This window comes from Euleptes europaea, chromosome 13 (assembly GCF_029931775.1).
Source record: "Euleptes europaea isolate rEulEur1 chromosome 13, rEulEur1.hap1, whole genome shotgun sequence".
Classification (NCBI taxonomy): domain Eukaryota; kingdom Metazoa; phylum Chordata; class Lepidosauria; order Squamata; family Sphaerodactylidae; genus Euleptes; species Euleptes europaea.
In genome coordinates, this window is record NC_079324.1 from 41,816,114 (window position 1) to 41,868,097 (window position 51,984).

General features: G+C 45.3%; 2 protein-coding genes across 2 annotated transcripts; one reads left to right on the forward strand and one right to left on the reverse strand.

Annotated features, from left to right (window-relative positions):
* Positions 1 to 7,215: 7,215 nt before the first annotated feature.
* C13H12orf43 (chromosome 13 C12orf43 homolog) lies at positions 7,216 to 25,617 on the forward strand. The gene is made up of 6 exons (XM_056859033.1): positions 7,216 to 7,312; positions 8,806 to 8,851; positions 13,860 to 13,958; positions 21,567 to 21,640; positions 22,089 to 22,182; positions 25,224 to 25,617. The coding sequence occupies exons 1-6, from the start codon at positions 7,216 to 7,218 to the stop codon at positions 25,600 to 25,602; spliced, it is 789 nt and encodes a 262-aa protein (XP_056715011.1). The 3' UTR covers positions 25,603 to 25,617.
* Positions 25,618 to 28,911: 3,294 nt separating this feature from the next.
* Positions 28,912 to 50,443, reverse strand: HNF1A (HNF1 homeobox A). The gene is made up of 10 exons (XM_056859422.1): positions 50,118 to 50,443; positions 39,547 to 39,746; positions 38,207 to 38,393; positions 35,869 to 36,110; positions 34,562 to 34,719; positions 33,543 to 33,744; positions 32,899 to 33,090; positions 32,113 to 32,234; positions 30,238 to 30,379; positions 28,912 to 29,048 (listed from the first exon to the last, which is right to left on the reverse strand). Exons 1-10 carry the CDS (start codon positions 50,441 to 50,443, stop codon positions 28,921 to 28,923), a joined length of 1,899 nt encoding a protein of 632 aa, XP_056715400.1. The 3' UTR covers positions 28,912 to 28,920.
* Between the last annotated feature and the right edge of the window lie 1,541 nt (positions 50,444 to 51,984).

Consider the following 51,984-nt stretch of genomic DNA (forward strand, 5'->3'; position numbering starts at 1 on the left):
CCTGCTAGGAGAGCTGCATGGCAGAATTTTAGGGTCAAAATTCAAGCAGCCCTAACATAATGCTAGATTACTCATCCTGGGTTACTAGTAACAAGCATGTGTTAGTCAAGTTTCACCCCTAGATCAGGAACTGGATCTTATAAAGGTGGATCTTGAACAAAGTTACAACTCTTGAAACCAGTTCAATGGGAAATGGACTGACCCTACTTAATGGAGTGTCATTTCACTGGCCTATGGAAGGCAAATGCATTATGGCAGCCCTATATTTTGGTAACTGAAAAGCCACAAAAGTAGACAGAGCAGAAAGCTACCAGGGCATTCCACTAAGAGGGTCATTTAAAACACATGCCAGAAATAACTGAGTCTTTAGTATTCAATATTTACATTATTATTTTTCCTCTTAGCATGACAGAGGTGTTAGTGTACAAAATCTAAGTACAGTAGAATCAAACTCAACTGGACAACATTCTTTCCTATCTGCCTCTGATTTCTAGAAGCACAATCTTACAAAAGGTTCTGCTGAAACATGCAGTTCCCATTCATTTCAATGGCAACAGCACAACTTTTGTTTTAACTGGTTTGTGAAGGAGAATAGTCTGTGCTTGTTGCAACTTCCATCCTCTTATGCCAACCAAAGCAGATCTAACAGAAGATAGTGGCATACCTATGTTGTGAACCTGCTCAACTGGCTCCCATCCCTTTTCCATTTAACCAGGTCCTGAAAAGAATACCTGTCAACATTAAAGTCCTTGGATATTTTTATCTTAGACCTAACACAAGACTTCTATAATCCAGGGTATCAAGACAGTGCATTCATACACTGATTGTAGCAAAAGATACCTTACATTGTAATTCAAAAGTCAAGAGCAGTGATTGACAATTAACCAAGATAGAACAATTTCAGTTTTTATGAGTAAAACACAAGGCTGCCAACTCAGTAAAGATACAAAAAGTAGTCTACCTTTTAACCAACTACTCAATTAAATATAAATAAATGAGCCCATCACCAAAACCTTGATATAAAACATCCACCAATATGGTGCAGTAGTCAAAGTGTCAGCCTAGGAATAGGGAGACCTAAGAACTTTTTGCTCGTTATTTACAGTCTCCCTTTCACACTGACACTCAGCGTAGATTATATAGCATAAATTGCAAGTTGATACAATCAATACAATGAGACATCTAATAAGCAATGTAATAGGACCAAAATTACAGAAATCTGAAACAAAACATTAACACAGGAGAACAAAAATAGTTTTTTAAGAAGTGTTCTGAACATTCAACCTTACCAATTAAATTCTGTCCCACCAACAACCTCAATAAAGCTGATAAAACTGACCAGAACAATTAAAGATTTTCCCCTTATACAACAATGCCAAGACACAACATGCTGTATAAGAAAGAATACCTGACACAACTATTTTTCCACAACAGTAAACAACAGATGATAGATCCTAACCTTGTAAGGCTGCCTCGTTGTCTAACTTACCTAAAGAGAGCTGGGCCCTTCCCCTTACTTCCTTTGCAAGGAGAAGCACTAGCAGCAAAAGAAGACTTCAGAGCCTCTGCTCTTGAAATTGGCACTTTCCACACGCAGCAACACAATCCCACTGTGGAACTAGCGAAGGGTCATGCCCAAACCCAGTTTAAGTACCAAATCACCAGAACACAGCAAGCGGGAAGAGAAGAAACCTCTATTTCAACAGCCCTTTTTTCATTCAGTTACATCATTTTGCAGGATGTCCCCAAAGGGCAACTCTGCAATCAGCGAGGCCTTAATGGACACAGTCTGAAGCTTTGCAAATTTTCAGTAGTTCATTCATTTCTAGCAAAGCTACTACACCCATTTTTAAGACCAGCTTGAATCTAACAGTAACTAATTTATGTAATTTCCCATCCAGCAAAACCCTCTGCTCTTACTTTGGCAGTTGTCTGTTGCCCACCAATTCTCTGCACCTTGGTTTCCGGTTATATTTCTGCCAGGGATTTTTCTACTCAGCTGTACCACTTTCACCCATCATAATACTTGAAGCCACCTTTCATTGATTTTTGAATGCAGGATAGAAATATTTAATGTATTTTTTCTTAAATAAAATACTTAGATCATACTTGTTAGCAGACTGCCTGTGGCAAGGAAGATTTACCTAAAGATTACCAGATGCATAATTTTTGGCAAACTGGCAGGAAAATACTGGGCTGTATTTTTTTTACCATCTGGCTTGCACACTGCAGCCTCTTTGGGCAGCAAAATGATTTGGGTGAACCCTGCACTGCTCACTAGGAGAACCAGGCAACATTTTTAAATGCTTCCAGATCATGGCTTGAAGCAATCTCAGACACCTGCTCAGAGTAGCACCAACAATTCTTTCAAATATCTCTTTGCAGGACTGACACTTGGGAGTCTGAAATATTTTCCCAGCCCTGTTCATGAAGTATACATCTCTTTAGGATACATCTGGAGCACTGGGGGAAGGGGAGGTAATGGAATTCTGGAAACCTTAACAAGAATATCATCATCTGTCAACAGATACATTTTATTTTTACTCTCTTCTAGAAAGCCAACTTTTAACATTTATATCAAAAAATATTTAACATTTGTTCCTTAATAAAAAGAAGAAAAAAAGGAATCTAGTATAACTAGATAGATAAAGCATCTGGATTGGTTTTCCTGATCTGGAACTGGTACACAACAATACATTTATAGTAAACTAAGTTCTAAACAGAAGAGCTAGAGGAGGATCTGCATGGCATTTTGAAGGACTTTAAAAGCATAATAAATCTATTATTATTTCTGCACCATTTAATATGACACACACAAAACTACTTTAGAAGATTATGGAGCAACACCACAAAGTCTTAAGATAAAATTCAAAATGATGCCAAATATTAACAGCAGCTTCTACTACTGATAGACTGTGCAAAATGCTGCATTTTTGAGTGGGTGGAATGCAGAAGCACAAGTAACCAGAATTATACACAGAATGTTAGTCACTTTTTTTTAGCGATGGCATTCTTTTCTAAGCTACCTGTGAATAATTCTGAGCTATCTTCGGGTAGCTACATGCATGCAGAAATATGAAGGCCCATAAAAAGAAAAAAAAAGACAGACCTTCCTCCAAATACCAGATATGGAAGCTCTGGGGAAAACTTGTGAGTTTTGAAACAGAAACGCTTAACACTTAAACTGCAGGTGATGATGTCATTCTATTAAAGAGCCTGGTGGTATTATTGCTGGTGAATTTTTTTATTTTTCATATTAGAGAGGTGTTTATTTCCTGAACTGATTTTATAGAAACAAACAGCTGTTTCTACTTACTGTGCCTCAGGCCAAATAACAGCCTGTCTTTTTGTTAGCACTTGCTGTTTATGATTCCCTTCCATCACGGGGGAGGGGGAGAATACAGAGCTGTCATGATTGTATTGTTGGTTGTAGCCTCCAACACCTCTTTCCCACTCTTCCCAAACATATATATATATACACAAACAACAAATAAGCCATAACCTCCCCAGCTTTAACTGTTTATAATACACTTTGTTTATAAGAAATCAGAAGGCGATTGAGACTGGGAAGGGCAGCCCTGAAGGAGCTAGAAAATATTTTGAAGTGTAAGGATGTGTCACTGGCCACCAAGACTAGATTAATTCATGCCATCGTATTCCCTATTACTATGCATGGGTGTGAAAGCTGGACAGTGAAGAAAGCTGAAAGGAAGAAAATAGATTCCTTTGAAATGTGGTGTTGGAGGAGAGCGTTACGGATTCCGTGGACTGCAAAAAAATAATAATCAATGGGTTATAGATCGAATCAAGCCTGAACTGACCCTAGAAGCTAAAATGACTAAACTGAGGCTATCGTATTTTGGTCACGTCATTTGACGACAAGAGTCACTGGAAAAGACAGTCATGCTAGGAAAAGCTGTGGGCAGCAGGAAAAGAGGAAGACCCAACAAGAGATGGATTGATTCAATAAAGGAAGCCACGGCCTTCCATTTGCAGGATCTGAGCAAGGCTGTCAAAGACAGGACATTTTGGAGGACTTTCATTCACAGCGTCGCCATGAGTCAGAAGCGACTTGACGGCACTTAACACACACACCCAAGACACTTTGAAAACCTATGTTTGGGCGCTTTTAACCTTTTAAGACCATTCCAGATGCGTAGGCGTGTTCGTCTGAAGCAGCAACACAAAACAGGAGCCCAGAGTCACCCTGAAAACTTTAAATTTTGTAGTCCATAAGGTGCCACCGAACCCTCATTTTAATATCATTCTCTTTCGCACACACGTAACGAGAAAAATAAGCGCTGCTGGAGGAGGACCAGGGCCCAGCTAGTTCCAGCAGTGGCCAGACAGTCGCCCCTCGCTAGCCCATAAACAGCCCATAAGCAACCCGGAAGCTTCCTCTCCCCCCCCCCCCGCCAGCTGTTTGTAGCCAGTCGCCAACCTTCCTGGGCAGGTCATCCAATATGGAAAGCGCGGCTTTGAGGAAAGCACTGAACCCCAGCACCTCTCAACAGACAGACAGACAGACAGACAGACAGCCAGCCTTCCTTCCTTCCTTCCTTCCTTCCTTCCTTCCTTCCTTCCTTCCTTCCTTCCAACTGCTTGGCCCAGCCCGACGGAGGCCAGAGGAAACGGTTGCCCCGAAGCTCCTCCAAGTGGACTGCTCAACCCGCCCCCTCCTCTCTTCTCCTCTGCCATGATTGGCCTAGGCAGGGGTCTCTCACCGGGAGGGGGCTCCTTCCGCGACTCAGATGCCCTCTCACAGCAATAGCTCGTTCCAGTTCCGTTGTCTTACTCCGCCTCTCCAGCAGCAACGGTCACCTGATTTTTCTTCTTCCGGAAGTCGGGCTATCGTTCGGAAGGGACCGCTTCGACAGACGCACAACGTTCCCCCTGCGAGTAAAGGTCCGCCTAGGGGCGGCGGAAGCACCTAGAGTTCTGGCTAGTAAAGGGACCTGCGAGAGATGAGGAAACTGTGGGTAGCGTGGGGAGAGGTTCATTAAATTTCAGCTGCCCAGAACCTTGCGAAAAACTCACGTTTTTCAATGTGCACTTTTTGTTCTAAAATAACTCTCTACTTTAGAGTGCTCGTGCAGAGCGTACTTGTAGATCATATTCTGATTTTTTTTAAATTAATGCTAGTTACTATTGGCCAGTCAGGGTGTATTTGGGATATGGTTTCTCAGCCCCAGGGCTATCTCCTTGTTTTCAGACTGTTTCGCCTCATGTGCGTTCGATCCACGCTAGAACAGGGATTAAAGGAGGATAAAGCAACCCTGACCTGGATGGCCCAGGCTAGCCTGATCTTGACAGATCTCAGAAGCTAAGCAGGGTCAGCCCTGGTTAGTATTTGGATGGGAGACCACCAAGGAATACCAGGGTTACTGTGCAGAGGAAGTCACTGGCAATCCACCTCTGTTAGTCTCTTGCCATGAAAAACCCCCAAAAGGGGTCGCCATAAGTTGGCTGCAACTTGAAGGCACTTTACACACACACAAAGCAACCATGTGTTTTCGCCCATAATGTTTGGGCTACTGTAATTCACTGTAGGTGGGACTGTTCTTCAATGCTATCCAGAAGCAACTCTGGACTCCCCCAGATGCACATCGTATTAATTTTAGGTATTTGCTAGAGAAAGCACTGGCACCAGGTTTCTGTGGTCTTTGTTGATTACCAGTTCTCTTTCCAACTAAGTTCAAAGTACTGGCGCTCGTTTTAAAAGCAATTTTGGGGGCTTGGTCCAAGATAGTTAAAAGAGTGCTTTGACCCACATGTTTTCCCCACTCACTGGTGTAGTTAATTTGATGCTGATTCCTTTTCACATCATATAGCTCCCCAATTCAAACTGGGCTTTAGGTTACAGAGCCAGCTGGGATTTCATGGCTTTTCAGGGTGACCTGGACCTGTTGGTGAAGTCTTTGCTGAGTTAGATGTGTGTTGACTGCTGGTTATAATTTGCTGGCTACAGATTCGGATGTATCTTCTATTGAATATTGTACATGCCATTTATTGTTTGCTATTTTACTTTTGTTTGTACCTTGCTCTCAGAACATTTTCTGATTAAAATGAGAGTAATCAAGTATGTTATGCTATAAAAGTACAACTGCTAATCCTTAGCTATCCTTGTATTTCAAGAGAAATTTTGAAGTGGATATTGTATGCAATGGACAAGTTGCCAGTTTATTTATTTCTTTTTTCCCCCCTTGTGCTTGTTGGGGTTTCTGCTCCTTTGATATCTGTTTGGTAGAAATTTGGAAGGGGAAGCCAACCTCGTCAAATCTCAGAAGCCTCTCAAATCTCAGAAGCTAAACAGCCTCGACCCTGGTTAGAGTTTAGATGGGAGACCACCAAAGAATACCAGGTCGTTATGTAGAGGAAGGCAATGGCAAATCATCTCTGTTAGTCTCTTGCCTTGAAAACTGGGTTGCCATAGTTCACCTGCGTCTTGGGGAGGGGCTGTTGCTCAGCGGTAGAGCATCTGCTTGGCATGCAGAAGGTCCCAGGTTCAATCCCCAGCATCTCCAGTTAAAGAGACTAGGCAAGTAGGTGATGTGAAAGACCCTCGTCTGAGACCCTGGAGAGCTGCAGCCGGTCTGAGTAGACAATGCGGACCAAGGGGGGGTCTGATTCAGTATCAGGCAGCTTCATGTGTTCAAAATATTGTCAAAGGCTTTCACGGTCAGAGTTCATTCGTTCTTGTAGGTTATCCGGGCTGTGTGACCGTGGTCTTGGTATTTTCTTTCCTGACGTTTCGCCGGCAGCTGTGGCCGGCATCTTCAGAGGAGCAACACTGAAGGACAGTGTCTCTCAGTGTCAAGTGTGTAGGAAGAGTAATACATAGTCAGAAAGGGGTTGGGTCTGAGCTGAATCAGGACAATGATGAGCACATTCCCTTGGATACTTTTTGCAGGACAATGATTCAGCTCAAACCCAACCCCCTTCTGACTATAGATTACTCTTCCTACACACTTGACACGGAGAGACCCTGTCCTTCAGTGCTTCTCCTCTGAAGATGCCTGCCACAGCTGCGGGCGAAACGTCAGGAAAGAAAACACCAAGACCACGGTCACACAGCCCGGATAACCCACAAGAAACAAATTCTTGTGATCACTTTACACACACATCGACCATACCCGCAAAGGCCAGGAGGGAGCGCAGCGAGCTAGGCGAGAACTACAACCCCCAGCATGCTCTGCTCCGGAGGAGATTTCCGGCATGGCGGCGGGCACGGGCGCTTCAAACTCGGGAAGCAGCGGCGAGGAAGAGTGGGAGCGGTTTCGAGAAGCAATTTGGGACCTAAAGGCTTCAGACGGTAAGGAGGGAAGGAAGGTCCTCGGTGCGGAAATGGCCGCTTGTTTATGTCCCTCCAGAAATGAAACATTTTGCGCCCGCGAGTGAGTGCATGAAATAATGCGTGGCCCGACCTTCCGAAGCTTTTCCAGATAGACCGGGCCGCTCGGCACACCGCTTTGGTCATCGCCTTTCTGTCCAAATACATTCCTGCTCTTATACACAGGAAAAAACGATATTTGAAACCCCAAAAGTTAAAAAGAAACACCAACAAGCAGTGGAGACAGAAAAACGGGGTGGGGTGGGGGGTAGGAACATAGTCCTATACACCTCTACTCGGAAGGTCTTAAGTTTAGTGGAGGAAGGAGGAGGAAGAAAATAGATTCCTTTGAAATGTGGTGTTGGGGGAGAGTGTTACGGATTCCGTGGACCGCCAAAAAAACCAAATCAGTGGGTTCTAGATCAAATCAAGCCTGAACTGACCCTAGAAGCTAAAATGACTAAACTGAGGCTGTCGTATTTTGGTCACGTCATGAGACGACAAGAGTCACTGGACAAGACCGTCATGATAGGAAAAGTTGAGGGCAGCAGGAAAAGAGGAAGACCCAACAGGAGATGGATGGACTCAATAAAGGAAGCCACAGCCTTCAATTTGCAAGATCTGAACAAGGCTGTCAAAGACAGGACAGTTTGGAGGACTTTCATTCATAGGGTCGCCGTGAGTCAGAAGCGACTTGACGGCACTTAACACACACAACTCCTGAGTAAGTGTGCATAGGATTGCAGCCTTCAATGCCTGGGTATGTCTAAAATTTTCAACCGTCAGCATAGAACTAAGCAGTGAGGTGGTCAGGGTCTGTTGTAATACCAGAGAGCTCATCTTCCTCGAAAAGAAGGTGCCCAAAGCAGAGTCTCTCTGGGAGATCTTAAAGATTAGGGAGCTTTTGTTTATTATCAGGAAGCCTGGAAGAACAATATTAGATTACACTTGTGAAAATTTTCTGCAGCATGTGCATGGGTTGTGATGATCCCCTTACAGGAAAAGCGTTGTGACCGTGTTTCTGCTACCTTGTTTGCAATGGCCACCTGAAACAAACATCACCGTACATAATTGAACTAGGTTCTAGCTATATCTTACACATAGGAGTCTGAAGGTAGCCTGGGTTCTAAGGAATGGGCCAAGAACTAGAGCAGGGTACATTGAGAGTGCCAGGGCCATATTGGTGTCACCATTATTTTGTCAAGCTGTTATAGAATACTTTTCTCTGTTGAGTCACACATTACATTTTATGGTGGGGTGGGCAGGTCACTTGATTTTAATCATTGGGTGAAAACAGCCACTCTAGGGTTTGGGGTTGAATCAGTACCTGTATTATTTATGTAATCCTTGGCAGAAGTTGTGTTTATGGTCAATAACAGTTACTTAATTTCAAACCATGTATTAATTAATAATCTCCTTATTTGAAGGCAGATTCTAACTTTGTTTTTTTTTTTTTTAAACTTTTCTTGTGTCAGGTAATTTTTCGAAGAGCAAGCTGCCATCAGCCGTGTCTAGTATCAGGTATCTTTCATTTTGAGCAGTTTATTAAACATTCAGATCCTAACCATATCTATTTGAAATCAAAAATGGTACATTCATAAGAAACACCAGAGTACAGGCCTTCTGGGTTTGTTCATTCTCAGAATGAATGTTTGAATGCTTCCCCTGTATATGTATCAAATCCTAGCACAGAGAAAGCTTCCCCTATATATGTATCAAATCCTAGAACAGAGAAATCTAACACATTGGGAGAGGGAAGGCTTTTCTTCCTGGCATGTTGGCTTTCCAAGAGACTTCAGATTGCCACTGAACAGAATTTCATTTTCACTGTCACAGTTAATAGCCCTTGATAGACATATGATCTATGAATTTGTTTTGATGTCTTAAAACCAGTTTCCACTAATTATTAGGTTTCCTCTTGGGGAATCATAAAGATGGCAGTCCAAAAGAATATGAGACAGGGAGTCAGGACATCCTGCACCACATCCACAGACCCTTTCACTGTAAGGCGTTTTCAGGAATCGGCCACGAAGGATCGCTGAAGGCAATGAATTAGTCCTAGCCTGCATAAAGACTTTCCTGAGCTTAGGATTGTTAAAACGGTCCAGGTAGTTTAAATGGAAATAGGTGGAAGTCCAAAGTATTGAGGTGAGCAAATTGGTGGCGTTGAAGGAAATTTGAGCTGGAACTCATGATCGACTATTCTTCGTTTTATTAGACTTAGGATATAACTCTCGCTGGACAGAAGCATGGAGTCTAGGTCGATGCCTATCTGGGCAATTTTCTTTTTTATCTTGATTGTCCAGTCAGAGCGTTCAGTCCAGTAGGGGTCTTCTAGTAGGTATTTTAACAGGGTTGATTCCCCCGCATGATAATGGATCCATAGCCAAAATTTTATGGCAGATGACCAGGCCCTAGTTGTTACTAATTTTTGATTTGTTTTGAAGCAGACGGTGAGATAAGAGATGCAATTTGGGAGCCCTACAAGATGTCTGAGAAAGCGGCCTTGGATCCGTTCCACTTCATCTGAGTAGGCATGAATCCAAATTGGCACAGCGTATAGCAGCTGTGACAATACTTTCAGACTGAAGATTTGTAGTGCTGCTGGGATTTGTTGGTTCCCTTGATGGTAGAAGAATCTTACTATGCCTGTGCTGAACATCTGGCTTGGTTCACTGTGCGTGTTTTGTGCTGTGTCCAGCTTAAATTATAGGTGAAGGTCAGACCTAGATATTTGAAACTCTTGACCTGTTCTAAGGTGGTGCTGCCGACTTTTCAGTTATAATGACTCAAGGTTTTGGCAAAGACCATGATCTTTGATTTTTCTGCATTGATGGTGAGCCCATTTTGTTGACAATAGGCAGTGAAGGCCAGGTATCTTTTAAGGCCAATTGGAGTCCTGGCCAAGACTATGGCGTCGTCGGCGTACAGTAGCAGGGGAGTTGGATGATTGTTCAGTTTAGGTGGATGGCTGTCTACCTTGTCAAGAGCTGTAGCTAGGTCATTGATGAACAAATTGAACAGATGAGGGGCCAAGACACACCCTTGCCTCATGCCTTTTTTGACTGGAATTTTTGTTGTCAGATCACCATTAGTGTTGAATTTAACCTGACAGGTTGTACAGGCAGTGTATTAGCGCAAGGAGTCGCTGGTCTGTTTTAGGTTTTTCCAATTTCTGGCATAGGAGGTCTTTGGGAATTGTATCAAAGGCTCCTTTTAGGTCAATAAAGGCCACAAAAAGCTTCCCCCTTTCTGCTCTCATGTATTTTTTGGCTAGTGACATTAGAATGAGACAATGGTCCAGAGTAGTTTTTCCAGGTCTGAAGCCAATTTGCTCACAGCCCAGGATGGCTTGGAAAGTTATCCAGTGATTCAGTTTCTTCTCAGGGTGTTTGTCATATAGCTTCCCAATAACTGATAATAAACTGATCGGGCAAAAGTTTTCCGGTAAGTCTGGTGCACCTTTTTTTAATATGGGAACTATTATTGAGTTAAGCCACACCTCGGGCAAAACTCCATAGTGATTTAGTATCAAGAAAACGTTCGCAAGAGGATGAGTCCACCAATCCGCTAAATTTTGTAGTAGTTCATTTGGGATGCCATCAGGGCCAGGAGATTTGGGCTTTTTCAGTGAGTTTATTAATGATAAAATTTCTTCCGTGTCAACTGGAAGCCATGCTGGGATGGAGGAGGAAATTACTTTGTTGTTGTTAACCAAAGACTGTGTATAGTCATTGAATATATTGGTATTATGCTGGAGTCAAAATTTGAGAGTCGAATCCTGTACGTATTCAGTTGAAATTGTTTCTACTGGTTTGAAGTTTATAGATATTTGAATTGGCTTGTGATCGCTTTCTGTTCTTGGTTTGACCTGAAATAAGTTTATTTTAGCCACCAGCCAAGGGGAGCACAGCCCATAGTCGATAACGCTTTTCCCATTAACATTAATAAAGGTGAATTCATCAGAGTCTTGTAGATATGCCAGGCCATACAGAATAAATTTATCACGGGCGATACAGTATTCTGCCAACAAAATGCCCGCTTTATTAAATTTGGCACCTTTCGATTGTCTGGGTTGGCACAGTAAGGCTGGCAGAGCGGACTCCGAATCGAATCCCAAGGCACCTGCTAATAGTGAGTTGTCGGGTCCAATTCTGGCATTGAAATCACTATTAGAAATTCAGCTGAAGGGTGAGGTTTTTCCAATTTAAGTGTGTAGTTGGTTAGTTGGTCCCATTGGTGTTGGAGATCTTCAGAACTCTCCCTCGGTGGCAGATAGACATTGATTAGTACAATTGTAGGGTCCGCAAATTGGAGCAATAAGGCCTGGGCAATATGTGGGCAGGATAGAAGTTCAGATATGTAAGGTGAATGTTCATTTTTAAACAAAAATGTCAGGCCTCGGTCCTGAGCGTGGATGGCTTTAAAAGAGAATTAGATAAATTCATTGCAGATGTCCACTAGTGGCTACTAGCCATGGTAACTAAAGGGACCCTCCCATATTCAGAGGCAGTAAACCTCTGAATACCACTGCTAAAAAGCAGCATCAGGGGAAACCTTGGTCTCCGTGTCCTGTTGTTGGCATTTTAGGGCAACTGGTTGGCCTTTGTGTGAGACAGGATGCTGGACTGGATGGACCACTGGTCTGATCCAGCAAGGCTCTCTTTATGTCTATATTCCCTCCTAACTTCTTTGACTGCCTACTTATTCAGATTGTTCCCTATGATGAAACTGGACTAATGGGGGTGTAATTTAATGATATCCTTGATGCACAAATTTATAATCGTTATTGAAAGATTTTCATACAGATGCTTACCTTAGAAATTTAGAAATGCTTGCAATTTAATGACATTTCAGAACTTAATCGGTTCTTACTGTGGGGTAATATGTAAGCTTACTTAAGAAGTCAAATAAGATTATGCAGCATCTTATCAAAAGAAAATTAGGGGGGGAACACTCTTAAAGCTGGGGTGAAAGCTACTGATTTACAGATTTTTTTTAAAAATAGATCCATCAACTGTAGCATCAAGGACCCTAAGGGACAGGTCCACAAAGACACAAAAGCCATTAATAAACAGTTCCAGGGATTTTATTCAAAACTTTACAAAGGTGTCATTAATCTTCAAAAAGACTACTGCTGAGAAAGGTTGAAATGTCGGGGCTCTCGAGACACAGCAGGAAATGTCTTTGGGTTCCTATTACAGGGCCTGAAACAGAGCAGACAATAAAATAGATGAAAGCAGGCAAAGCAGCTGGCCCTACTGACTTTTGTGTGGAGTGGTGTAGAGTTTTAATATATTTTCACCAGTGCTAGCAAAGTTAGCCGTGGAAATCTGAAAATGTAATATGCCAGATAGTTGTTTAAGGCTAGTATATCACTAAAACTGAAACTAAGATGTGACCCCTCAGACAAGTGCCAGCTACTGGCCAATCTTTTCTCTTACAAATATAGATGCCAAAGTACTTACTATTTTCTGACCTTACTGTAATTTTACACCCAGCAAATGGGATTTGTTCCCAGATGGCAAAGAGCAGCAGACTTCCTTAGACTCCAATTCAACAGCTGTTGCTGATCAAAGGCCCTCACTGAATGGAGTCGTCTTCGTGAATGCAGAGAAGTTCTTCACCTGCATTGATGTCTTAATGTGCACCCCCATGCAAAACAAATTTCACTGATTGTTCTGACAATGGATACTAATACATCACAAAATGCCTGCCTTGTGCATGATAACTAATGACCTTAGATGTGATCCATCCCTCCTCAGGGAAATGTAAGACAGGGATGTCCTTGCTTCTCTTGACACATCTCTCAAACTCTTAGCACATACCATGTGGCAAATACCCAGAATCAAAGGGATTAGAATTGGAGACCAGAAATAATAACTGGCTGTTTATGCGAATGTCAGTGGGCTTAGACGAATGTAACTCTGTTTAGGATGGCTGTGTTGGCTGCATACCTGGACGGCAAATAATTTCAAATGAATCCTTGCCACTAATTTGGGGGTTGAACTAGATGGCCTGTATAGCCTCTTCCAACTCTATGATTCTATGAATTTACTCATGACAGATGTTAGAAAGTCAGTGCAGCCCTAAAAGCGAGCTCCATTGAATCAAATTGGATTTACTTCTGAGGAGGCATGGTTAGCAGTGCTCCCTAACAGACCTATATAATTTCCTGGCTACTCCCTGGACCCGCTTTTTAAAAATTAGCAAGGTAAGGCAGCTTTTACTACTCTCTTGCCTCACAAACCCTAGGTTGCCATAACTCAGCTGCAACTTGACAGCACTTTCTACCACCATCTCTTACACAAATTGGTACCAGTGAATATATATAAAATGCATCCTGTCTGACCTTGGGGAATTGTACTGAGGCAATCACCAAACCAATATATTTTTTTTAAGTTCTGGTTTGCTCATTTCAGGATTTTAAGAACATAGTCTAGTTTCTCTGGCTTTTTAAAACAAGAGCAACTGTTTTCTACCAAACTCCAAACAAATTGCCATTTGTTTGTGTCTTCTCCCTAAACAGACATAAGGTCAGTGATCGTGGGCAGGATCAGAATGAACTGCAGACCACTCCAGAATTCCGAGCACATGTTGCAAAAAAACTGGGATCCATCCTGGACAGGTATCAGCAACTCCTTTCCAAATAATAATTCTTTGTTGTGAGATCAGAGGCTTATTGAAGGCTTTCCCCAGATATTACACAGCGTACTTTATCAGGAGAAATTGCCTTTCCATGGGAAGTCTTAAGGCTGCTGCTGCTTGCATCGCACATTATGGACCCCTTTGTGGGGAGGGAATCCCCATGTCTGGAGAGAAGTGAGACAGATCCTGGGGAGTACAATGTGTGTGTGTGTAAAATGCCGTCAAGTCGCAGCCGACTTATGGCGACCCCTTTTGCAGGTTTTCATGGCAAGAGACTAACAGAGGTGGTTTGCCAGTGCCTTCCTCTGCACAGCAACCCTGGTATTCCTTGGTGGTCTCCCATCCAAATACTAACCAGGGCTGACCCTGCTTAGCTTCTGAGATCTGACGAGATCAGGCTAGCCTGGGTGTGAGGGTCTCTGTCTTTGTGTCTCTGCTTTCCATCACCTGCGGTATTATCAGTGAACTCGTAAAAGCAGTTCACACCTTCTGGTCTCAGGCGCCAGGCCTGATGGCCCATGTATCTTCCCCCCCGCTGTTTTCCTGCCTGTACTCCCTCGGGCCGGTGCGGCCTTGGAAGTGTGATAGCCGCACCAGACTTCCTGGGATCCGTCTGATGTTTTGTATTATGCCAAGCTTGTAACTTCCCATAACAATAAGTGTGAACCCCAGTGCCCCAGTGCCCTGGAGTCAATATATTCTGTAAACCCGTATAGCCCCTCACTTGCAACTTTCTACCTGTGCCTGTCTCATCTCCTGAAGGCTTCAATAAATCTATTGTTTCTGTATCAACGTCTGAGCAACTGATTTGGAGAAGCAAACTCAGAGAGGGGGATCTCTCACATTAAGTTGCAAGTCCTTGCCTCTCGGACTGCAGCTGTACCGCTTTGGACAGAATGTCAGCCGACGAGGACACCACCCCTATCCCCGATGCCCCCAAGGCTCCGGACGAGCCGGAGAAGCCGGACCCGAAGGAGGAGGGAGCCAAGCCAAAGAAACCGAAGGGTCGCGCCCCCGACCAAGATCGGGACGAACGTCCCCGGGGGCTTACTTATTGGCTGGACTCTCCCAAGGGCTGGTCGCTCTCGCGGACTGCGGCGAAGGATCGCCGGTTGGCCTTCCCCAGCACGGGACTCGAAGGGGACCCGGCCCGCAAAGAGGCCCTCATGGAGGAAGAACGAAAGCAGTGGCAGGAAGACCGCCGGGCTATGCAGGAGCAGATGGAGACCATGCAACGCGTAATGGGTGAGATGGCCACGGCCCTAGATGCGCTGAAGTTGCAACCTCCAGCCGGTGCTCCCCCAGACGGGGCGCCGGTAGTTCCGCCCGCAACCCCTGCCCCCCCGGCCCGTCGGGACCTGAAAGTCACGTATGACGGGTCGGGAGACCAATTGACCTTTTTTATGGTCCAAGTGGACATTTTTATGCGGGAACAAGGCCGAACCTTTGTTTCTGAGGAGTCCCGGGTGCAGTACGTGGCTTCCTTACTGCAAGGGGAGGCGGCTGCCTGGATGGTGTTGCAGTATGAACTCCGCTCGCCGGTACTGCGAACCCTGGACGAGTTCATGGTAGCACTCCGAAACCGTTTTGAGGACCCGACTCTGGGTGAGCGGGCTAAAGCCTCCCTGATGCAACTGCGCCAAGGGACTAAGTCGGTGGCGCAGTATGCAAGTGAGTTCCAGTCACTGGCTAGCCGAATTCTGGACTGGAGTGAAGCTACCTTGGTACAATGTTTCAGGGAGGGTCTCAACCCAGACCTCCAACATTGGGCCTTCATGCAAGGGAACCCCCCGGATGTGGAAGGTTGGGTTCGCCATGCTGCTGACATCGAGAATCGCAAGCAACTCCTGAACTTGTCCAAGCAACGGCTTGGGCGAGACCCCAGGCCCCGAGGTGACCGTGGCCGGGAACTCCGGCAAGGGGGTGGCGGGGGTCTCTCGGCCGCGGAACGCCGCAAGCGGTTCGAGGCCGGCGTCTGCCTGATCTGCGGGGGAAAGGGTCACTTTGCATCGCAATGCCCCTCTCGCTCAGGCCGTCCGACCCCCCCCCGCCAAACCCAGGCCGAGCCGACGAAACCGGCCGCCGACAGCCAGCCTCGCCGTAGAAGTGGACCACTGAGCCGGCGCTCCGGCGCACCCTCCGCTCTCCACGCGCGCCCCCAGGATGGGGCATCCGACTCTACGGTCCCATCGGGGTCCCGGATTACAAATACCGTCTTTGATTCGGACGGCTCCCCGGAGGCCACCACCCCGTCCCCCTCTTCCAGCGAGGAGGAAGAGTGGGAACAGCCGGCAAAAAACGCCGTCGGTCTGCTGTAGAGGGGGCTCCGCAGCAGACCGTCCCTATCGTTGTGCAAGGAGCTCCACCGATGGTAAGCGCCCAAGAGGACAATGTATTTGTGCGTGTTCATCTGTCCCTACCCAAAGGGGGTCCCCCGTTAGAGGTCCCCGCGTTGGTCGACTCGGGGTGTGCCCGCACCATGATAAATGAGGAAACTGCCAAGAAGTTGGGGGTCCGGCGCAAGCGGCTTCCGGGACCCCTCCGTTTTTCCCAAATGGACGGGAGTGACTTTAAACGGGGCCCTGTGACCCACAGAACTGCAGCCGTGATTATGTCCGTGGGGGAACATTGGGAACGGTTGTATTTCACCATCGCCCCTATTGTAACCCCTGTGGTGTTAGGGATGAACTGGTTAAGGGGACACAATCCCTCCATTGATTGGGTTAAACGGGTGCTTTCTTTCCCCGAAAACCCCTGTGGGTTGCATGACAAGGAACGGGTACTCAGAACTCCAGCCGCCGCACTGGTAGGGTCCCCCGCCCCAGTCTCTCCACAGTTACCCTCTGAGTACTCGCAGTTTACTGATGTTTTCGATGTTAGAGAGTGCGACGAACTGCCTCCCCACAGAGAAACGGACTGTGCCATCGAGATCGTAGGGGAAGGCAAACTGTCTAAGGGAAAGGTTTACCCCATGAGCCCCAGTGAAAAGACTGTATTGCGGGACTATCTGGATGTCAATCTGGCGAGGGGTTTCATACGCCCCTCCAAGGCTCCTTATTCAGCCCCAGCTTTCTTTGTAAAGAAAAAGACGGGAGATTTAAGACTGTGTATTGACTTTCGCAGACTGAACGCAGTCACCCAGTCTAATGCTTACCCCCTCCCTCTTATTCCTGACCTTCTAGCACAATTAAAGGAGGGCCGAATCTTCACCAAACTGGACTTGGTAGAAGCCTACCACCGCATTCGCATCAAAGAAGGAGACGAACCCAAAACGGCCTTTTCCAGTTGTTTTGGGATGTTTGAGTACCTGGTCATGCCGTTCGGACTTTCGGGGGCTCCGAGTGTCTTTATGCAATTAATTAATGAAGTTTTGCATGATTTACTGTTTCGGGGGGTGGTGGTATTTCTCGATGACATTCTTATTTACTCTGAGACCATGGAAGAACATGTGCGCCTAGTGCGAGAAGTGCTCCAGCGGCTGCGGGAGCACAAACTGTATGCTAAGGTGTCCAAGTGTGAATTCCACCAACCTTCTATTACATTTTTGGGGTATGTGATTTCCCACCAAGGGTTGGAAATGGACCCCGCCAAGGTCCAGGCGGTGCGGGACTGGGAAACCCCCACTACCCGCCGCCAACTTCAACAGTTTTTGGGGTTTGCCAACTTTTACCGGAATTTCATTCCCAACTTTGCCCAAGTTGCGCTTCCCCTCACTGCCCTGTTGCGTACCAAGGACAGGGGGGCTAGCGCCGCACTCCCCTCAGCCCGTCTGCAATGGTCTCCCCAGTGCCAGCAAGCTTTTGAACGTTTAAAGCTACTTTTTTCATCCGAACCCGTTTTGGCTCACCCGGATTGCACCAAGCCCTTCGTGGTGCAGGTGGATGCCTCGGATGTAGCAATGGGCGGGGCCCTATTGCAGAGGGATGAGGGGGGACGGTTAAGGCCGTGCGCCTACTTCTCCAAGAAGTTTTCCCAGTCCGAAATCAACTGGGCCATTTGGGAGAAGGAGGCAGCAGCGGTCAAACATGCCCTTACCATATGGAGACACTTCTTGGAGGGGGCCGAACTGCCGTTCGAAGTGTGCACAGATCACAAGAATCTTGAGGCTCTCAAGGGAGCTAGAAAACTCAATGCCAAACAAATTCGGTGGGCCCAATTTTTTGCAAAATTCCGGTTCACCCTCAAACATGTCCCTGGCAAAGAAAATGCCCTAGCTGATGCTTTGTCACGACTTCCCCAGTATCGCAACGATTTCGATCGCCCCGTCGACTCCCTGTTCACTCCCGAACAGCGAGGGGAAGTCCCTGGCTTAGCCGTCACCACCCGATCCCAAGCCCGCCAACCGGAGACCCCCCCTACGCTCAAGGGTATCCCGGAAGTGTTCCAACAGCGACTCCGGGACGCCTCCTTGCAGGAGGAGGAGCACAATCTCCTCCCTCCTGGCTTGGAACGAACCAACACTTGGTGGGTGCAGGGGGGGAAACTATATGTCCCATCTTCCCTTCGCAAAGAAGTATTGGGACTTGTACATGGGGCCAGGCTGGCAGGTCATTTTGGTTTCGTAAAAACGCTTCACCTGGTTCGAAGGCAGTTTTGGTGGCCCGGTATGAGATCTGATGTGGAGTTGTATGTGCGCAGCTGCCCCACCTGCGCCACAGCCAAGAAACGGATGGGAAAACCCCCGGGGCTTCTCAAACCGCTTGAGAACCCCTCCCGTCCCTGGGAAGTCATCGCCATGGATTTTATCACCGACCTACCTCCAAGTCGGGGGAAAACGGTTCTCTGGGTTATCACAGACCTCTTTTCCAAACAGGTTCATTTCGTTCCATGTGCAGGTCTTCCTTCAGCCCAGGGCTTAGCTAAACTGTTCATCACGCACGTCCTCAGGCTACACTCGATCCCGAGGAAGGTCCTCTCCGACCGGGGGGTCCAGTTTGTTGCCAAATTCTGGCGGGCTTTCCTAAAGTTAATGGGAGTGGAGGAACAGGGCCTTTCTTCCGCCTATCACCCCCAAACGGATGGTCAAACAGAACGAGTAAATGCGGTAGTAGAATGTTATTTGCGCTGCTATGTAAATTTCCACCAGGATGACTGGGTTGACCTGTTGCCATTTGCCGAATATGCGTACAACAATGCGCCTCATTCCTCTACCGGCTTTAGTCCCTTCCAAGTTATATACGGGACGGATTTTGGCCCTTTCGGTTCTGCCCCCGTCTCGCCAGAGCTCCAGTCTACCCCTGATCTTCAGGAGTGGATTCAGGTGGTTAAATCCACCTGGCCATGGTTGCTCAAAAATCTGGAAAGGGCAAAAAGCAAGTACAAGGAACAAGCGGACAAACACCGGTCTCCGGGATGGGAACTCAAGGTGGGGGAGCAAGTCTATCTGTCCACCAAAAACCTCCGCTCTCTTCGCCCCTGCAAAAAACTGAGCGACCGTTATGTAGGACCTTTCCCCATTACCAGAGTAATCAACGAGGTTACCGTGGAACTGAGTCTCCCTAAAACACTCAAGGGGGTTCATCCAGTCTTCCATATAAGCCTCCTCAAACCTTATGTAGCAGCTCCCCAGTTCCACCCCCCTCCCGCTCATGAGATTCCTACCGTAGTAGGAGGGGACACCCATTTGGAAATATCCAAGGTTTTAGATTCCAAATGGAAGAAAGGGAAACTGTTTTACTTTGTTCGCTGGAAAAACCTTGGCTCCGCTCATGACGAATGGGTGGCCGCACCCCACATGGCAGCTCCTCGCTTGGTCCGAGACTTCCACCTTGCTTATCCCGATAAGCCTCATCCTCCCGGAGGGGGGCCTTAAGGGGGGCAGAATGTGAGGGTCTCTGTCTTTGTGTCTCTGCTTTCCATCACCTGCGGTATTATCAGTGAACTCGTAAAAGCAGTTCACACCTTCTGGTCTCAGGCGCCAGGCCTGATGGCCCATGTATCTTCCCCCCCGCTGTTTTCCTGCCTGTACTCCCTCGGGCCGGTGCGGCCTTGGAAGTGTGATAGCCGCACCAGACTTCCTGGGATCCGTCTGATGTTTTGTATTATGCCAAGCTTGTAACTTCCCATAACAATAAGTGTGAACCCCAGTGCCCCAGTGCCCTGGAGTCAATATATTCTGTAAACCCGTATAGCCCCTCACTTGCAACTTTCTACCTGTGCCTGTCTCATCTCCTGAAGGCTTCAATAAATCTATTGTTTCTGTATCAACGTCTGAGCAACTGATTTGGAGAAGCAAACTCAGAGAGGGGGATCTCTCACACTGGGCCATCCAGGTCGGGGTGGGGAGTACAATACCTGTGTCTTTCTCTGAAATGCCTTGTTTATGGCAAAGTTGTGGAAGTGCTCTTCAGTTTGTAGGTCTTCTCTTGGTGTTAGTTTTGTGTACTCTGTGTCTTATATGTTATCTAAAAAAATATCCCAACTTCAAGTATATGCTAATGGGTCTGAACTTGCTGAAACTGAATGGGAAAAAGATATTGAGCTCATAGTAGAAAGCTCAATGAAAGTGTCAACCCAGTGTGCTGCAGCAGTGAAAAAGGCAAACTCTATGCTGGGGTTTATTAGGAAAGGGATTGAAAATAAAATGGCCAATATTATAGTGCCCCTGTATAAATCTATGGTACAGTCTGATTTGGAATACTGTGTGCAGTTCTGGTCACTGTTTCTCAAAGAGGACATTGCAGAGCTGGAAAAAGTACGGAAAAGGGTAACCAAGATTATTAGTGGGTTGGAACACCTTCCCTGTGAGGAAAGGCTGAAGAGTCTGGGACTTTTCAGTTTAGAAAAGAGGGGGGGACATGATAGAGGTTTATAAATTATGCATGGGTGGAGAGAGTTGAGAACTTTTTATCCCTCTGCCAAAATACTAGAACTCAAGGGCATCCAATGAAGCTGATGGGCAACAGACTCAGGATGGACAAAAGGAAATACTTTTTTTACACAGCAAGTGATTAAAATGTGGAATTTGCCATCAGGGGATGTAGTGATGGCCACAGGCATAGATAGCTTCAAAAGGGGATTGGAAAGATTCATGGAGGATTGATCTATCAACGCTAGTAGCCATGGTGACTAAAGGGAACCTCTGAATACCAGTGCCAGGAGTCAACATCAGGGGAAGGCCTCAGGCTCTATGCCCTGTTGTTGGATCTCAAGAGGAAATGGTTGGCCACTGTTGTGAGACTAGATGGACCACTGGTCTGATCCAACTGGGTTGTTCTTATGTTATCATGCATGGAGTTAGTTTCCAAAGGGCTCTTTTCTTTTTAAAAGGAGATGCTGGGTTCCAAAGGCTTGGACACCTGATCTTTTTGTTCCCTCCTAGACCTCTCCTTTGAAACCTTACCTTGCCTTGTTGTAGTGCAGTGGAGGTTGAACAGATTGTGCCCTGTAGGTCAGACCTATCTTCTTTACTGCCCCACTGACATTCAAAATCTGCTTGAAGTAGCCTTCTGCCTACCTCTGCATGAACTGAGGATTATTTATCTGCTGTAGCTCCAAGGAAGAATTGCTGGGGAAAGAATGCCGGGCTTGTTTGAATATTAAGCTAAACCTCCACAATATTATACTGAAATTATGTTCTTCCCTTAAGCTCTATCACCATCTCGGAGCACGTGTTGGGATGTGTGCAAACCTGCACAAAAGCCTCGGAGACAGATGATGACAGTGAGTTCTCTTATTTGATTTGCATTTGCTACTTGGCTTTATTCCAACCCCAGTCTCATCCAGGCTACTTTCCCCTGCATATTGAACATCTGTGAGCTGGAGTTGCTGTGTCAGGAAATCTGGGGAGGCTCTACCCTGGGGCTGTAGCATAGCCAATGAAGGCTCTGTGGCTGTGTATGCTGAGGCCTGAGGTGCAGGAGGAGTATATGCATACAACATCAGTCCCCGTGATTGGCCAGAACAGGTATCGGAATCAGGAACCTGCGCTCTACCCCAACTATATAGTCTGGCAGCATCTTCTACAGCTGCAGTGACTGGTGTTGGAGCCTCTGGGTTGCAGAGCCCACACCACAGGGTCTGTATTTGGGCACAGTACTTCTTGGTCTGGCCCTGATTTATTGGTTGCATTAATTTCTCTCTCCCCACTCCCTTTTTTTACATGGATTAGGCTTTCGTCTCTTTTCCTCATCTATCCCAGGAGCCAGTGAAAAGCCAGAACCTTCACCTCTGCAAAGGAGACAACTGCAGCATTCTGGCTCCAGGTGAGATGTTGCTATGCTGTGTTTGTCCTTTAGAGGCTGTTGTAGAGAGCGAATGCGAATGTAAAAATTCTACTGCACGAGACAGCTTGGAGGCTGCTGTTAATGGGCCTTGCCTTATAAGGGAGGGCCACCATTTTGTGCACGTTGTGAAGATGCCTCTATACTGGCTTTTGTAGGACTTCCCGGGCTCAAGTCAAGGTGCTGTTTATGACCTTTGAAATACTGGATGGGCTCCACATGCCAAAGAGGTTGCGCTGTGGCCCAACTGACAGCACTCTGCCTAATCATATACTAGGTTTAGACAATGACGATAACTGGGGAAATGCCTCATAGCTTTCTTTGCTCTTCCCTTGGAGCAACATTTCTCAAGCCGGGATCTGCAAAGGTATCCAACGAGCAGTCCTTTTTTGTGTGCCCGTCAGACAAATATGGAAACAGAACCCTCTCAGTTTTCTGATAACGGGGCCAAAAATTCCCTGCCTCAGAGGAGAATTGCTGCCCTCTCTTTTTGAACGTTGAACGCTCACAGAGCTGCTGCTGCTGCCCATAGAAACCACACTTCCAGATAACTTCAGAGCACTACTAGGGCTGTATGCTAAAGTTCCCTTTTTCAGACTGGCTGCGTCCCTGCTCTCTTCAGTCAGTGGACTCCTTGGTACATATCCTTTTGCACTGACCTTACATATACCAACTTAGGCTAAAATGGATTATACCATGTTTTAACAAATGGTCCACATCTTCTCGAGCAACTTTGGAGCAAAAGGTTCAGTTCCTCTTAGAGGACTCTGACCCTCAGCATACCTATTTTGTTGCTCGTTTTTTGGCGGCTGCAGAGAAGAGACGAAGGGAGATGTTTTTAGAGATGGGTCTTATTTAAGTTTTATGGTTTTATTGTTCAAGACCTTGGTCTAAGAACAGAGGAAAGGAAGAAGAAGAGCACTACTAGAAACATGTTGATTGGTTGCTGGGAACTGATAGCCAATTTAAGAGTTCCTTGGGTTGAGCTGAGTGGTACCAAGGAGATACAGTTGTAACACAGTCATCATAGTTACTTCAGGTATAAACACATGAACACATGAAGCTGCCTGATACTGAATCAAACCCTCTTTGGTCCATCAAAGTCAGTATTGTCTACTCAGACTGGCAGCGGCTCTCCAGGGTCTCAGGCGGAGAAAGGAATTTCATCTTACCTCCCTGCCTAGTCCCTTTAACTGGAGATGCCAGACATTGAACACTGAGAAGGGGCTGTTTGGCAGTGAGGGAGGGAAAGATTTGGGGGGTCTGAGAAAAATTACATAAAGTGGGGGTCCTTGGGTTGCAAAAGCTTGAGAACCGCTGTCTTGGAGCATCTCCAGAGCTAAGGCCTGAGCTTCTTTAGTTGTGGCTTTGCTATGGCTGTCATGGAGTTGACAAAAGTTTGCTTTCCTGAGTTTCAAATTCTGCTTGGGCTTCTTAACATTTTATGTGACATACATTTAGGGTGTTGCTTGTGATCTTTTGGTTTTGAATATCTAAAAACATTTATATTTGTACCAAGCGTCAATACCTTGTACGTATTAATTGAAGCCTGTTAATGTTGAACACATGCAGATTACCGTATACTGAATCAGACCCTTGGTCCATCAAAGTCAGTATTGTCTACTCAGACCGGCAGCGGCTCTCCAGGGTCTCAGGCAGAGGTCTTTCACATCACCTACTTGCCTAGTCCCTTTAAGTGGAGATGCCAGGGATTGAACCTGGGACTTTCTGCATGCCAAGCAGATGCTCTACCACTGAGCCACAGACCCTCCCCATTCATGGAAATGTTCATGGAAATGGAAGGAGTGCCAGGTCAGCTGTTGCAACACACAAATAAAGGGGTTCACCCCAGGATCTCTTACAGTGATTGAGAGCCCTTGTGTGAGAAATGCCAGGGCATTCCAATCAGGGATACTGACAGCCACTCCAGACAGAATCTTTTTCTGGTCATATTCATGCCACCTGCACTCAACTTAGTTATCCTATGGAAGCAAATCACATTTCTCCATGTGTCCCCAGGATGATCAGGGTCCCTGGAATTTTGTTCCTCTAGGTTCCCTTCCCCTACAAGTTTTTCCTTCCCCCAAGCCTTCTTTTGGCTGTCTCGCTGTTTCATTTGTAGCCTGTAAAACACAGCTGCCCGGCTTGTTTATGCAGTTGGGCTAGCTTGAGCTGTAAGCATTTTCTGGCTTGTACTTTTTAAAGTTTGGCAAACTAGTTTTTATAGAGCAGGTGTTGCATACATTGCAGCCAGAAGAATATTTCTAACTATATTGGATCTTCCTTTCTGCCTAGTTTAGGAGTTTTGTGCACCCAAGGAATTCTATTGTTGTGGTGGTTGGATTTCACACCTCCTCCATCCCAAGGGGTCATAGTTCTTACCGAAACGTAATAATGTTTTGTAGGGTGCATACTGCAGTATCCTTGGAAAGGAGATACAATACGGCAAGAACTTTTGCACCCACACCTACAAATTGCTCCTTCCCCTGGGTAGACGAGAGTGTCTATATGCAACTTAAAATTGCCTGCATTTGCGGTGTTTTGGGCAGGAGATCTACATTTGCTGTGGTCATAGAATCATAGAGTTGGAACAGGCCATCTAGTCCAATCCCCTGCTTAATGCAGGATCAGCCTAGAGCATCCCTGACAAGTGCTTGTCCAGCCTCTGCTTAAAGACTGCCAGTGAGAGGAAGCTCACCACCTCTCTGGGTAGCTGATTCCACTGTCAAACAACTCTTACTGTAAAAATATTTTCCTAATATCCAGCCGGTACCTTTCCTCCTGCAATTTAAACCTATTATTGCGAGTCCTATCCTCTGCTTCCAACAGGAACAGCTCCATGCCCTCCTGTGTATATTGGGTTGTGTGTGTTGAATGAGCAGCCTGAAAATTCTCCCAATCTCTTTGCGCCCTTGAAATGCATAGTATTGAACTACGCAGGTTGCCCTGAAACTGTAATATACATGTTTGGTGAATGTGGAAGGAATGGGTTTCACTCCATGATTTGCTTGTACCTCTTCCAGCGAGTCAGATGATGACCAAGAATGGCAGAGGTGCCAAGAGGCTGCCGTGTCAGCAGCGGACATCCTGAAGCGAAGCGGCCTGCAGGCACCGTTCCCGGAGCTCAGCAACAATCACAGTCGCCAAACCACAGAATCCCACCAGAAGAAGAAGCGGAGAAAGAAGAAGACGAAAGTGAAAGAAGAGAGTGACAGCAAGCAGGGCGTAATAGAGAAGCCACATAACAACAAGGTCAGTGTTTGGACTGAGGAGCCCTCTTGCCTCACTGGGGCACATGAAAGGGAACAGCACGTGTCTACAGAGGACAATGGACTTTCTAAAGAGGTAATGGCGATCAAGAAAAAGAAGAAGAAAAGAAATAAGATGGAAGCAAGGACTTAATAAGAGTACCATCTATGATTGTCTGGCAGAATGTGGCTCTTGATGTTGTGTTCCATGGTCAGGAAACACAGACCTCAAGCTTTATATTTTATAACCTCGAAAGACTGGGGGCCACCCCTACTGTGCCGGACATTGATATTATGATAACAGCTGTCCAGTGAATGTTTTGGCATTGATGGAATCTGCATTCCAAACAAATTTTGAGTAGTATATCGAGACATCCAGAGCATGGAAATCCTAGGACCCAGAGCCGCCTGCACAAGTTATAGCCCACCATGCTGAATGCAGCCTCTCAGCTGAGTATTGGGCTTGCTGGGCATTTGACAGACTTCCCTGTTTTTGCATTCCTAAACTGGCAGGCAGGTGGTTTATGGAGCCCCTCAGCATACACTGCTGGCTGGCTTATGTTCAGCTTGGTGAATCACAAGTTGTGGAGAGTTGAATAGGAGCAGTTGTCTGATATACTGATCCCTAGGCTTACAAGAAGCTGTTGCTGCATATGATGAAAAGTTCTGGGAACTCACAGCTTCTCTCCCTCTCATTTTTTTGCAGCTTTCATTTGAGATCTGAGTTCATTTGAGTTCTAATTCTTCTGTTGTTTCAGAGTTGGCTCTTCTCTACATCTCCCTACCACCACTCTCAAAATTAATTCACATGCTAGTTAATCTGTGAAAGTCTGAGAAAAAATGTCTTCTCTTGGTCTCCTTCAACACAGACAGGAGCAACCTGTCTTCCATTCATCTTTACCACTGATGGTAAAGTGCACATAGCTGTCTAGTGCCTCACAGGAAAGAATATTTTCAGTAATTTTTTTCAACAACAATGTTCCATATGCTTTACATCTCTTAAGGCAAGGATGGCCACCTTCAGTGTTCTTGGAGACCTTGCTAAACTGGTGATTAAAACCATATTTTGCCATCTTTCCTCACAAATTCTCAGGCTTCATAAATATAGTTGGGCTGTCAAGTAAAAATGGGTGTCATAGTTAACAGAACACATATGCCCAGGCATGGCCAGGGTGTTACAGGCATAATCCAAAGGGAGATTTATTGTTAAAATGTGGACTAGCTCAGTGTCTTGCAACTAGAAAATCTCTTTCCCCTTAGCAGTGAAAAAATAAGCAAAAGTTCTAGCACATTATGGTTAAAAATTGATAGGGCTTTTAGAGGCCAGATGAAATTGGTTTAGGGCGGAATTCCGCCCCCCCAGAAGCTTCCAGTTATCCATCCCTATTTCATAGGATTTTTCGGTCCACAGGAACAAGTTCCATTCCCAGTTGTAGTCTCACAAATGCTGTCCAACTAGAACTGCATTTTCTTGGGGACATTTTCAAGACCAGCATAATCTGGCAGGATGCTTCAAACCCCTGGGAAAGGCAGAAGAAAGCTTGTTAACAAGTCCTACTGCCAGTCCACAAAAAGCACATGGCATATTGCCTTCTATATTGGCAATGATTGATAGATACATCATTCTTAATCTTTGCCAATCAGACACACTGGGGGAGGCCTCTGATTTCCCTGACAGCTGTTGGTGGCTCTTTAAGGAGCCCTGATTTACATTTAGAACGATACGGGGGGGGGGGGGGGCTAGTAGGAAGCACACACAAAAGAAAACCCCATCTCCCCCACTTCCTTCTCCACCTCTAGCTCTTCCTGACCACACGGTTTCCCCCATTTTCACTCTTCCCCAACCTCCCAATTGCCCATTCCCACCCCACCTGCAAATGTAGTGGGGGGAAAGAGCATTGGTTACCTTATAAATGAGCAAAATACACAATGGTCTTGTTGACAGATTTCCCCTTCTTTTTTTGATTTACTGATTTAAGTTAAATATATTTACAGGATAAAACAGAACAGGCAACTCTGGTGTTTATGGAGGGCTCCAGTGGCTGTAAGAAACCTCTGGCAATTCAGGAGACCTAACTGCAGTTAGAAACGTTCTGGAGACTGATTTTCACTGTTGGCACTTGAAACTTGGCAGACTACTATTTTCAGAGTTTTTTTTTTTTTAATTGCTTTCTTTTCCCTTCATTTTCCCCTCTGGCCTTTTTTCAGTGCCTTGCATGTGAAGGTTTGTTTTATTTCAGTAGCAAAATGGTCTTGGCTTTTCTCGCTGTGATATAGTATCATTGAGGTCAAGCGTTAGGCTGATGCATTGTCCCTATCCAAAACGGTTGGGTGAAATGGAAATCCACATTCTGCAGTTTTGAGGTAGTGTAATTCTAATCTAAGACTCAGAACGCTAGTTCTGCTTTTGATGGAAACTGTATTCTTGCCTGCACTAATGATGCACCTTTCTTTAAAAAATGGGGGGAGGCTGGAATTATGTGCTGCAAAATTCTAAGATTCTGTGAATTAGGAATTTCTAATTCTGCAGTTGTTACAAATTTAACATATATGCATACTCTTCTTTAGGCTGTTGCATTATTGGATAGTTCTGCAGCATTTCAAGGGTATTTGGTGCAGAGTGAAGGAGGCATCTTGGGGTTCATACAACTCTGGGATGGAAATAGCTTTGGAAGGATGCATGTTGTGTGAAGCCTCATCTGGACCTCTGAGTTGCTCAGGTTAGGGAGCACTCCTGACTGAGAAGCATCTATAAGAGTATAGCTTCAGCTACTCTGACCTATTACTCCCTTGTCTGGTCTTCCTGTAGTTCCCTCCTTAGGTGGTGCTACTTCAGCATATCTGCTCAAGTCACTGTGGGCAAGAGGCCTGACCAAAAGAAATAGCAGCGATGTCTCCCATGTCTTTAGGCCTGGGACTGAGAATGTCATGGCCCTGGACATATGCTGTGTTCGGCCACCGCTCTGAACCAGTGAGATGTTTTGCAGTGCCTGCCCAAAGGAAAAGGCCAGCCTGCCTGCGCTTGGCTTGCAAAGAGCATTAATGTGTGTGAAGGAGGACCTTCTTTTCCTGCCGCTGTAGGCCAGCCTTCCTCTTTTTCTGCAGCAACTTCTGTCAGCCTGACTGGCTCGTCCTTGCCCACTGAAACAGTGAAAACTGATCTCTTTTTTTCCTTAGTCCTATCTTGAAAAGAGGTTTGCTGTAAAGAATATCACCCACATTTCCTGCCTGTTTGGAAAGACTCGTAGCAGTTTGTGCTTTCCCTATACATATAGTTGCACCTGGCACAGGTATCTTCCAGGGCTTGGGCTGTGGAATGGGCCACGTATACTGCAAGTGGAGGTGACGGAAGATACATCTGCTCAAGTGGGTGTTTGTTGGTCCTCCCTCCTCCATGGGAAGCATCATGGGTGAGGCCTGGAGCTCCGTGCACTTTACTCTTTAGGATCAATTATCCATTTGGTCACCGTGGTTACTGAGTGGAGGATGCCATCTGTGTCGAGATGAAAGTCTCTACAACACCATGAGTTGATGGTAGCAAGTGGCTGTGACTGTTGGTGGAGTCAGAGGTCTGGTAAAGTACCAGGTTGCTGGAGGAGACTTATGGGAGGGAGAAACACATGACATGAATTTACCCACAGGAACTTTTCCACTGAAGACCTTCACTTTTTAAAACCCAAAAAAAGGATTAAGTAATACCCCTCCCGAAACCAAAACTGAAATTGGGTTCATATAAGGTTAACAGTTAAGGCTTTTCGCTCCAGAAAAAAGAATACCTATGGTAAAGTGCTAGAACTTTCCACTGGGGAAATCTGCCTGTGCATGTGCCATGATGCCTAATGAGCTACCAAAGGCAAGACAATGCTTAGGGAATGGAAGAAAGAAGCTGTACCTGTATGGTAAATTTTAGGAAGAACAAGACCAATCAGGGTCCCTCCTTTTGGCTATTGAAAGTAAACAACAGGCAAAATAAGTTTGGAGTAACAGATCCTAAACAGGTCTATTTGGAAGTAAGTCCCATTCTATTCAACATGACTCACTGCCAGGAAAGTGTTCTTATGATTGCTGCCATAGTGTGGCACTGGGACCTTCAAGGGCTGAGTTCAAATCCTCACATAACCATCAGATTCCCTAGGTAACTATTGGCCAGTCATTACCTCTATCCGTCTGTCTAGTATGTTTCCGTCCCTACCTTCCTCCAAGGAGTTCAGACCAGTTAATGGTTCTTTCTTCCTCATTTTATCTTCACAACAACCCTGTGAGGTAGATTTGGCTGTAGGAAAGCAACTGGCCCAAGGTCACTCAGAAAGCTTCATGGCAAAATGGGTGTTTGAAGCAAGGACTCCAAGATCCTAGTTTAACACTCAAACGACTACACCAGATTGATGTATTGTGGTTGTGACAATAAAGTGGGATCATCTCGGGGACACCATCCGGTGTTTCTTAAAAGTATGGATATGTACAACTAGTCTAGGTTGAGGATAGTTGGGGGTTGATTGTTTTAAAGACTGAAGCTTTAGAAGACCTAGAAGTAAGTACTTGTGAACACAGAACCTGATAAAGGCACTCCTTGCTTTTGGACAATACTTGGAATCACTAATTTGGACTTTGGTTTCTCTACTGAGGATTAGGCTTAACTTGTAATGATGAAATACAGTGATAATGCCATTTTAAGGACTTGGAATGGAACAGAAGCCAGGAACAGAAAGCCCACCATGTTATTAGTTGGGAGGGGACATTGTTCGATGGGAAGCTGCAATTGCATGCTCTGAGACATTAGCACTCTTACCTGCAGGACTAGAGGAGAGGCGGTGACTTGGCGGAAGGTGCTGGATGGCGGCCTCTTGGCTTTGCAAGTGGATGGTTGAGGCCTGTGCTGGTGGTGTGTGGATGCCGGGCTCTGTGTGGGTCTCAGAGTCTGACGTATATACCTGGGGGAAATTAACAGAAAGTTTGGGCTGTGTTAGATTTTGGGATTATTTTTGACCCTCACTATAGATTTCAGCATGTTGTGAGTAGTATCCCCCCTCCGCCCCATTTTATTCTCACAATACTATCATGAGGTAGGTTAACCAGAGAAAGAGTGATTAGCCAAAGTCAGTTCATGGCCAGGTAGGGATTCGATCCTGGGTCTCCCTGACAAAGTCCAGTGCTAACTGCTATACTACATTGGCTGTTTCAGATAAAGTCCTATCTAATACATTGACTATATCTTTATCTGCTGAGAGGCAGATGGGTGGGATGGGAATATCATAACATTGAAAGATTCCTAGTATTGTATTAAATATAGACCCTGCTATAGCCCTTAATCTGGTTTACACAACAAAAATTCCATATACAAAATTTACAATCAACATATCCATTCCAAATAAAATCAAGAAAAAGCTATTCATACGGCAAACAAACACCTTCCGAAGACACTGGCTCTTAATTGTCCTCCCTAGACCATCCGATGGGTTTCCCTGTCAGAAGGAATTCCTCAACAAGGGTGCCTCCACTGAAAAGCCCATGCTTCTTGTAACCATCCATCTGATCTCAATGAGTGTAGCCAAGAGGACCAGTTTGTAAAGCCCATTTGTGCCGCTTCCCTGTCTCTTTTGTGGAATTTAACTAAACTACTAGTTCTGCAGTATCAGATTGACAGCTGAACAAATGGGGAATGGGGAATGCATTAAGCAGAAACTCTTGGAGGACCACTCTTGGGCCTGATTTACCAAAACAACAGAATGAGGTGGTAAAATAGAATGGACTGTACTGTTTCAAATTACAAGTGATGGATTACGTTTTTCTGCAGGTCCCCTAAATGAATCATTCCGTGTAAGTGCAACATGTTAACAGCCAAGATAGAAATGTTCTCCAGTGTGCTTTTTAAAATGGTTCCAAGTCCCTACTCTACCATGGAAGCTTGCTGGGTGACTTTGCGCCAATCCCACACTCTCAGCCTAACGTATCTCACAGGGTGGTTATTGTGAGGGTAAAATAGAGGAGAGACGGACAATGTCATAGACTGCTTTGGGTTCCCATTGGAGAGAAATGCAGGGTATAAACATTTCAATATATAAATAAGAAAATCCAGGTCTAACAACCCTGCTGAGTTAAAGTTGCCTTTCCAGCTTCCTTTTGATACTCTTCCGTAGAAGAATCTACTTTTTCTATTGACTAATCATTCTTACTTAATTGATCTTCCACTGCTGAGGTGTCAATTTGAATCAGCAGCTTCTCTGCTGAATCTGCACTGGAAATACTTGAGATCCTGGGTATATAGCAACATAGGTAAGGGTTGCACCACCTGACCTTGGCCGTGGCTCAGTGGTAGAGGGAGAGGGGGAGTGGGGCCAGTGCTCAGTGATAGAGCAACTGCTTGGAATGCAGAATATCCCAGGTTTAATCCCCGGCATGTCCAGTTAAAGGCAAGGCAAGTAGGTGATGTGAAATACCTCTGCCTGAGACCCTGGAGAGCTGCTGCCGGTCTGAGTAGACAATACTGACTTTGATGGACCAAGGGTCTGATTCAGTATAAGGCAGCTTCATGTGTTCATGACCCAATAGGCCCCTGCACACCTTGACATGCAGACAGGATCCCCCCCCCCCCCCGCCATGCACCTATATACTTCAAGGTATTTCTAAACCCTGCGTTTGTAGCCTTTCCACAAATCCCTGTTACCTGTTTGGTTGGTGTCAAGCTGGTCAGTGCACTGAGGTTGGCTGTATCCGTTATCACCATGGTCTGTGGCAAAAGGCCAGTGTGGGTATACTGGGTCATCTCAGGCTTGTGGCTGTAGAGAGCTAGGCATAACAGAACAAGAAATTGTGAACTGCAGAGATTCTGAGAGGTGGGGAGAATGTATGTTTTCCTTTGTCTTTTGACTTCATTATTACTTAATAACAGGGTAGGGCTGTGGCTCAGAGGCAGAGTATCTGCTTTGCATGCAGAAGGGTCCCAGGTTCAATCCCCAACATCTTCAGTTAAAAGAATCAAGTAGCAGGTGATGTGAAAATACCTCAGCCTGAGACCCTGGAGCACTGCTGCCAGTCAGAGTAGATAATACTGATCCTGATAGATTTGATGGATAGATCAGAGTCAGTATATCACAGATCCACACGTTCAATTGATTGGGTAGGTTTCCACCCTCTTTTCTCCAAGCATCTCGGGGCAGCGTATATGGGGGTATTTGTACTTCATCAGTGGGCAACCTACCTTGCCACTATGGGTTTTTTTGTTGCCAGCTTCTTCCTATGTGATGGCATGTATTCAAATGTAAACTGCCCCTGCATATGGAGGTTTCGTTTTGCTATCATGTTCTCTATTAACATGCCTGATCCTTTTGTCAAAGCCACTTAAATCTAGTGGCCACTGCATCTTGTGGTGGGTGGATTCCACAAGTTCGTTATGCATTTTTGAAGAATACCATGGAATTCTCGTTCTCACCTTATTCACTTACAAACCTACCATGAGGAGCCTGGATCTGGGCCATGGTGGCCATGAACGGGTTCTGGTTGAGATGGCTTTGAACTTGTTGCATAATAGGTTGCTGGTAAGATGGATGCAACTGCTGGGAGAACTGGACGGGCTGAAGGGTGGTGAGGCTGCTCCCCATATTGTTGATCACAGGGACGCTCTGGGCTTGGTTGGAGGTCAGGCCTGGAAGACAGAAAGCTCAGTAAGCATATTGTCCCTCCCCTTGTGCGTGTTAAGTGTTGTCAAGTCGCTTCCAACTCATGGAGACCCTATGAATCAATGTCCTCCAAAATGTCGTATCATTAACAGCCTTGCTCAGGTCTTGCAGAATGAAGGCTGTGGCTTCCTTTACTGAGTCAGTCCATCTCATGTTGGGTCTTCCTCTTTTCCTGATGCCTTTGATTTCCCCCCTAGCATTTGTTGTCTTTTCCAGTGCAACCCAGCTAATGCAATGCTGGAAGTCTATGCATTTCCCCTTTATTTGCAATTCTGCAGTAAGGTGATAGGCTGGTCTAAGGGATCTGGGTGCCTCAGGTGGAAGCACCGAAATAGCAACACCCATCCACCCCTCACACTTTTTAATATGGGGCACAATCCATCAGGATGTTCCCGCCATTGAAATTAAGAAGTCTTACCGATTACTAGCGTGGAGGTTCCTGTATTAGTGAACGCTGGTGCTAATGAAGACGTGTCTCCTGGTCCAATCGCCATCACTCCGGGAAGAGATGCCATGATGAGATTCTGGGTTTGTTGGCTCAATGCATGGGGGTTTTGCTCCAGGCTGTGCAAGGCCGTCAGGGTACTAACTGGAGGAAGAGAGCCCCCAGGAACAGAGATCTGTGCACGGGCAAAGAAAAAAGGTGTGAAAATGCCCATGTGAAGCTTGCAAAGAGGACAAGCAAGGGGGGTTCTTGGGACTAACACCAAAGTTTAAGAGTGACGGTTTTTCTGTAGCATATTTGTTTCAGAATCCTTGCAATAGCCCCGTAAAAGAGATTGATGTGATGATGCTCCTCTTTACAGGCAGGAACTGAGTTCATGGCTGAGGTAGGATTCCAGGATTATCGCCGACACTCTGACAAGCCAATGTATCAAATCTGAATTCAGAAAGTAATGTGCTGGGTGATCTTTGGTACATAATAGGCTCTCAACTTTAAGTCCCCATTTTGGAAATAAGAATATTAACAGCCCACCTTGTGGTGCTGTCGTGATGGTGAAAGAGGAAAAAGGTAGCAAAGTACTTTCTACAACAACAACAAAAGACTATAGAAGTAGCAATTAAAAGAACTGTCCAATGGGAAGCATTTGTGAGTGTGTGATTGAAAACAGTTGTGCATTTTCTTTTCTTTTTTTAATAATAGAAACTTATTGAGGTTCCATTCTTCATCTCCAAGAAGCTATTGGGCTAGATCCAGACTAGATCCAGGAAGGAACTTTCTTCCCTCCCACTGCAGCCCACTGATCTCCACAAAATTCTGCTCCTGGGGAAGGAGACACTGAGGAATTACAGGGGGGGGGGTCTGCAGTGAGAAAGGAGAATCAGTGGAAATTGCCAGCTTCATTTGGATCCAACTCATTGATTGTGTGTGTGTGTGCTGGGGGGAGGTCCTCTTTTTGGTCTTGTGCCATCCAGAATTCACCAAGACTGACTTACCAGCTTAGTATCTGGAGTTGAGCCTGATCCAGCTGAACACAGACCAGGGGAAGAGGCTTGGTGCAGGATGGTCTGAGTGGTCACGATAGAATTGTTCCCCCCATGTTGGTTGCCGTTAGAGGAATCCGTCTCACTGACAGGTTGCTGATTATATCTCATTCCAGAATCAGAAAAGGAGAGGTTTTGTTGCTGCAGGGAAGCTTGATCTAAAAACAAAAAGAATCGGGGAGTATTTTTAACCATTTGTGTTTCTGTGAATTACACTGGATTCCTGTCTCAGAGATCGCCAGTTTGATCTTGGGGACAGTTGCTTTTCACTAGTGAGTTGCCAAAGTCCAAGCCTGAACACTTTTCGAAAGCAGCCCTCTTTGCACTGATTTGGGGCCCCATATGTACATATGATGCTGCTTATATTGAATCAGACCCGTGTTTATACTGAGTCAGGCCCTAGATCTATCAAGGTCAGTATTGTCTACTCAGACTGGCAACAGTTTTCCAGGGTCTCAAGCAGAGGTCTTTCACATCATCTACTACCTGATCCTTTTGACTGGAGGTGCTGGGGATTGAACCTGGGACCTTCTGCGTGCCAAGCAGATGCTCTACCATGGAGCCACGGCCCTCGCTCCACGGCCACAACCTCAGAGCAAGGATGTGGAAATATCCATGAATTTCCTCACCCCCACAGAAAGGGAACTTTCGGCAATGAGGGCATTTTGCACTATTTATTATTTGATTTATACCCTGCCCTTCATCCTCGGCCTAGGATGGGCTCAGGACGGCTATACTGTTGGACTGCTAAGGTTCAAAGCTAGGTGAACAGGAAACTGCTCATCCACCAGGGCTCAGCAATGTCATGTAATCAATCATGCAGTTGGGGAGTCCTCATTGTGTATCCTTTCTTTGAATAAAGAGAAGCAAACAAACCTGTCCAAGGCCATCCAGTCAGAGAGGCAGTGTGGTATCAGACTAGGACTAAAGAGATCGAGGTTCAAATCCTCACTTAGCCATGAATTTCACAAGGTGACCATGGACCAATTGCTTTCCCTCAGCCAAACCCATCTAATAGAGTTGTTGTGAGGGATGTGAGAATAATGTATAACTCTAAGCTGCTACTGGACTGAAATCTAAATGTATAACACCGTAGGGTTACAAATGTGATAGAATCAGCATTTCTTGGTACAGAATTTTCTCAGTTTTTATATCCAGTACTCTTTTAGGTTGATTTTCCCCCTTCCCCTTCTTATCCACTTAAACAGCCTCAGGACCCCCAGCACCAAGAAGCTCCCGTTTTCTCCAATCCTGGTGCTCACCGTGGACCTTGTTTGGTGAGAGAGGTGCTGCTGGCTGGAGGGAGGATGAGCTGTGCACAGCCATGGTGGGAGCAGAGTTGGGCTGTGGGCCGCTGTAGCTGTCCATGGCTAGCTTGTGCCGGAAAGCCTCCTCCTTCCGGCGGTTGGCGAACCAATTGTAAACTCTCACTTCGGTCACCAGGTTCGAGCCCAGCCCTTGGGCCTGGGAAGGGGAGACGCCTCGCTGAATGCACTCTGCCCTGCCAAGAGAGGCCATAGATGTGTCATTTTAGCAGCCTGTGAGGCAAAGCCGTTTCCTCCAGGATATCTCATTCACATCCAAGGGAGTGTGATTGCTATTGACTTCCAGGGATGGGTAGACCTGGCCTTCTTTTCAATTTATGGCTAGAGGTTTTACATACTTTTGACACCTCACCTTTCCAGATCCTATCATTGGGGAAATGCCAGGTGATCTCTGGACACTCATTAGGGGCTGCTGGTAGAAGATGGCAGACAAGCTTCCCTGAAATGGGGTTGGGCTAGATGACCCTGGTGGTTCCTTCCAACTCTATGATTCTATGAAATGGCTTGACTGCCACTAGCTCATACAGGATCATGTACTATCTATCCTGCATGCACTGAGATGAAGTGCCAAATTGGATGTGACTGTTTCTTCATGATTAAAGTGATTTTAAAATGCTGCAAGGGCCTAATGCTGATCAGGCCTGCAGCACGGTGGGCTGAGGCGCTTTTGTCCATCCCCCACACCTTATCAAGTGCCAAAAGGGCAACACTCCCTCCTGCAGCTATTTTGGCACTTGAAAAGGCGGAGGGAGGAGATGAGCACCACACTGCTGGCCTGATCCCCTTAATGCATTTTTAAATCACTTTAAAATGGCGGCAGTGTCCCCATGGCAGCCACAAGTACGCCATCGCATCTAGTTTGGCTCCCAGCCTAAGCAGTATGGTTTACTTCATTCCCAGTTGCGAGGTGACCTCTGGCATGAGAACTTGCCATGAGTGTCAGTTGTTGCAACCGTTAATCAGCATCACATAGTACAGCTGCTCCTTTAACTTTTCAATGGGGTGTCTCTGCCACCACCCAAGCTCCAGAGGCAGTAGGGTTTGCCATCGGTGGGAGGTTTTCGGGGCGGAGCCTGAGGAGGGCGGGGTTTAGGGAGGGACTTCAATGCCATAGAGTCCAATTGCCAAAGCGGCCATTTTCTCCAGGTGAACTGATCTCTATCGGCTGGAGATCAGTTGTAATAGCAGATCTTCTGCTATTACCTGGAGGTTGGCATCCCTAAGAGGCAACTTATAAACCCTTGCTAGATTTTTAAATAAAGTTGCAGTATTTTAGGAGAACCATAGATACGGATGACTAGTAGTCTCCATTCTCTCAGATGGAAGTGGAACCCTATAGTGGAAAGTATCAAAAAGTTTTGTTCTCTGTCAGCATAATCTAAACATTCAGAATGCCACTGGCAAAAATATCACATAAAATCAACATGGAATTCTTGAAGTGGGTTCTAGAGGTAGCAAGCTACCAACTCAACAAGCACATGGTAATGCTTCTAAGCAAGTATGGCAACATGAAAACGGAAATCTCCTTGTGATTAGGGTATCATTTAGACTAGCCTTCTTGTGGCCTAGAACCTTCTATAATCAATGTGGAAATAGGTAATCTGCAAATGCTGGTCTTTCCTTCTGCTGTCACTTCTCCCTCTCCTCACTATTCAGTTCCAAATCCCCATACATCTTCGCCACCACCCCCAACAGGTTCTGAGTTAGGGAGAACTCCATGGGAACTCAGCAACATGACAAGATGCTGACAGTTTGTGCCTTTACTGGATGAATTATAGGCTAATAATAAGTGGTTTGATCACTGTGCTGTTGAAGTTTTAGCTCTTAATCTGGGCCTCAGTGTTGATTATCTGTTTAGGCCTAAATGAGTGCAGAGGGGTGCTGAGTGAGAAATCGGCCCCACTTCTCTCCAAACCAAAACTGTACTTTTCTTAACATGTACTAAAAGTCCTGTGTAGACAGGGTTAGCTCAACAAACTTTGATGTATAAAATCCACTTTGCATTCCTTTCTCCACTAATTAGCACAAAGTACGAATGTAGCAATAGGCTGGACAAGACCAAAGGTCCTTCTAGCCCAGCGTCTTGTTTCTGCCAGGAAGATACTAATGGGAAGCCCACAAACAAGGCATGGAGACAATAGGTGTCCCATGTTGTTTATCCCTGGTGCCTGACATTGAGAGGTATAACACCTCTGAACATGGAGGTTCCATTCCACTATCATGAGTTATTGCTGTTTTTCCTTTTCGTCGTGTTGCATTATCCCCCGATCACCTATTGCACTCCTCCACCAATGCTTCTCGTTCCTCCTTGCTAGGATTCTTCTGTCTCTCATAGGCTTGAAAGAGGATTTGCTGTGAAGCTGGGCCCCACTTGAAGCGATTCCTTCTCCCTTTTTTGGTTGGTAGGTCTTCTCCCATTGAGTCTTCCACCATGCTTCCCTGGCCGGCATGTGTAAATTCTGGAACCGCAAAGGAAGAGGATGTTATCTTTATGTACTTGCATCTCCTGGAAGCCAAATCTTCCATAGAAAGGCGGTAGGAGGTTAAACTATAATTTGATGTACATTAATTGGGTATTTTACATGTTATATCTCTTGAAATATTTCTTTACTGCCAAAAAATTTTGACAAATAGGAAACAAAGTGGGGCACAGACCCATCTTCTGTCACAATTTCATAGAATTGCATCAACAAGGAAATTCACAACTACCTCCTCCCCACACACCCCAGTGACCCCTACTCCATGCCCAGAAGATGCGCAAGATGCCCTCCCTCTCATCATCTGCTTAAGGTCATAAAATCAGCATTGCTGACAGATGGCCATTTAAACTCTTCTTAAAAATCTCCAGGGAAGAAGAGCTTACCACCTCCCGAGGAAGCCTGTTCCACTGAGGAACCACTCCACCTTAGAAAACTTTTTACTTTTAATTAAAACAGGAGGCTTGCTTCACTCTTGCATCTCAAAATTTTATTTATTTAGATTTTTATCCTGTCCTGAATCCCCAGCCAAAGGCTTATATTGTGCCAGAGCAGGGCTTTGCTGCCTGCCCTCTGCTGTTTCTGCATGGCATACACTTTTAGGTGTGCCTTCTGACTGGAAAGATGAATCTTGATCAGAGAATTCATGCAGAGATTTGGTAGGCAGCTTCACTGAAGAGTGGGTACTTCTGCTCTGTCTTTGCCTCAGGAATAAGTGAGTGATCATCAGTGGAGGCTGATTAAAAAGGAGACAAGGCCAGTGTAGTAAATCATGCAGAGATGCAGTGGGCAACCTTCCCTGAAGATTCACAAGAGCACTCACTTATTTGATTTTTCATAGCAGAGTAGCAGTTCTCTCATGGTATATTAGTATGCCCCAGTGCACAGTTCTGGAACTGCTGGCTTATGGCAAGTTTGGGGGCACACTTCCCCCTCCCCCATGACCACAGCTGTCTGTTCTGCTCTGAGCCCACAGTACAGAAAGGCATGTTCCCAAATCCCTTGGGATGTAACAAATGATGTTGGGCCATAGCTGCTGTTTTGCATGCTGCACTTGCTTGGGCAGCAAATGGTCTTGGGTTGGCATGGCTCTGTTATGTTTTGGGGGGACAGAGCTGCTGTTTGCTGTACTTACGCTGGGCCACCTCTCGTTGCTTGCGGACATACCAGGTGTAGAGAGCAGCTCTCTTCTGAGTCTTCATGGGAGTGCCCTTGTTGAGATGCTGTGAAAGGTGGGATTGATTCAAGCCTGTGGTGTCTACTACCTCCCGTTGGGGGATATTGTGCTGCTGTAGGTAGGACTTCACCATCTTAGCTACTCTCCAGGGGTCCTCTCTGGAAAGACAGAGAATGCATTGCATGAAATGGTGATTGTTTTCTATCAATTTCTCTATCAATCCTAAGAGGTGCGAAATACAAACCTGAAGTTTTTTCTTGTACATACTCATTACAGTAAAAAGAAAGGACCAGTAAAAATAGTTCATCTTTGGTGGTGCTGCCTCGTGGTAAATATATTCTGGAGACGTGTTCAAACCATTAGTGATGGTACTGAAATGCAGCAGAGAGTAGAAGACAGTTCCCTATTTGAACATCGTACCATAAAGATCTTACTGCCAGAGGCCTTGGTTCAAGTTCCATGATACCTTACAAAAGCCTAAACCACATAGCTTCCAGAAACAGGGATTACATGGTAGGCGCACAGATTCATATCTTAATGCTTGCAGAGGGCTTTCGAGTCTCCTCATTTTTGTCTGTATTATTGTGAGGATAAAATGTAGGAGAGGAAAATGCTGTAAGCTCCTTTGGGATCCCTATTGTGGAGAAAGGTGGGATATAAATGAAGTAAATAATAAATATTGCTGAAGATGGGGAGCACATAAAATATAGGCTGGTTGGTGGGTAGGAAGGAGAGAAGGATTCAGGGAAAGGTGAGGATGGGGAACTCCCAGAAGGTAGGGAGCAGAAAATAAGTGTGTGGAGGGATAAAGTGGAAAGTGAGGTACCCCTTGCAAGTCCTTGCAGGTTTCCCACCATGCAACTGGGTTCATATTAGCCAGTACCACACAACCTGGACACAGTTTTCCCAGAGAGAGGCTGCCAGGGGGAGGGAAAGCTGAAGATGGGGCAGATAAAGGTAGGTTGATTGGCAAGAGGGAAAGAGAGAAGGAAGCAGGGAAATGGCGAGAGGGAAAGAGAGAAGGAAGCAGGGAAATGGCGAGAGGGAAAGAGAAGGAAGCAGGGAAATGGGAGCGGCTATGGAGGCTGCCAGGGAAGGAAAAGAAGAAATGGTGGGGGAGGGGAAATTTGACGCCCCCTGCAAGTTGTTGCAGGTCTCCCACATGTAGTATCTCGGCATTTAGACAAGGCTTATGTGGCAAGAGCTTTGAACAACTATAAGCCAAAGACTCAATGTGAATCTTCCAACTGTTTTTGAAATGTGATTTTATTGTATTTATTGTATCCAGTGTATGAAGCATCATGTTGTGAGCTGCCCTGAGCCCAGAAACGAAACATACACGGTAAATAAATAGATATCTCTAGATCTGACCTTAAGGTTTTAATTTTTTCCTCTTTGAATTTTATTGAATTTTTGTTGTGTGCGTGTTGAAGAACACCTAGCTTCTAGGTAACTTCAGCATAAGAACATAAGAAAAAGCCATGTTGGACCAGACCAAGGCCCATCAAGTCCAGCAGTCTGTTCCCACAGTGGCCAACCAGGTGCCTCTAGGAAGCCCACAAACAAGACGACTGCAGCAGCACCATCCTGCCTGTGTTCCACTGCACCCAAAATAATAGGCGTGCTCCTCTGATACTAGAGAGAATAGGTATGCATCATGAATAGCATCCATTTTAACTAGTAGCCATAAATAGCCCTCTCCTCCATGAACATGTCCACTCCCCTCTTAAAGCCTTCCAAGTTGCCAGCCACCACCACATCCTGGGGCAGGGAATTCCACAATTTATGCGTTGTGTGAAAAAATACTTCCTTTTATCTCTTTTGAATCTCTCACCCTGCAGCTTCAGCAGATGACGCTGCGTTCTAGTATTATGGTAGAGGGAGAAAAACGTCTCCCTGTCCACTCTCTGCAAACCGTGCATACTTTTATAGACCACTATCATGTCTCCCCTTAGCCACCTTCTTTCCAAGCTTAACAGCCCTAAGCATCATGCTTCTTTCTTGTGGAAATGCCCGAGCAGCTGAGTTCCTTGTGCTAGTCCTCCCTTAAATCCACCCATCTATTCCACTTACTGTGGTAGCAAGTTTTTTTTAATTAAAAGTAGTTTCCAGCACAGTAATAGCAACAGATTGATGGACTTGAGAGTGGGGGATGGAAGGGAATGTAGCAAAGTGTTGAGCTGGGAGGGTTGGGCAGCAACTCCAAGGTCTCCAAAGATAGCCATTAACGAGGACAAAGTCCACACCTGCTAGCTCTGTGCAAACACCTTTATCTCTCTTACTTGTGCAGCCTGGGTTTTTCCATAGCAGCTAACCAGCTCCACTTAGTTCCACTTTCCATGATCCTGCCAATTTCAAAAGGCCTGCCTGGATCAAACTGTAGACTCGAGGGGATGTTTTTCTTTTCTTTTTTAACCTACTGAAATATATTACCGTGATGCTTTCTTTTGAAACATGTTTTAACCTCTGTTCTTTGTGTGACTGGACTTTTTCTTCAGGTATGAGTCACTAAAGTTGTGTATATTCAAGATGCTCTATTGTGCCTATCACCTACAAGATCAAAAGGTGAGCTTTTCCCAGCATCTCAATGTATTTATGGGCGAAGTGGGTCCCTAACCCATCAATATAAGTTCCAAGGATGAGACTTAGTTACTTAGTTTGGATGGACTAACACAGAACACAAAGGCAGCTCTAGCTACCTAGAGCTCCCATAACCTGAGATAGGCAAGATGTGCTTATCTGGCCCACCTTGGAGGCTCTGCTGTGATGCTGTTGATATGGAACCTTTAAATGGTCTTGGGGCCCAAGCTGATGGCTGACCTTGCCACAATCTGGAACCAGCCCCACACAGGGGTATAAGTGGCTAAGTCCTACCTTCTCTTTGGGGGCAAAAGACAACTCCACGATGTGAGAAATTTCAAAGTTTAGGGATAAAAAGTTGTAGTGTGAAGGGTCCATGTATGATGTCACCCTTATGCCTGTCCTGCAGTACCTGCAGGCAATTGGTATTTCAGCCCTCAGATCCCCCTACCAGCTGGCTTCTCAAGACTCTGAAAAGCCAACGCAGCAACAGCAGCTATCACAATCACCCCAACTAGGGTTGCTAACCTCCAGGTAGTAGCTGGAGATCACCTGCTGTTACAACTGATCTCCAGCCGATAGAGATCACCTGGAGAAAATGGCCACTTTGGCAACTGGATTCTATGGCATTGAAGTCCCTCCCCTCCCCAACCCCTGCCCTATTTAGTCTCCTCCCCAAAAACCTCCCGCCGGTGGCAAAGAGGGACCTGGCAACCCTAACCCCATCCAGGGAAGTACATGTAGCCTTGAGAAGCAAGGAGGGGATGGAGCTGACTTTGGTAGTAGGTGGGAACTAAGGTTAAAGAAGATGGGAACAGAAGGAGAGAATAAAAGAACCCTGTTTCTCTATGCAGATAGCCTGGGAGTTGGAGGCTGTTCCCTGGAATGCAGAAAGGACAAAGGAGAACATGCTTGGGAGACAGATGGAGGCAAGTGACATAAGCCTCCTCTAATGAACAGTACAGAGGGAGACAGGGGCCGAGGGAAGTAACTTAGGCCTGACTGCTTCCTTGTTCTTGGACTATAGAAGTAGCTCAGTTGCATAGAGCCGCATCTAAATAATTTAGATTTATAAGGGAGATCACACTGCACTGGGGTCACATTGGAGTCTACACAGTGGTACAGACTTTACAGTGTGGCTCCACTGAGACCTTCTGCCTGTGTAACAGTTCCAGGTTACCCAAACCAACACACTCTTGGTCCTTGAGAGTCCTTGCATCAATCTGACATGACTGCCTGGCAGCAAGGGTAGATGTAAGAGGGTGGCCAGCTTGTAATGAGCCCACATTTCATAAAGGACATCCTAGTTATCCTGGCATAACCCATAACAAGCGCTGGTAATGTTTTAGGTGACAACATTGAAGTTGCCATGTGACCACCCTGTAAGTGTGCTTCAGAGTTCCTTGAAATATTACAGAGGATTCAGGATCAGGTAGTACATGGTTTGGACCAGCCCCAATCTGAAAATGTGGAAATATGGGGTGGGGGGGTGGGAGAGGAAATGAGGAGGAGTATTAATAATCAAATAACAAAACAGAGACATTTTAATTTCAAAACTGGCATTTGTTAATATTAGGATATCTTTGTTATAATTCACATGGCTTAGAGAGCAGCGTAAAGGGAAGAAGAAATAATGTAATGGATCAGAAAGCTTTTCCCCCTCATACATACATGCCTGTTGCCCTGTCTGGGATTGGTGCAGCCAAGCCAGGAGGAAGGCTGGTCTGGATCAAGAATCTCGCTCCTCCCTCATCACCCCTGGTGCCTTGGTTTCTCTTTCTGAGGCATCTGAGGCACCCTACATCAGTATACCTTGAAAATGTAGTCCCAGATGTCTAACATTAATAACAGGCACAGCATCTTGGATGCTTCAAGAAGGGTATCCAAGACACTAGCATGGTGTGGTGGTTTGGAGCAGTGGACTCTGATCTGGAGAACTGGGTTTGATTCCCACTCCTTCACGAGCGGTGGAGGCTAATCTGGTGAACTGGATTTGTTTCCTATTCCTCCACATGACACCAGCTGGGTGACCTTTGGGCCAGTCACAGCTCTCTCAGCCCCACCTACCTCACAGGGTGTCTGTTGTGGGGAGGGGAAGGGAAGGTGATTGTTAAGCCGGTTTGATTCTCCCTTAAGTGATAGAGAAAGTCAGCGTATAAAAAAACCCTAACCAACCAGGGGAGGAAGAAAAGTTTGATGTGAGAGATTCTTAGCACATGCCAGCCCTTCTGCCTGGTTGGGTTGGAGAATGGCCCTGGCACCAACTCCAGCCTTTGTAGTAAGGAAGGGGCAGACAAAATAAAACTAATAAATAATTTAAAACAGGGCAACAAAAATAAAGTGTTTTAATTGAAATTTCACCAATTTGTTTTGCACACAGATGATATGAGTGAAATATGAATCCAAGTGCCGATTGTATATTTTGCACTTAGGGTTCGTGAAGCTGTAGAGTCAAGCTTATGCTGAAGACTAAAACCAACTCTTTGTCAGTTGAGTGAAGAATCACCTAAACTAGTACCACCTTCCTACCCATCACTGGCCTCAATCTACTGTCTTCAGCTCCCCTAAGCAATGATCATGGATGGCTCTCAGGAAGATCCATTTCAGGCTTCTCTCTTTGCTATATTCCGAGGTCGCTTTTTAAGGTCTTTCTCACCTCCCTTTTGTTACCTGAACAATAAGTAACCCAGGTAGTTAGTTATAAACTCAAAGGGAACAAGAGCCTGGTTGATAATTTATAGCAGCATCTCAAATTTAAATGGAAAGTAAATATCAAGTTGTTAGCATTAAAAGGAAGCCCAATCCTGAGAACTGGGAAGGCAGCATCGGGGTAGGGTGGGGTCCTTCTTAGTGTTCTGTCGGTAATTATCTTCTTTTGCCCAATTTTTCTCCTCACCCCGTCTTTGAATATCCTCCTTTGTCTTCATTCTCTACTCTCCCTTTCCCCCACCATTTCCTTTCTCTCACTGGGCAATATGGTACTGCTTAAAGTCCCTTTTTTAATACAAAAAGGACCTTTGATCCCTTTTAAAACTTATTTGGAATTCCTTCATTGGATCCGGACCTGGAAACTTAAGACCACTACTTCCACCACTCCTGATCTTTGACCCTCGAAGCTACATCTGTTGTTAGTTTCACTGAATAAATTGGACCTGGAAGGAACGGAAAGGAAGAAAGGTAAGAATTGCCCCCAGCAACATTTGACTCTGTTGAATTTGGCCCTGTTTGACTCAGGCTGGCCTATATAGCCATTGAAGCAATAGAAGTGATGTTGCAATTCCATTTCAGGGATCCAAAAAGCAACGGCTACCCTCGGCGAAAGAAAAAAGACAAAGGAGGAGGTAAAACAGACGAGGAGTAAAACAGCTGAGGCATTTCAGCTGTAAATGTGGCCTCCTTGCTTCTCCTTAGGAAAATCCTGCCTCCCCAAATAAATTGCCTCCCAATCCTGCGTCCCCAAATAAATTGGTGGATTGTACCTTTAATTTCTCTCTTGAAATCCTCTCTGTTTACTCTTGAAGGAAATTGCTAGACATTTCCTTCAGGGAATAAGAATGTTAATGCTGAAAGAGTTTTCATTGGTGATGTTAAATAATCTATTTTAATTTCCCACATTTAGAAGTTAAACAAAAATACACACACAAAACCGTACTGATTGGGAAATACACATATAGTAAAATGGCTGCTTTTTATTTCACAGTGGACTTCAAAGCTCCTGCTATTAAAAAAACACAACCCACTTGATATTGTCCCTCTCAACTGATTAAACCCTGCCCGTTGCATGTTCTAGGATGCATGTGAGGGATTCACTCTTGAACATACCCAATGCTCCCTTGCAGCAGCACATTACAGGGAAGGTCAGCAGAAATGGACACATAATTCTTGTCTTTGCTGGTCTTTTGGTAACCCTACATAAACTTTGGAGGAACACCATTTGAAAACCACTTTTGAAGCAAATCAGCAGCATTCACATGGGACACGTTGGTCCCCCATTGGAGACTAAAGTCAGCTTCACTTGTAACAATGCTTTAGCGAAATAACAGAGGTTAGCTTTATGCCTCTCATTAATGAAATGTTGTCTTCACTTCTTTCCCAATAACCACCTGATAAGCAAAAGTTTGATTTCTATTCCCTGATCCTCCCTGTGAACAGGATGGCTCACTTCACTACACCCAGTAGAGACTAGCTTTCCTTTCCTTTTTGGGGCAAAGCGCTCATGTTCTTTAAGGGTGGAGGATGGAGTGAAGAGAGTTGCTTCTCAGCTGAAAAACCTACTTTGATACTCGCAGTGTTATCAGTAGACTTTCTAGGCCAAAGTCCAACTGTTTCTGAAGGCTGAGTGAACTCATGGTATGGAATTGAGCACATGTTTACTCTCTTTCTCCCTTCCTGCGTGTGGGGTACAATATGATTAGCTGCAGAATATAAAAGCTCTTGGTTGTAATCCTGAGGCAGCTTGGAGGGAAAAAAGCTGGAAATCCAGAGTACCTGATACATCAATTGCTATTTCTATCAGTATAATCATATTTAATTGCTGGTTTTTAAATCCAACGGAGGAGATAGGGTTGCCAGCTCCAGGTTGGGAAATACCTGGAGATTTTGTGGGGTGGAGCCTGAGGAGGGCAGGGTTTGGGACAGGGAGGCGCTTCAGCAGGGTATAATGCCACAGAGTCCACTTTCCAAGGCGGCCATTTTCTCCACGTGAACTGGTTTCTGTCCCCTGAAGGTTGGCAACCATATGAGGGGAGCTTGGGGCCAGGAAACTGCAGGGAAACCTGCCATGTCGAAGCCCCATAGCTGTTGTGCTATATTGGAAGCTACAGTAACAGTAGGGAAACCACACAAGCTTGTCCTCATTTGGAAACAGTCTATAGCCCCTACGCTCTCAGGTGTCTCTGTTAGAGAGAAAAACATACAAATGATTTGCCTGAAGGCTTTGGATTGGAAAAAAAATTAAGCGCAATGTTGTTGAGGATGGCAGGGCAAGAGTGGTTTAGGCTGACCACTCTGATATCATGTCTTGTGTCTTTGAACATGTAGCTCTTAAAAGATTTTACCATACAGATGTACACTTTCCTGCTTGTGAATTAAAACAGCTCCACTGTGACGCATGAGAGCTCATCCTGGAATAAATTTTGTCAGTTTTTTAGGTTCCACTGGACTTCTGTTTTTTTTTTACACTAGTGCTGAAGCAGTCAGGGAAGAAATAAGAAATAAAAAGTTTAAATCCAGTCTGCTGTAATGGCTAAAGAGAGTGAGTTGGGAGCTGGTTAATATCTGGTTCAGATCTCACGTTGTGCCAGAATTAAGTAAGTGCTCCCCATATGGTGGTAATAATACTGATCTATCTTACAGGGTTGTTGAAAGTATTATAGTTGAAGCACTTTGAACTCTGAAAAAGTACTATATAAATACCAAGTGTTGCTTTTATGTATTTTCCAGGATTAGTTAATATGCCCTTTCTGTGCATGCTAGAAATATGTGAACCCATCCAGGCTAAGACTTCCAGGTTTAAAGCAGAATGAGAGATCAGTGTGAATGCACAAACCCAGGTCCCCTTTTCTAAAGCCCAGCTTCCCTCTCTCCGTTTCCTTTTCCATCCAAATTCAGTTCAAGAGAGGAAAGCCGAATTAGGTGTTCTCCTGACTCTTGTGGCTTCCTCTGAGAAGACAGACCTGATAAATAGCCAGAAGTTAATGATCAAAAAGCTTATCGGAGCCTTTTCAAATATAAATTTATAAGACAAAAGAGAAATAATAAAGCCACTGGATAATTAGTAACTAGACAGGTCCTGAGGCTATAGAACTCAAACTGACCCCAAGAGCTCAACACACAGAGTTGGGGAGATGTTGAGTGGAAGATGGGGTGATGGGATTGTGTCAAGGGGGCAATATTGGTACAAGGAAGAAATTTTTAAGATGTCTATTAAGAGAAAGAAAGGAGACAAAGAAGATGATTTGGGGGAGGTCAAAAAGGAGGAAATGAAGGAAGAAAAGGACTGGTGTAAAGCTGAAGGCTCTCTCCTTGCTCTTCCAGGTAAGACTTGTTTCTAGTGCATCCTCTGCCGTGACCTGGCTCTGAAGCTTGAACGAACACAGCTGATTTATGTTGCTGGAAGGTATTTAGATGGTGGAATATGGGATTTATTAGTGGACTGAAGAAGATGGCATCAAGCTAGCAGCAGCTGCCTGTTCCGTTCCCAACCTTTTGTTTTATTTAGTTTATGTTAGTTTACTTTTAATTCATGGTCATTGTTATTATATTAAGGAGGATTTGCTTTCCCGAAGGTTGATGGTGGAATATGAATTGTTGGTTGTAGTTGTTGTTGGTTTAATTTTAATTTTGGGGCACCACAGTGGGTGTGGAACCTTTCCTTGTTCCCAGCATTAACACACCATGCCACTGACCTGTCTTTCATTTGCTCCCACAAGCAAGGCTGTTGTCTCCATGGCCTGTTGGCGAGCTTCCAGGAAGCATCAAACTGGTCACTGTTGGGAACCAGAGTAATGGTGCCATCCTAAGCATAGTTATACCCTTCTGAAGTCCATTTTGGTCAGCAGGCTTAGCAGAATATAATTCTGTTTAGGATTGCACTATAAGTGACCTTTAGCCCAGTCCCCAAGGGCTCTTCTTATGCTCACGTTTCTCCCCTTTCAAAGAAACCCCATGTGAATTCTCCCCCGGTTATACAGAGACCCACAGACAGGGACTATAATGTTCTGAAATGTGGGGAAAGCTTGAAATTTAAAATTTGGCTTGTATCAGGGGGCTAATTTTTAAATGCATTATGGCTAGTAAGGACAATGAAAGGGGAGCAGAAAAAAACCATAACATTGTACATTAAATTCTATGTTAATAAGGTCCATGGTATGGTGGTTAAGAGCGGCACTCTAATTTGGAGAACCAGGTTCAATTCCCCACTCTTCCACATGAAGCTTGCTTGGTTACCTTGGGCCAGTCACAGTTCTCTCAGCCCACACGGAGGCAGGCAATGATAAACCACCTCCGGATGTCTCTTGCCTTGAAAACCCTACAGGGTTGCCATAAGTCAGCTGTGAATTGACAGCAGTTTCCACCACCGAAGTCCTGAGACAGTAAAAGCCCATGGCTGAAATCACAAATGTTTTCTAATGATCAAAGGGTTCAGTGCAGAAATCTTTAGGAAACCTAATAGCAAGCTTTCCATCCACCACCACTGATCAAGTGGAAAAAGGTGATAGTTACAATAATATCAAGCTAAAAAAAAATCAAGTTGAATCATCTGTCAGATTTCCAAATAACAAATAATAATGGTGAAAAAGAAGCAATCAAATTTATGCTGTGAAGTTTGTGTGAATTTCCAAGGATTCAAAACACTGGAATGCTTAGCCATTAGATCTTTAATGTGTATCTCTTGGCAGTAACATCAAGATAGTTTAGGAGTTACCCAAGATGGTGGGCAAAGGTTGCTTGTTTATATAGTCCCTTGAACAGTGGAAGCTCTTAGACCTCCAGTGAATCTCTTTGGTTTCCTTTTCAGTTAAAATAATTATACTTTTGACTTGTGTGTGTGTGTGGGGTTGCTTTCTCACATTCTGTGATTTTATACACTACGTGAAGATAGCTCAGAAAGCTTTTGAGTTCTGCGTGGCTTCTCTCCTGTACCCACACCCCTACATTTTTGGAATTGCAGCCAAAAGAGGGAGATGCTTGCAGAGTTCTTCCCCCACTTTAAAGAAGCTCCTCTTTTCTGTGTTAAACCTTGTTGCGTGGACCTGAAATGTTATTTGCCATCCAGGGTTATCATTATGACTTTTAAACAATATCAAAAGGCATGGTATGCCACTAGATTGGGTGCTACTAACACCGTCTGAAACTCTTAGATAACCTGTGAAACCCAAGAGCCTAAATGAACGACTGAGACCAGAGAGAAAGCAGAAAAGAAAAGAAAAGTCTGGAGATGTCCTTACTGTAATAATCTCTCCACCACCGCTTTTTGGTGAGCAGCCTCCTCTGGGCTCAGATTTTCGAGTTCCTTCATGATTGGAGGAGTGAAGTCTTCCCCATCATCAGATGTTTCATCTTCAGACATCCGAGACTCCCCCATTCCATTGGCAAGAACTGGGATTTCTGCACAGGTTTCCTGTTTGTCCGCTTGGGCAGTGCTGGCGGGCCGTTGGCTCTCGTTGTAGGGGTCTGCCTCGCTCAGGGCTTTGATAAGGGTCTCCTTGCTTAGCCCTGATTCCAGCAGTGCTCCCAACAGTTCCACCTGAAGATGAGTCAGTTTTGAGACCATCGTCTCCCCCCCTTTTTTTCTTTCTTCTAATACGCAAGCTGTACCGTCTCTGCTGCAACCTCCTTTTTTTTCTCCCGCTACACCATGATTCCGAAGTCGCAGAGCCAATGGTCAGTGGATCCCGCCTTTACAACCCCCCCCACATCCAAGACACAAAAATTAGCCGCTTCAGACCCCCCACAACTGTCCTGAGTCAGAACTGATAAAGGGACCCTCGCCTATCTGTTTACATTGGAGCAATGCAAATTCTCCAAGGTTCATATTTATCTGTGTGCTTAGGCAAGTTACTGAACTTTGGACTTCGGCACTGCAGCAGCAGTTCACAAAGTACGCAGAGAGAAAGGGAGGGAGGAAAGGGGGGGAGGAAAGATTGGGTAAAAGAAGAGAGAAGAACAGAGAAAAGAGAGTCGGAGGAGACAAGCGAGAGCCAAACTAGGACTGGTCACCTTGCACACCTTGAAGATGACATTCGGATGGCAAGAGGAGGTTATGTCGTGGTGAGGAGCATAGTGGCCTCTCCAGGAAACGTAAGTCATGTTTCCTTTAGGGATGTGGGTTGATGAAACGGACAGGGTTGATCCAAGATGGGATATTCAAATATCACTCTCCCTCTCCCACTAGTTGGGGAGGGGCTGTAACTAGGATTGCCAGGTTCCTCTTCGCCACCAGCGGGAGGTTTTTGGGGCGGAGCCTGAAGAGGGTGGGGTTTGTGGAGGGACTTCAATGCCATAGAGTCCAATTGCCAAAGCGGCCATTTTCTCCAGGTGAACTGATCTCTATCGGCTGGAGATCAGTTGTAATAGCAGATCTCCTGCCACCACCTGGAGACAGTTGGCAACCCTAGCTGTAGCTCAGTAATAAAGCATCTTGGCATGATGAAGGTTCTAGGTTCAATCCCTGGCATCTCCAGCTAAAGGAATCAGGTACTAGGCAAAATCAAAGACTTCTGCCTAAGATCCTGGATTGCTGCTGCCCAGGAGGGGTTCCTATTAGCTAGCACCTCCAATATTTATTTATTTACCTATTTTTTCACCCTCCCTTTCTACCAAACGGAACTTACATAATTCTCTTCTCCATTTTATCCTCACTACGACCCTGTAAGGTGGGTTTGCCTGAGAGCATGTGACTGGCCCAAGGTCACCCAGTAAACCTTCATGGCAGAGTGGGGATTCGAACCTGGTCCTAGACCAACACTCTAGCCACTACACAATGCTGGCTCAATATTAGAAGCACAAAATACACTTCTGTTCGAAGAGCAATTTTGAAGCTTTTAAAAATTATCTTAAGTAAGATGAAGCATATATTACTAAATGCCATATTTAAAATGTTTTTAAAAGACAGCGAGCCAGAAAGATTGGAGGAAGAGTAACACGGTATCTTTTTGAGAGTATGTGTCCGTTTGTGTACATTGAAGAAAAAGTGTACAAGCTGCAAAACCGGGCTCACAATTCAAGGTAGGGAGTGTTTTGCTTTTAATTAATGTTTCTTAATGTGTATTTTTTTCTGTTAACAATAAACAAGAAGAAATACAAAATGATTTC

What these genes read in the sequence shown, in the direction of transcription:
- HNF1A (XM_056859422.1), bottom strand. Translation starts at nt 50,443, where the DNA reads ATGGTCTCAAAACTGACTCATCTTCAGGTGGAACTGTTGGGAGCACTG. An exon ending in GCAACGAGAGGTGGCCCAGC is followed by an intron (nt 38,394 to 39,546) that starts GTAAGTACAGCA and finishes TTGCGGTTCCAG; the next exon opens with AATTTACACATGCCGGCCAG. An exon ending in CAACTCCAGATACTAAGCTG is followed by an intron (nt 33,745 to 34,561) that starts GTAAGTCAGTCT and finishes GCCCGTGCACAG; the next exon opens with ATCTCTGTTCCTGGGGGCTC.
- C13H12orf43 (XM_056859033.1), top strand. Translation starts at nt 7,216, where the DNA reads ATGGCGGCGGGCACGGGCGCTTCAAACTCGGGAAGCAGCGGCGAGGAA. An exon ending in GGACCTAAAGGCTTCAGACG is followed by an intron (nt 7,313 to 8,805) that starts GTAAGGAGGGAA and finishes TTCTTGTGTCAG; the next exon opens with GTAATTTTTCGAAGAGCAAG. An exon ending in CTGCAGCATTCTGGCTCCAG is followed by an intron (nt 22,183 to 25,223) that starts GTGAGATGTTGC and finishes TACCTCTTCCAG; the next exon opens with CGAGTCAGATGATGACCAAG.